This window comes from Salarias fasciatus (assembly GCF_902148845.1).
Source record: "Salarias fasciatus chromosome 23 unlocalized genomic scaffold, fSalaFa1.1 super_scaffold_20, whole genome shotgun sequence".
In the NCBI taxonomy this organism is placed as follows: Eukaryota; Metazoa; Chordata; class Actinopteri; order Blenniiformes; family Blenniidae; genus Salarias; species Salarias fasciatus.
In genome coordinates, this window is record NW_021941230.1 from 8011318 (window position 1) to 8082726 (window position 71409).

General features: G+C 46.4%; 2 protein-coding genes and 1 pseudogene across 2 annotated transcripts in view; 2 read left to right on the forward strand and 1 right to left on the reverse strand.

Moving 5' to 3' along the window:
* LOC115383667 (sodium channel protein type 2 subunit alpha-like) overlaps positions 1-295 on the forward strand; it is a 22234-nt gene extending 21939 nt beyond the window's left edge. The window contains exon 27 of the mRNA XM_030085801.1: positions 1-295. This exon is cut by the window's left edge and continues 905 nt beyond it. Coding sequence (XP_029941661.1) covers positions 1-288 — 288 coding nt within the window. The 3' untranslated portion in view covers positions 289-295.
* Positions 296-4589: 4294 nt separating this feature from the next.
* Positions 4590-8245, reverse strand: LOC115383666 (cysteine/serine-rich nuclear protein 3-like; annotated as a pseudogene).
* A 10729-nt stretch (positions 8246-18974) lies between these two features.
* xirp2a (xin actin binding repeat containing 2a) lies at positions 18975-48701 on the forward strand. Its single transcript, XM_030086285.1, has 11 exons — positions 18975-19243; positions 30104-30209; positions 35541-35683; positions 36115-36252; positions 37312-37392; positions 37465-37534; positions 37857-37960; positions 38224-45811; positions 45893-47152; positions 48349-48482; positions 48560-48701. The coding sequence occupies exons 1-10, from the start codon at positions 19106-19108 to the stop codon at positions 48441-48443; spliced, it is 9723 nt and encodes a 3240-aa protein (XP_029942145.1). The 5' UTR covers positions 18975-19105; the 3' UTR covers positions 48444-48482; positions 48560-48701.
* The last annotated feature ends 22708 nt before the right edge of the window (positions 48702-71409 follow it).

The following is a 71409-nucleotide window of genomic DNA, read 5'->3' on the forward strand; positions in this document are numbered from 1 at the left end:
ACGATCATCCAGCGGGCGTTCCGCCGCTACATGATCCGCCTGGCCATGAAGAAGGCCTCGGCGCTCTACAAGGAGCAGCTGAAGGAGGGCGTGCGCGACCCGGACAAGGACGTCATGGTCATCGGGAAGTTCCAGGAGAACTCCACGTCGGACAAAACGGACATGACGCCCTCCACGGCCTCGCCGCCCTCCTACAACAGCGTGACCAAGTCGGACAAGGACAAATACGAGAAGGAGAACAGGGAGAAGGAAAACAAAGGGAAAGACTTGAAAGACCGGAAGAAATAGATTTCTTCTCAAGGAACAAAAACAAAAAAACATGCATCAGACCGGAGGGGGAATTTGTTTACAGCTTCTAGAAGGGGTAGATTGTCTCGTGTGCCGGTGGCTCCGCGTCGTGTACAGCCGTGGGGGGCGAGTTCCGGAGCCGCGGTGCGAGCGGGACGTGCAAAATAATGTGTGATTTTCCTCTTGGTTGTTGTTTCTCTCTGACACACTTGAGTGTACCGTTCAGTTGTCTGTAGCTAGTCGCTGCTGCTACTATAAATCCAGTGTCTTGAATTCAACATTCGCTGTATCACTTAACTCTGCGATCTTTTCTTTCTTTCTTTCTTTCTTTTTTTTAACGAGAAAGAATGTTTTCTACTTTTTTTTTTTTTTTTTTGCCTCATTGGTGAGAATGTGTCCAAACCACACCAGAACAAAGTCAATGCTGGAAAACTGCGACGTCCCTCTCGGCTCAATGAACAAATGGCGGGGACGGGCCGCCAGCCGCTCCCGCCTCAACGTTTCAGCCGAACGTCTGACGCCGCTCGGCGCAGAGAAGCTGAATGTATGCAAGCTGCAGGAAGATGTCTGAACGACCCCGAACGATGCACGCCGCTCTGAATTTAACCTGTTATTTAATCTCCTGTCTGAGCGTTCACCAGAGCGGTGTCGGGTTTTACATCTTTATCTTACTAACGAAGCTAACTCGCTAACCCCCCCCCCCCCCAACCACCCCGTCTATCGTAACACCCTGGGTTCTGCTGCTGTGTCACATTGTACATTTGAGCCGAGGAGCCGGCGGCCCTCGGTTTTGTAAATAGCAGCGCCGGGTCTGCGGGAGCTTGGGTTCTCCTTCCCGAATCAGATTTCTACTGTAGATACGAGTGCTGTCCCCGTTTTTTTAAGACTTGGTCTGTTTGTTTCTCTGCACTGTAACCGATGGAAGTCATGTACGGTTCCCTCGTTGTCTGTAGACGCCACCATGACGCGATCAGCAGCCATCTCATTGCGCTTGTAGTGTTTCGGTGAACTGCATGCAGGAAGTGACGACTGTCCGCTCATATGGTCTCATCCTCTCAAAGCCAAAAGAATAAAGGACATATTTTTCATAACAGCTTCTTCATTTTTTTTTATTTTTTTTTTTTTTTACCCAAACTGCTCCGAAGCTGACGTGTAATTCTCTCCAGGATTGTCCGTGTGGTTCCAGTAACTCTCTTTATTTTATTTTTTCTGTTCTAACCAAAGATGTGGCAACTCAACCCAGATTTCCAGAATAAAAGAGACTTTGGGGAAGTGTTGATGGCTTTATTTACAGGTTCTGATGGAAAAAGCAGCAAATACCTCACCTCCACTGGAAGCGCGTCGTTCAGACGCTTTAGAAACACTCTCCGTTTCATTGTCTTTTTTTTTTTTTTTTTTTAAATCACTCGTGGTCATTTTCTTCAGATCGCTCTACATCCTGTTATTGAACATGAATTAGTTTTCATCCCCTTCGTCCATTTGAACACAGTGCGCATGTGTAGTGTTTTATTGGTTTTTCAGTTTCTCTTTCTATGTTGGCATTCTGTGTTTTTATTTGGTATCTACTTGTTGTTTAGCGTTGTTTGGTGTGTTTGTTGTTTAGTGTGTATTTTTTTGTTGTGTATTTGTGATTTGTGCATTTGTTGTTCTTTCAGACGTTCATGTTCTGTTTTCCCTCTTTCATCTTCACACTTCGAACTTTGCTTTCACCTCCATTTCTTTCGTCAGCTGCTCTGCATCTCCATCACTTTCTCAAGGAGCAGCTTCACACACACACACACACACACACACACTACCACGTTCTATCACACGCACACACTAACACACTCTCTCGCAGCAGCAGTGTCAGTCGGAGCTCAGACCACCCCCGGCCAGCCTGTTGCCTAGCAACTCAGCATCACAGCTCCCCTGGCTGTGATTGATCGGCAGCGTCTGAGTGCTTCAATCAACAACTGCCCCCCCCCCCAACAACTACCCCCGCCTCAGAGAAAACTACCCCAACAACTACCCCCACGAACAACTGCCCCACCAACTACCTCCACCTCCAAGACTACCACCCCCACAAACAAGTGACCCAACAACTACCCCAACGAAAAGCTACCCCACCTCAAAGAAACTACCCCCACAAACAACTACCCCCGCCTCAGAGAAAACTAACCCCACAAACAACTGCCCCCATCCCCAAACAACTACCCCCCAACAACTACTGCCCAAACCCCCAAGCAACTACCACCACGAACAACTGCCCCACCAACTACCCCCACCCCAAAAAAGCTACCCCCACCTCCAAGACTACCACCCCCACAAACAACTGACCCAACAACTTTCCCCCACGAACAACTACCCCACCTCAAAGAAACTACCCCCACAAACAACTGTCCCACCCACAAGCACCCACCCCCACAAACAACTGCCCCCACTTCCAAGACAACTACCCAACCCACAAGCACCTACCCCCACCAACAACTTCCCCCACCTCCAAGACAACTAACCCCACAAACATCTACCCCACCCACACGCAACTACCCCCAACCCCAAACAAGCCCCCCCCAAAACTACCCCACAAACATCCTGCATCAACTACCCCCACCCAAAGGAAAAGAACTACCACACTCCAAAAACAACTACCCCCACACCCAAACAGCTTCCCCCAAAACAACTACCCCTGCCCCCAAGACAACTACTGCAAACCAAAAGAAAAGAACTACCCCCACCCCCAGAAGAACTGACCCCACCCAAAAGAACTACCCCCCACCCCAAGATAACTACTCCCCTACTACTGCTGCATCCCAAACAACTATGCCACATCAAGGCAACTACCCCAACAAACACCTTCCCCACACTCAAACAACTACCCCCAAAAGAACTACCCCTAGAAACAACTACCCCCCCAAAATAAGTACCCCCAACACCAAGACAACTACCCCCACATCACGACCACCTCGACTCCCCTTTGTTGCTCTCCTTCCTTACTCTTCCTCCCGTTCCTCCTGCTCTTGTCCCTCCTCTTCATCGTCGTCCTCCTCCTCCTCCTCCTCCTCCGTCTCGTCCCTCTCCCCCTCTTCCTCCTCCTTCTCTTGTTCGTCTTCCTCCTCCTCCCTCTCCTTCTCCTCCCTCTCCTCCTCTCCGCCCTCTGCAGGCAGCAGTCAGAACTGCAGCTCCTTCATTTTTGAAATCTTATTTGAGGTTTTTTTTTTTTTCAGCTTCAAGTTGACTTTGTGAGGAGGAATGATTTTCTGAGTGACTCCATCCTCATCTTCATCATCTTCATCGTCAGTCTGAGGGAAACACGTGTATCAGGCGCCATCTGCTGGTAAGGAAGAAGACTGCAGTCCTTTAGCTATAATTGATTGATCTTATTTTATTTTCTTTATTTGGTTTAATTTTTGGAGTTTTTTTCTTCCACTAGTCTGGTTCTTTTACAACCTGTGGATGAAGATATTAGGAGTAAACAACTCAAAAACGCCTTTTTTAGTGCTTTATTTTTTCATTTGAATTCCTTTGTTTGTCCTGCTTTTATTTGACAGATTTTTATCTCTTTGTGTTACTGTCTGGTTATGTTGTGTTTACTGTTTGATTTTATTTTTTCGGGTTTGTGCCACCTTTATTTTTAGAATAATTCTGTGTTTAGGGCATTTTTATTATTTTTTTTTTTGTCTGAATCATTTTTCCTCTTGTCAAGACTATGTAATCAAGTAATTAGTATCATTTTACCTGAACTTTCCTTTTTGTTGTTGTATTTTCCCCCTTTAGATTTTTTTCATCTTTTTATCATGATTTGAAGTTTTTGTCATCATTTTGCGAGCTGATGCTGCAGGTATTTTGCTGCAGAATTTACAGTTTGATGGGTAGAACCAGAGATGTGGTGAAACTATCAACTCTTCCTGTGCATTTGATTTGTTGTTGTTTAGTTGTGTCTCGCTCCAGCTAAAATGATGTGGAAGATGATCTGAAAAGGTTTAGGTGGTTAAAATCTGAAAGAAAAACAAGAAAAAATAAATGATTTAATCGAACCAAAAAAAAAAACAAAAACTCAGATGGCCAAAAAAAAATCTTGAAACATCTAAAATTCAATATAAATTATTTATTTTACCAACATCTTGAGGTGTGGTCAGAAAATTCAACACAATTCATTCAGCATTTGCTAAAAATAAGAGGAAAAAAAAAAATCGCCGATCGCGACTTGGGTGGCGATGGGACTTTTTTTTTTTTTTTTTTATGAACGTTTGGCTCTCTGATTTATAGACTTGCGCTAGCCGACGAACTCAACACATGCGATACAGACAGGCAGGTTTCAGGAAGCGCCGGTGGCATCACGACAGAACGGAGCACGAAGACGTCCCAGCACCTCCAAACCCGGCGTGGGGTTTGTCACAGATGCCGGGAAAAACATGCGGCGGTGATGGAAAACGTTACCACAGCGCGTCAACTCTACATGAAGGGGAAACGCACGGAAACGGTTTTAGTTGAGCACGAGTGAAGTTTTAGTGTCTTTCATAAAACGATTGAGTGTCTTTGAGTCTTCTCTCTGTGGAAGTGCACTTATCGAGAACACGTTTCAGACGTGTTCGGTCCGTCGTTCGTCTGGTCCTCAGTCTGTGGGTCGGAGTCTCCGTCTTGTCGCGCCGAGTGTTTGTCGGACATGTTGGTGGGAGCGCCGTTGGCGTCGGCGGCGTGGAGGTCGGGGAAGAGGCAGGGCTGCTGGAGATCGGAGCCGAGCGCTGATTCGACGGTCGGCAGCGTCGTCGTACCGACGCGTTCGACAGCGGAGCTCTCTGATTGGACAGCGGGGTTGAAGGAGAAGGAAGGGAGTGGCGTCGAGTACAGCGGCGGGCCGGTTCCACGTGGCGCGCAGTCCCAGTCCTCCTCTTCATCATCCTCTTCCTCATCATCGTCCTCCTCATCCTCCTCATCCTCCTCATCTTCTTCTTCTTCTTCTTCATCGTCATCATCCTCTTCTTCCTCTCCGGGATCTATCGTCTCCAAACTGTGTGTGCTGCAGTCTGACAATCCGCTGCACACACTGCTGCCGTCCTCCTCATACGCTTCGTCATCGTCGTCATCTTCATCTTCCTCCTCCTCTTCCTCCTCTTCCTCCTCATCCTCCAAATCGCTTGTGTTCTGCAGGTGCATGATGGGAATGTGCGGTGCGCCGCTCATCAGCGGGAACTGCTGCTGCTGCTGCTGCTGGACCGAGGTGGGGTCGCCATGGTAACCGTTGCCATTGGTTACAAGCTGCTGCTGCTGCTGCTGGTGAAGAGGATGAGGATGATGGTGGGGAAGAACATGCGGGTGATGCTGCCGCTCCTCGCGGCTCTTCTCCAGCTCCAGCTTCATGATGGTGTGCAGGAAGTGCGTGCGCACGCGGACCGGGTTGAACTCCAGGCGGCCCGCCGCGTTGCCGCAGCCGTCCTTGGTGCAGCCGCAGGGGAACGACATGCGGTCCACCTGAAAGGCGGACACACCACATGGCTTTTCAATCTGCAGCACATGTAGAACACAAGGCTTCTGATTTTTTTTTTTTTTTTTTAAATTGTTGATGTATTTTGATCCTGATCCTTGATAATGAAGGAGTTTTTGAATCGTGATCAATCTAAAACTCCCTCTACATCAATGTTCCAGGAATGCTAATAGAATGTGGGTTTTTTTGTCTTTTGTTTTTTAATGTTTTTTGAGGTATTTCAGGTAGCTAGTGGCTAAACTTGTTTTTTTTTGTGCACAAACAGACATGGATCTGGAGTATGATAGTCGGTTCTCACCACGGTTCCATTACCTGGCACTTAATGCCGGCCAGGCTGCAAGCGCACGTCTCCGGGTCGCAGATCCCCCGGCAGCGACAGCCGCACTCCTCCCGGGACGTCCGCAGGGCTCGCAGCTCGTGCTTCTCGTCCACGTCGATGCGGCGGACGCCCGAGGCGCGCAGCAGGGCGCGGCGCCGCCTGGTGGTCAGCGGCTGCAGGAAGAAGTAGTCGTCCACCTCCGTGTTGTCCACGTCCAGGTCGTCCTCCGAGATGTCGTCCAGCGTCAGCGTCTCCGCCTCCGCCGAGGACACCGTGCCGTTCTTCGTCAGCTGCGAACGGAAGCCAGAAACTCAAGATGCGAGCCGGCACGCCGGGTGCCATGGGGGATCGAAAGGAGACTGACCCGGAGCTTGATGGCGTTGAGTTTCTCCTCCTTCAGGTGGTCTCGGAGCATGTTCCGGTGGCTGTGCTTCTGCTCCATGGCGAACTCCCTGAGAGTGAAGCGCTTCACGCCGCTGTGGCGCGGCGACATCCCCAGGGTGCTGCCGCCCTGTGTGGGCACGCTGGTGAAGCCCTGCCGCCGGTTGAAGTAGTAGACCGTCACGCTCTCGAAGTGCACGTTACGCCCTCGGAGGCGTTTGACTTGCTGCTGGAGGGACGCTGGGAGGGAAACGTCAACAGTTAGCTTAGTGAGAGCTGGAAACGACAGGTGTGTGATTCATCGCCGTGGGAACCGGCCGCCCACATACCGTCCAGCAGTCCGGACGGGACGGGCGGGTTGAGGCTGTCGCTGCTGTTGCCGCTGTCGCTGCAGGAAACGTCGTCGTCGGAGGCCTGCAGGGTCAGGTAGGGGGACGGCTCCCCCTCCAGCTTCCTCTTCAGGATCCCGCTCATCGTGTGGCCCCGCCCACCTCACGCCTGTCCCCGGGACGGAAGAGGAAGTCATGAAAGCGGGGCGTACGTCCTGACGAACTTGAGGCGATCGAATCGGTTTTCTGGGTGGGTGTAGTGTCTTTCAGGTTGTCGACCGTCTCTTAAGACCAATCGGCCAAAACAAGATGCTGAAGTAGTGAAGAAAACAAGACTAGCTAACCCGAGACAGGGTCAAGACCAAGACCAGCTAACCCGAGACAGGGTCAAGACCAAGACCAGCTAACCCGAGACAGGGTCAAGAAGAAGACCAGCTAACCTGAGACAAAGTCAAGACTAAGAATAAGACCAGCTAACCTGAGTCAGGGTCAAGGCCAAGAATTAGACCAGATAAACTAAGATAGAGTCAAGATCAAGATCAAGATCAAGACCAGCTAACCTGAGTCAGAGTCAAGGCCAAGAATTAGACCAGATAAACTTAGAGTCAAGATCAAGATCAAGACAAACTAACCTGAGACAGGGTCAAGACCAAGACCAGCTAATCTGAGACAAAGTCAAGTCCAACAATAAGACCATCTAACCTAAGATGGAGTCAAAACCAAGACCAGCTAAACTGAGACAGAGTCAAGGCCAAGACCAAGACTTTTGAAGGACTGAGACCTTCAAGTTCTTAGAAATATGGTCTTGAGACTGGTATGCTTTGAATGAGCTCCTGATAAGAATTTGCCTCTTGAGGATCTAAAACGTCATGATTCTGCTAATTATTGTGAGTTTCAGACTTGAGGCTTCTGGCGAGCTGAAGATTTTATCAACATGATGCACAGAACAGTTTGTTGCTTATTTTAGCTCATTTGAATCAATGATCTGGTCGAGTATTTCCCCACTAACTATTCCCAAGAAAGATGGCGTCACTGTTTGCTAATTTATGCTAATTTGCACAGAATTTCATGCCATAAAGGCTCAATTATTTGTCAAATTTTGTACCATTTGGTATTTTTTGCCAGAGCTTGGTGACCTTGCCAAATTTGTCATGCCTGAACATCGAAGCGACGTTGTTTTCTCTCATTAGAATACAATTAGCCCGCAGTGACTTCCCAGCCGATGTGACTTTTCCCGCCGTTTGAAGCGGATTACATCATCCGCGGCAGCGCGGCGGTTCGGCTCCGTCCACCTCCTCAGGTATTCAACCCGTCTTCACCTCGCAGGTGATTTTTCTCCTCAGCCTCACGTGTCTGCGTGCATGCGGCTCCAGACCTGTTCCCCCGGCCTCAGCGGCGTCCCAGCATCCTCCTCGTGTGTGGCGACGATGCGGCGAGCGATGCCATGATGCCCGATCGCTGCTTCTCTCTGCTGCCGGGGAAGGAGACTCCGACTCGCCTCCTCTTCCCTCCTCACAAAGACTCGTTAGCTGGAAGAGCTGGAGCCGACAGAGGGGGAGATCAGGGAGAGAGAGAGAGAGAGAGGGAGAGGGAGGAGGGAGGAGGGAGGATGTGACGAGTGGGGGTGGAAGGGGGAGAATCTGCTCTGTGAAAAAAAGAAAAAAAAAAAAACCTTCAGGAAGCCTGGAGTAACAACAAGAAAAGAAACATGTTCTCCTCGTCCGTTATTCGGGCAACAGCCAGTGATGAAATCTGAAAGAAAACAAGATTTAAATGCAATAATAACTCCTCATGTTGTGTCATGAATGATACAATAAAATGATATTTAAAAAAACGGTAAAATGTCAAAATAGGGCATTATAATAGAATAGAATACAATATTATTTAATTGTTGAGAAATTTTAGCATCTGTGTTGCCCTTTTTAGCCATATTCACCATTCGAACCATTTGAGCTCTCTTGTCCATTTCAGCCTTTTCTGTTCTGTTAGTCATTTTAATTGCTTTAACCATCTTAGCTACAAGATAAAAGGCTAATGTTAGCCAGTCGTGGATTTTGTCAGATTTCCATCAAAATCTAAACTATGTTTGCTAAAATGTTGACATGATATATAAAAATGAAAAACAAAACATATGTGTGTGTGTGTGTGTGTATAAAATTCAGGATATTTTGGGAGATGTAAACAAAAACAACAACAACAACAAAAAACACATTCTCGAAAATATAGCTCTCATTTATTGATTTCTGCCAGAAAGAGGCAGGCTTATATTGAAACAAATGTTAAACAATCAGGCAGGATCAGAATATCCAATGGATCAATGTTTTAGCTGAACCATGTTCCATTGTAGTTGCTATGGCAACACTGGATGTCAAGCCAGGTGTTTTTTGCTTTGAACCCAGTGAAGGAAGAGGACTGGAGAGATGGTTTTCTTAATGATTATTTATGATGCATTAATTAATTCATCCCGTGATTAAAAACAAGGCGGTTGGTGAATCTGAGCCATGAAAATTCAGATTTCGCCACATCGCAGCTGAAAAACCGGCTGAAGGGGTTCGCTCGGATCTGGAGACCTCCGGGAGAAGCTTCTGAATGTTTTGGAGCTGCTGCTCTGCTCTGGATGTTTTTTTCTCTTGGAAAGCACCGAGAGCCGCTTTCCAATCAGCTTCCATGGCAACAGTGGAGGAGGGGGTTGTGGGGGGGGGGGGTCTGTGGGGGCAGGGATGGAGCTCAAGTCTGCTTCATTCCCTCCACAGCTCCCAGTGCTGAAAAGAAACCAGATGTATGTATGTTTAGAAGAAATACTGAGCGGTTTACTTTCTGTGTTCTATTAACAATTTTTTTTTTTTTTTGATTTCCACTTGGTGTTTATTGACTTCATGAATAGTTTGTCTCATTTCGTGGTTATTTTATGTCTTTCTTCATCATTACCTGTTTCTGTCTATTTGTTCATACTTATTCTGTTTTGTATTTATTGAGGTTTATTTTATGGTGTTTCTTGTTATTTTGTGTTTACTGCGGTCATAACTTTTGTTTTTGAGGTTATTGTGGGTTATTTTGGAGTTTTCTGTTTTTATTCATTGTTAATTTTTTTCTTTGGGTTTGTAGTGATGACGATTGTGCGTGTGTGTGTCTGTGCATGACAGTTGTATGACTAGTGATTTATTTATGTAGCTTTTTTATACCTTTTGTCTTATTTTGTTTTACAGTTTATTTCATTGTATAAAATTATAATTTTATGATGCATTCAATGAGATATTACTGAATTAATTAATTTTTTTTCAACGTTTGTGTTCATATCTCCTCTTTGATGTGTTTCCAGACATCCAACACCAGATGGCAGACTCGTCGTGATAATAGAAACTCCCATCATGCTCCTGGAGAGCCTTCATCCAGGCCTGGCTGTTCTGGGCTGTTTCTCTGTTCAGAAGTGAAATGATTCATTTCAATCGGCTCATAAAAGTCGCGATGACGTAGAAACGGTTCATTTCAATCCTCATTAGAGCCGTCTGGGCTTCCTTCAGACAATAAATGGGAGATTTTCTGTAAACGCCACGAGCAGAATGGCTCATCGAAGCCCATTGAAGGTTACTTTCCGCCACCCGGCCTTGGTTGAGCGCTTCCTTCAGACAGCTGTGCTGAAAGCGACGGGCTGTCAGACGTTCCTCGGAGGCGTTCGGGGGAGCAGATGGCGTCTCCGTCTGTCCGGTCTGGTTAACTGGCACCGCAGGAGAAGCCTCCAGTCCAACAGAATTCTAGTTCCATCTCCGATCAATCGATCGAAGCTCCTCGGAAGTCCAAACTAAACTCATCAGTCTGTCCAGAGAGGTTCTTTTTTTCCTTGGGTCTGTGAAGGCATCGCCTTTCACTGTTGAGCCACTGAATTCGGCCGACTTTCCACCGCCGCGATCGGATGACCCGCTGTGTCCTCGGCAAGGTGAAACCTCGGAAACTGGAGCCGTCAGCCGATCCCCCCGTACCTCGAAAGTCAGCAGGAAGTCAACCGTCGGCACTGTGTGACCTGGAACCAATATCTCAGTGTGTCCCAACGTCAAGTCGTCAACAGGAGCCTGGGAAAGCTCAGTAAGGTGTTTCTTTGATGAGACTCCTGAAACGTAGCGCTGAGGTTAGAGAAGCAGGTTCGGAGTTGGGGATTCGCAGGTTTGAGTTCCACAGCGGTCAGGTCACAGAAATTCTGGTGTTTTTGTGAAGAAAAGATCAATTTATGTGACACACGAAAGAGAAACGAGACTCAGCTGGAAGCAATCAGGGTTCATCAGGGAAGAGGAGGAAACTCAAAGACGCTCCAGACGACAAGAGACCCTTAAAGTCAGAGCCCAAATAATGTGAAATACGAGAATGTTGTGCAGTGATATGGCACTGTGACAGTTTGATCGTCCGAGATGCTCTCCAAAGCGCCCTCCAGTGGAGAAAAAACACTTCAATTAACTTTGGAATCATCAGATTATTGATGACTTGGTAAATACTGGAAAGAAACGTTGAGCTGTACATTGTTTAATGTGTTGTTTATTGTTTATTCGTTGTTTAACATCCTCTTGGTGAGTCAGTTGTTTTTATTCACCATGAGGGTAAAAATGCTAACGTTGTGCTAGCTTGAAGCTAATGCTCAGCATGAGTCACAAAGTACTGCTTTAAAGTACTTTTTTGCCTTTTGGGTATTTTAGTAGAGTGAGAAATGTGACCTAATGTAATTATACATAATTTTCTGTTAGATTGTTCTCTGTTTTCGTTTTGTTGAAGTTTTGCCAGGTTTTTATATGCATTTGGTGCTAAAAGCTTGTGTCAGTGCTGCTTTTTGAGAATTGCTGATAAATCGCTGATAAAAACTGAACTTTTTGTACACTGATCCAAAGAACTGATCGAACTGCTGAGATTGATTCATTTTGTTTTACCTGTAACTGATTTAATAATTCAGAAAAATTAAAAACGCGAAAACCTAAGTTTGAAGAGATCCTCAGTAAACTGGAGGAGAATCAGGGATCTGTCTCAGTCCATCCTCAGTCCGCTGGAGCAGAACCTGGACTCATGATTAATTAAAGCTGAGACTTTCAGAGACGATGGCAGACGTGTCTCAGGAGTTTCAGTCTCAGTGAGGCTCAGTTCAAGAAAGGAGACATTTCAACCAATTTCTTCTATGAGAGTAAAACAGAATTAAATATTTTTGTAGCTGTTTCACCGCTTTGGAGCCTAAGAGAAAAATAACAGACTCAAAGATGTAAAGTAATGGAGCACCTCAGAGCTCTGTTCTCGGCCCACTTTCATTTACATTACGACTTCGCTGATCTGAAATTCACTGCATTTCAGGCTCAGTCTGTAAAGCTGTGAAAGATTTTTTGGGCTTATTTTCATGCGGCTGGGAAAAGAACTTTTAATCAAGACATTTCATCTGCCGTTAATTTAAGTGACGTGCAGCCAGGAATCTGTGTCAAAGCTGTCAAACTTTTTTTTAATAGATATAGATATATATATATATATATATATATATAATATATATATAATATATATATTGAACAATGGGTTTAGTTTCCAGATATCTCCTGAGAACAATGAGGACTTTTTGGCTTCGGGAGCAAGTTGAATTCCGGTTTCAGATTTAAAGATCTGCGGTGCTGAATGCAGACAAGAAATCCCAGTTGTTTCCACATTCCTGGAGATTCCACGGCTGGTTTAAAGCTATAGTGCGTAACTTCGGTCGCCCTCTAGCGGAATTCTGCGTTCTTACAACAATAAAGTCGGCGCTTCCACATGACGTACACCCTGGTCTTCCCCCTCCTCCCCCCCCCCCCCTCTCCCCCCAGTCTGCCACAGTGATTCGCGTTTCCACAGCGCCAATCACCGTTGGAAACGGTTTTTATTGTGTGTGAACAAGGACAGCTGGTGAAAAAAAGACGGACTCTTCCGAAGAGGTAATTATTGTTTTTTTTTTTTTTGTTTTTTTTTGCCACAGAAACGCAAATAGCTTATTACAAACGGGAGACAAGGTGCCTGCTAATTTGTACCTGACAAGTTTGCCTTCTCCGTCGGTCACTTTCCTTCTCCCAACCGTCCAGGCTTTTTTTCTGGTGGTAGGATCCACTCCAGGACTCTTTCTCGGCCTTTTCTTTGGATTATCCGCCATGCCGCTTCCTCATTCTGCCTGAGCTGAGCCTGTTGCTATGAGACGCTCTGCGCGTCCTCCCCCTCCCTTCTTGTTGTGACGTAAAATGCGTCATTTCCTGCTCGCCAGCGCGGGAATGTCGCCGGTCGACACGCAAAGCAAGAAATATATATATTGAAAAATCCCGCGACATGTTAGAGGAGCCGATCAGCTTAATCTGCATTTTGTCATCTCCACTGGTAGTGGCTTGGCTAAAACAGACGTTCATAGACATTTAAAAGTTACGCACTATAGCTTTAAGTACATTCAGGTAATCGACCAAGAAAAACTCCGAAAACAATCTGGATTTCCTTTTCATTTGATTCCACACAGCTTCATGCGTTTGTAGAGGAAAATTGTAACTAAAATATAATAAAACAATGAAAAAAAAACATAACATCTGTCACCAAGTTAAAGCTGTGGAGAAAAAGAAGAATTCTGAAGGCCTGGACAGGTTATTATGTTAATCTGTTGGCGTATGTGAGAAGCTTCAACTTTAACGAGGAGCCTTTAGCGTCTATGGACAGCGTCTCTCCACCATGTTGGATCTTCTTCAGGAGTGCCCGTTTTCTCCGGTGAAACATTCAGACCCTGAATCTGTCCTGGATGTGCTGTAAGCTGAGTGGACTCAGTGGACACTGGATCCAGCTGAAAGTGACACACGAGTCTCTGAATAATGGATGGTCTGCTGGTAGAAACCAGCCGATCCCGTGTCCCGATGATCCGCCCGTTCATCCGGTTGGCTCTCAACTACGATTTGACCAACTTTTTGATTAAAGCTGAATCGCTTTCTCCATTTCAGCTGTGTGGCGGCTGAGAGCCAATCCTGTTTTCTACCTGATCCTTTAACCAAGCTGACAAAAACCGACAAATCACACGTCAGTCTGGAGGGAAACGGTTCAATGTGCGGGGCTTTCCGTGGTTTGTTTCAGGAATAATAAACCTCCTGTGGTGTTAAAGGGAGGATGGGTGAGGCAGAAAGCTCTTAACGTGTTTCCTGAGCTTTCTGATGAGCCAAATAGTCCTGAATGCAACAAAAACCATCCAACTGACTGCAGGACTGCTTGAAAACCCTGACTGGAGCAGTCTACAGCGGAAATTTCCCCATGTTTCAAACTATAAGACAATTCTCTAGATTCTCTAGAATGGAAATAACAGTTAGTAGGAGTTTCATATATTTAAATATCTAAAGTTTAACTGTTAAAATGTGCCAGAAAAAGCCTTTTTTTGCCCCAGGTTCATAGGTCCAGGGGTTATATCAGGGTCTAATACACGATTTTCTCGAAAAGACGAAGCCCCACGTCTGTTACTCACTTTTTGAACAACGCGCATGCGCCAGACCATCCGCCCGGCTCTCCTGCTTCTCCAGGAAACGCGGAAGTGTACGAGCGCGATCTCCTCTTCTCCGGCGTGCACGGCTCTGTTTACAGTTTCTGCGATCCGCCTCGCTCATAATAAAGCTTTTTTTTCCGAAACAGTTACAGTTTCATTATGTCAGACTCGCCATCGGTAAGTACTAGCTCAGAAGCTCACCGGCTACATAAACACTCTGAATGCGCATGCGCAAAAGGGAGAAGCTGATTGGGCGCAAGCACGTAGAACCGCCTTACGAAAGCAGCTCTTCAGAATGATTGACAAACGGACCTGTCGGTACCCAATCCGTACCCGGAACACGATCCGTACCAGACGCCTCTGCGCATGCGTCAGCAACCCGCACATGCGCAGAAGTGGGCGTATTTTACGACACTCTGCGGTGGTAATTAACTATAAAAATATATATTTTAATTGCTGCCAACTGTCACACATTGGCCGGATTCACACGCTCCCACGCCACATCCTCCATTTCTCCCGCTGAAAAGTCTTTTCAGGGACTTTGTTTTCGATTTCGGCTCAAAAGTGATCTGTGATCTACCTGTTCAGCCTGTGAACTCGCGATCGTTTAGTTTCGTCTCAGAGGCCGTGCAGAGATGAACTCACGCCGTCAGGTATGTGTGTTTCAGTATTTATGCTCTTAAAGTTATAATTACATTTTCTAATTAGTTTATGTCGGTTGTGAGAACATTTTAAGGCGTTTTGAGCGCTTTGTGGGCCCTATTTGGAGGGTTACATGCTTAATTAGTGAAGCTGCTTCACTCCGTCCTCCCAGCCGCTGCTCCTTGTTACCATCTGGTTTGTATCAATGCTGATCAATCAGGGACTCCAGAGCAGGATTCACTATTGTTTATCAGTTTTGGGATACACCTGTTGTTCTTATGAGTTCGTTTGCAAGCTGAAATGTGATCAAATAAAACTAAACAGACATATCTCTACAGTTACTATGCATTCAATAATTCATGTCTACAGGACTGTCTCAGAAAATTAGAATGTTGTGATAAAGTTCTTTATTTTCTGAAATGCAATTAAAAAAACAAATGTCATACATTCTGGATTCATTACAAATCAACTGAAATATTTCAAGCCTTTTATTATTTTAATATTGCTGATTATGGCTTACAGCTTAAGAAAACTCAAAAATCCTATCTCAAAATATTAGAATATCATGAAAAAGTATACTAGTAGGCTATTTAACTAATCACTTGAATCGTCTAAATAACTCGAAACACCTGCAAGTGTTTCCTGAGCCTTGAAAAACACTCAGCTTGGTTCAGTAAACTAAATCACAAGTATGGGGAAGACTGCTGATCTGACTGCTGTCCAGAGGACCATCATTGACACCCTCCATCAGGAGGGTAAGACACAAAAAGACATTTCTCACAGAGCAGGCTGTTCACAGAGTGCAGTTTCAAAGCACATTCACAAAAAGTCTGTTGGAAGGGAGAAATGTGGCAGGAAACGCTGCACAACCAAGAGAGATGACCGCAGGCTTAACAGCATTGTGAAGAAGAGCCGCTTCCAGAATTTGGGGGAGCTTCAAAGACAGTGGACTGAAGCTGGAGTCCAGGTATCAAAAGCCACTGTTCACAGACGTGTCCGGGAAATGGGCTACAATAGCCGTATTCCCATGGTCAAGCCACTTCTGAACTCAAGACAACGGAAAAAGCGTCTGACTTGGGCTGTGGAAAAGAAGCACTGGACAGTTGAAGAGTGGTCCAAAGTCCTCTTTTCAGACCAAAGCAAGTTTTGTGTTTCATTTGGAAGTCAAGGCGCCAGAGTCTGGAGAAAGGTTGAAGAGGAGCAAAATCCAAGTTGCTTGAAATCCAGTGTGAAGTTCCCACAGTCAGCAATGGTTTGGGGATCCATGTCAGCTGCTGGTGTTGGTCCACTGTGTCTCATCAAGTCCAGAGTAAATGCAGCTGTGTACTAAGAGATTTTAGAGCCCTACATGCTTCCTTCTGCTGAAAAGCTCTATGGAGATGATTTCATTTTCCAGCATGATCTGGCACCTGCCCACAGTGCCAAAACCACCAGTAACTGGTGTACTGACCATGGCATTACTGTCCTCGATTGGCCTGCCAATTCCCCTGACCTGAACCCCATTGAGAATTTGTGGGGTATTGTCAAGAAGAAGCTGAAAGACACCAGACCCAACAATGCAAATGAGCAAAAGGCTGCTATTGAAGCATCCTGGGCATCCATAACACCTCAGCAATACCACAGGCTGACTGCCTCCATGCCACGCGGCATTGATGCAGTAATTTGTGCAAAAGGATTCCCAACCAAGTGCATTAATGGACATTTTCAAATGTTTGATTTTGTTTTGCTGTTATAATTTGTTTTTTACTTGGTCTGAGGAAATATTCTAATATTTTGAGATAGGATTTTTGAGTTTTCTTAAGCTGTAAGCCATAATCAGCAATATTACAATAATAAAAGGCTTGAAATATCTCAGTTGATTTGTAATGAATCCAGAATGTATGACATTTTTTAATTGCATTTCAGAAAATAAAGAACTTTATCACAATATTCTAATTTTCTGAGACAGTCCTGTATGTGTAGAACTTAAGAACAGTTTTATGGTCACTTGTTAACGATTTGTTTTCACATGTTAAAAAAGGGGAATTACAATACACTTGTTTGTGATATTAACCTGTTCGGAGACAGTCACTGGTTCACTCCTGTAGGTTTAATAAACCAACATGAGGTTTGATAAGACAGGGCCAGTGGCAGGAGGGAAGAGGGAACAGGTTTTATCAAGATCAAAATAGCCTCAGGACGACAGAACTCGAACAGCTTTGTTGTTTGCTGATTCAGTGAAAGGAAAACAAGAAAACAGTCACATTTAAGAGCTGATTCCCTCTGTTCTTTGTCCAGTCTTCATAGATGATGGGGCTAAACCTGTCCCAGAAGTGTGTCACCATCACAGGGATGGTCCTGGTCCTGCCCCACTTCCGGTTGCAGATGCAGTGTGTTTTCTGTGGTGGGACTAAAGAAGACCAAGACCAGGAACAGCTTGGCTCTGGTTGGAATCCTGGAGCCCTGCTTCAAGTGGGAGCCCTTCCCCTCCCCAGCATCTGGGCCTCAAAGACCACGACTCAGTACAAGAAGACTCAGAGCTTCAACATTTTGACTACAGCATCCTTTATCCACAACCTGAGACAGAGTAATGGGATTACAGTTTGCACATAGATACACCAGCCTTACAGTACTACACTGCTAAATAATATTACATAGAAATTGAATAAGTTTTATTATTCCTTGCTCCTTTTCAGACCTTTTTTGTTTGTATTCTGTTCTTTGTTTTTCAATTCATTTTTTAAATGTTTGAAATAAATTCCTTCTCTTATTCATACATGCAAATTACATTTTGTTGTCTGTGGATTTGTTCTCTGCACACTGGAGTTGAGTGTAATCAAATGTAATTAAAAATAACTGCAGCGACAAGACTTTTCTCTGGTCTGTGTAATAGTGTGATGTAATGAAATTACGCAACTGTTGTGTGTCAGATGTTTACTATTGAAACTGTGTTGGTGTAACGTCACATCTGTCTGATAATGTACAAAGTCATAAAGTGTGGAGAGCCAGGTACCAGGCCCTGGAGAATGGGACACTGCCTGCAGGAGGACTGTAGAGGCTCAGACACTGTCCAGAGAGGCTCCATTCACCACAGGTACATTTAGCTGAACTGAAGTGTGTGTTGTCACACACAGTGAAAGCCTTCCGATTCAACAGTATTATGATTACATTCTTTTTAAAGCTTCTTTTCACAATTAATGTTAATAAAAGCAGATGTGCAGCCCATGGTTTAGTCAGATAACACTGTCCACACAAAGAAAGTGATAAAACAATGTGGGTGATGTCAATTATTAATCACAAGCAAAACTTTGAAATAAAAATTACTGTGTAATAAATAATTTTCATAATGTATTCCATTGCTGAGACTGACTGAGGACGCTAATATATATTTTAGTCTTCATTTGGCATGTTCTCCCTGTGTTGTAAACTGTTTTCTTGTCTGTTTCATCTGCTGGTCGTCTGCCCGTCCTGCAGAGGGATCTCTCCTCTGTTGCTCACACTGAGTTTTCTTCCATCATTCCTGGTTGAGAGTTTTCTTGGGAGTTTTATCTCAGTGGATGTGAGGGTATAAGGACAGAGGATGTTGTTATGATGCTGTGTAAAGCGATTACAGACAAATTATTTGTAAAAATGGCTTTACAAATAAAATTACCTGGCTTTGTTTAACCATTTAGAGTTTAGCTTGATGGTATTTTTAATATAAGATGTTTAAATGATCATTTCTGTGTGAGATAATAGGATAAATTTATCTTTCTAAACTAGACAGACACACAGCTCGTTTTTTAAGTATGTAATTTTGCTAAACTTTAAACGGACTTACGCCTTAATAAAGTTTGTCCCAGTAGAGTTGCCGTAACGAGCTGTCTCGCCGTAAATCATGTCGTGATGATGAGGGCACATGCGCAGAAGCGTCTGGTACGGATCGTGTTCCGGGTACGGATCAGGTACTGACAGGACCCACCAATTATTTAGGTGATCCACCCGGAAATCAACCTAACCCTTCCCTTGTTTGGTCGATTTTTTTTTTTTTTGTGTGCGTGTGTGTTTTCCATGTGAGTTTCCACCGGCGTCTGCGTGAGGGTAATTACAGGGCCAGCAGGAAAAGTTTCCCAGTGAACTCTTTCCTCTCCTCCGCCTCCTCTTCCCTCCGCACTTCCCCTCGTCCGTTCACCTCGCAGTCGGAGCAGACGTGCCGGGGAGAGTGTTGGGTTTCTGCGACAATGGAAATTCAATCCCGGGGACGGCGGCTCGGTTTCCCGCGAGCCGCAGCTCGACGAGCGCAGCGAGAGGATCGAGAGGTTCACATCCCGCTGGACAGCCTGAAGAGGATGTTCGAGAGGCCGCCGGCCCACAGCGCAGTGAGTCCCGCTTCTCTTTATTCCTGCTGCTCTGGGTTTACTCCACATTTCATCACTTTCACCTCCTCTGTTTAGACTTTTTTTTCACTTTACTCCAGTGTTTTTTCTTCTTGTCACTGACTTGGATTTTCAGCAAGATTCAGATCAGATTTCCAAACAGTGGAAAAAGTGAATCATCGAATTTTGCTGACTAACTCTGAACTCTTTCTGCTGCACAATAGATCATTTTTACTTTACTTTCATGGAGCTTTTTTTTTTGTCTTTCTGTCTTTTTTGACATTTTTCTGGCTCTTTCAGTCAAATGCAGCAGAATAACAGAGGTTCTCTGTGCTACTGTGGCAGCTTTCTGTGGTCAAACTGTGACATCTATGGTCACAGATGGTATTTATGGCTGGATTTTTAAATTCCTTGTGAAACTAAAGAGTATGCTAAACAATAATAAAAAAAAACCCTGACTTGTTGCCCAGAAAGGAGGATAAGTCCTTGAAGTTTCTTTCTTCTTCAGATGCCTGATGTGAGGATCTGTTTTTCTCATCTTGAACAGCTACAATAAATTCTGTCTGCTGGTGTGTTGAGTGACACCAGGTCATTGCCAGAATCTAACAGAAACAAGATTATAGAGTGTTTCAAACCTGTAAATTTACGTTTAATACTGCACACTGGTTGCTTGAGAACATTACAGTTGGAAATTAGTTCCATTGATATTTCTCCAAAGTGACTCCAGAACCAAGTTCAATATGTATTTTCTGCGGCGCAGCAAAGCTTTAAGAAGAAAACGGAGCCCTTGCAGCGAGCTCGCCTTTTTTTTTTTTCTGGTTCAGAAGGAAAAGTGCCTCACAGGGCAGTTTTAGGGTGGTCTTTTTTTTCTCCTGCTGGCCTTGTGAAGAGGAAAATCCAACTGTGAGGAGGAGACAAAAAGGCCTGCTGACCTACTTTTCCCTCCCGATGTGGCTTTTCCATCGCAGTGGGTGCATGGAAACTTCTCCCCCGCTTCCATCTGAGCTCTGAAATGAGAAAAATCCACAAAGCCCGACGAACGACGGTTCCTGTAGTTCTGCTCGCAGAGATCCCGGCTGGCTGAAATCCGACACCCCCGCCATTTAAACCGCTATTTCAGGGGCTTTGCGGTTAAGCCGGGTTTTAAAAATAACCCTGTAATTGGTGCTGCTGGGAGCGTCGGGATCCATCGCCATCACATCTGGTTTCAGATTAGCTGCGGCTAATGAGCCACGTTGCCAAAGCAAAGCTCCGGCGACAACAAGCCGTGCGTCAGTGAGCCCCGCAGACGCTTTTACCCAGCGTGCAGATGTTTTACAGTGTGTTTATAAATGCTTTTAGGCTGATTGGACGATCTGCGCGGATGTGCGCGGAGCAGCTAACTGGCTCTCAATCTCCAGAGTGATTTGAAGAGTTAACCGCAGTGTTTTATCTGGGGAGCTTTCACTTACACGCATTCAGAAAAGGCAGCGTTTGATCTAAAAGGCTGTAAATGGGGCCGCGCATTAAGCGTCCACATCCTTCATTTTATCGTTTTTTTTTTTTTTTAAAGCCGGGGAAGTTTTGCTCACACAGAGCGCTGCCGCCGCCGTCGCTGCGCCGAGCCCTGCGGTTAATTGCAAACCATTTTCCTCGACGCGCACGAAGAAGGGGGGAAAAAGTGACTCGGTGTGCAGCAAACACGTTTGATTAACGCTGAAGGGGCCCGAAGCCACAGGGCGTCTGCAGGAAGCTGGTGGGGGGGGGGGGGGGGGGGGATGACGAAGCGACCATCTGCCTGTTGCTCACTTCCTCGTGTTCGGAGTGGTTTAACGGTCAAATGTGCTTCGGTAAATAAAACCGCATTTATTTAGAGGAATCAATCAGACCATCTGTCATCTATTGTTCGCTGAAGGGAATTCGCTCCCATCCCGAGGTAACATCAGCGTTGGCTCATCGTGTTACGCCAGCAGGTAATTATAGAGCCGGATCCCTCGGAACACGACGGGATCTATTTAGAGGGGCTGAAAACAGAGCCGGACCCCTTGAGCCCTTCGCTGTATTAATAGTAGTCAGTACTCGGAGAGCGTTTATAGAGCGCTGATGAAAGAGACTGAAATATGGGTTTGATTCTGTCCTCGTCAAGGATCCGGAGGTGGGGGGTTCAATTCCCAGCTTCAGCCAAGCAGGGAAAAGATCCTCACCTGTCGCATGAAGCATGTTAGCTGCTTCGCAGCAATTAGCTCAGTGGCTAGCACACGGCTAATAGCAGCTAGCTAATAAACCACAGCGGGTTTCTTTTAGATTCTCTCCTCTAGTCGTTCAGGATTTTTGAGAGATTACAGGTCGGAGGTCGCGGAAGCCAAATACCCAATTATCCCTGGTCTTTTTCTCCAGGAGTCACTGGAGCGCTCACATCAGCTGATTAGCGTCCGGCGTTTCTCTGACGTGTTGAACGGACGTCTGACAGCATCCCGGTGTCCGCCGCCGCTCTCCTGAAGCAAACGCCGCCCCGCGGCCTAAAAATAGCATCGAAGCTGCTGGACAGACTCGCTTCTTCCACCACATCCCCGGCGGACGTTCATTAAACCGAAGCAGCAGAGGATGCTTTCACGCTTTTATAGGGTTTTTCTTTTTTTTTTCTTTTTTTTTCTTTTTTTTTTTCTTTTTCTTCTTTTGGAAGATCTGTTGCATAAAAATCAAGGGAAACTCAAAGGCTGTGGTAGTTTCATCAGCTGTGAAACGAGAAAAAGAAAGATATTAGAGGGGCCTGATTAACTCACATCCTGCATAACACATACCAAACTAGCCGAAGGGGTTGAGAGGATCGTGGATTAGCCTTCAAAAAGTAGTTTAAATGAACTCTAAATCAGGCTGAAAAAGTTCAAATATTGAAGTATAGCTTATATGAGTTTTTCCTCTTTGTGCCACAAGATGGTGTGGTGAGGCAGTCTAACAAATAGGCCCTGAATTATGAAGATACTCTGTAAAATGTGCTGAATTGAGGCTTTCACATGTATTGAAATCAGTCATAGAGCTAACTGCAAATTATATTCACAATCGGTCCATGGAGATTTTACAGAGCGAGCGATCCAACCTGCATTTAGCATATTTCACCGTGGAGAAACATATTTATCAGAGTGGCTGCATGTTAATTTGTCCCATTTTTCAGTAATTACCACTCTGTTTAACAGAGCAGGGGCATATTTAGCAGCAGCAATACATAATCTAAAGCTTGCTTAGCATATTAGCCATCGATTTGGCTTTTATTTTAGTGTAATGATCACATTTTAAGGATATAATTACAAGTTTAACAGCACTGCAGTGCATTCTGCAGTCACGGCACATGATCATCAGCTCGATGAGCAGTTTGTTTATCTGAGGTACAGCCAATTTATCAGATCAGACATATCTTTAGTGGCAGGAAGCACAGCGTCTGACCTGGAAAAAAAAAAACAAGACAAACCTGCAGTTTGGTGATATTTATAGTGGCGTGAGCAGATTAGCGGCAATTAGTACGAGCAGAGCTGCATCCAGAGTCAGAAACACACAGTGGATGGCTTCTCCGACGTTTAAAAAAAACACCAAAAACCCAACTCAGAATGTCAGGTTCGGACTCGATCGATGGGTCACATTTCACCTCGACCCACCAACATTAAGAATGCCGAACGTGTGGAGCGGTCGACAGGACGGGAGCGCAAAGTGCTGAGAAGTCTTGACCGAACATTGCGTCATGCAGAAACCACAGCAGGGGAGGAAGAGGAGGAGGAGGAGGAGGAGGAAGATGAAGCCACAGCTGGAGCACTGTGGTGCTTTTTGCGTAAATCCCACAGCGATTTTCTTCTTTTTTTTTTCCAACCTCTCTTGTTTCTTCCATTCTGCCGCCTCGTAGCGTCAAACTACGGCGGAGTGTTTGGCCTTCAGTTTATCCGTGTGAAAGAAGGCGGACTCACGATCTTCTGTTTCCCTGAATATAGACGTGTAGTTACATCACCATTAAGAGGGAAAGGCTTCTTTACTTAAGGGAGACGTGAATACTTAAAGACGGATAGGAGAGAGAAAGGACGCCGAGAGAGGACGGACAGGACAACCTTCGGCGAACAAAACGTTTGGGTTGTGTAACCGTTAGCATTGTTCATTAAGCAGCGAGGAGGAGGTGATAGAAAGAGGCGGCCTCACGAGCCCCATTGATTTTTTTTTTTTTTTTTTTGCTTCTTTTCATGTGGGTAAGCGCCGCCGCCGTTCCTCACATCTCCGCCGTCTAATCCGCAGCCGCTAATGTCGTGATTTAACCCGGCGGGCTGCAGAAAACGCCATCTGAACGTGGGAACTTTGTCCGGCACATCAAACAGACGTTCATAGGGACCGTCTTCTCCCTTTTCTGTTTGATTCTGTCGATCAGCGTTCCGGTCAAGGTCGGCGGACGGCATCAGAAACAAAAGACAGGAGCTTCTTTTCACAGCTGAACGACAGATCCGCCGCCCTGCTGTGCGCTCCCCTCAAGCCAACGAGGATGCAGCGCGTGATTGGACGGCGGCTTGAGCGCGATGGCAGAGTTGACGGAGTTCGAGGCTGATGTTGCCAGAGCAACCTGCTCACTGCCGTTTCCACCATCGAAAAGTTACAAAACTGTAATGATCAAAGGTGAATGTTTAGGAGAAAGACATAAAAATGGTTTCAACGTGACAGTTTGCACCGAGAACTGTTGCTGTCTTGTTAATTTTACTAAATGGAAAAAGATGACACGATATCACAGAGACTCTATCCTGGATGTTTTTGTTCATTGAGATTTCAAATTTGAGAGAAAAAAAAACAGTCTGGAACTCAGACTTTATTCCGTATCTCAAACCTGAACCTGTAATCCCGTACGCTTAAACGTACTGCGGATTTTCTGAGCGCGAATGTTCCGGTGAGCTCGCCAGCGTTTTTTTTTTTTTTTTGCACTTCGTCCAATTTTTTCTGCAGACTTCCAGGCGCTCCGGCTCTGTGGCCATTATTGGAAATAGGACAAACAATTAAAAGACTGGACTGCTCGCTAATATTCTGAATGTGGGGATTGGAAGGAGCCCAGTGTCAGCACCCTCCACAATGGGACATTCTCTCTATTCCTCAGTATTTTAATGAAACTGCAGAGCCTCTCTGAAAAATGCATAATATTGTGAAAAACTGCTTCTGCATTCATAAATACGGCCTTTTTATGTCATGCATTAGGAACTCAGCAGGGCGTGCACTTTTTACTCCCGCCTGTTCTCTGCTCTTAGTTGCGACCAATTAAAAAAAGGACATTATACGAATTTAAGTGTGATTCAGTGTTATTTCCCTTCCTGCAAGTCATCAGTTCATTTGCATTTCCTCTCCGAGTTTGTTGGTGCAGACTTTCATCAGCTTGACCTCAAACTCTCCAGAAAATAAATGTGCTCCCGCGTGAAAGGTGATCCATCACCCGAGACAAGACAACATACAGTCATTTACCCAAAGTTTCTTCCTCTCAACTTTTATTATTTCATTACTGAGCGCTTTTCATTCTTCTGCGCTTACCATCAATCACCCGACAGCCAGCAGAGGAAACGGATATCACAAAGGAGATAAGTCCCCCCCCCCCCAAGTGGAATTCATTATATCAGTTTAAAACAAATATAATAGATGTAATTACAGGGGCAAATGTAGGAAAATTATTTGATTAAATGTGAATTACTACTTGATTTAAGTAATTGGGGCTGCACCCGCTGGATCAGATCTTTTTGTGCGGATCAATCTCTCCATCAGGAGGACGATTAACTGGTGTAATTAACAAAGCGCTGGCAGGTTGAGGCATCTGAATGCTAATCCGAATGTAGGCGCTCAACCGGAGCTCGTCGAAACGACGACTCTTCGTAACCGAGTCACCCAAGATTTCACCGTTAAAGAAGACTCTGTTTCTGGCGTCCTGGTTTTAGAGTAAAGTACTGTGATTTACAATGTTTTCATTGTTGTGATTGAAGGAGGGGTAAATCAGCACAGTCGTCATCGGTTATTGTGGAGAGAGACGCTTTCTCTACTGGCCCCACATGACTTTTAAATTTGGACTTTGAGGATATTTTGTTTTTATGAAAATATGGACATTTAATTCACTTTCAGAGCTTGTTTACTGTTGTAGATACTGTTATTGCTGCCACACATGCTGTGTTCTTCATATTCTGTGGCATCTTGTGTGTGTTGAGACGTTAGATCATAATTGCGACGGCAGTTGTTCCTCATGCAGAGGATGACATGCGGCGACTTCCGGCGTCTTCTCCTGTGAAGCGGAGCCGTTTAATTTCAGTGTTCGGCCGACAGCAGACTGAAAAGATGTCAGGAGTGAGTGGCTCCTCAAGGGGAAACCAAAACTCCTGTTCAATTAACTGCAAACAGAAGAAACCCTCCTTATTCTGTGTGTGTGTGTGTGTGTGTGTGTGGTGTGTGTGGTGTGTGTGGTGTGTGTGGTGTGTGTGGTGTGTGTGGTGTGTGTGGTGTGTGGTGTGTGGTGTGTGGTGTGTGGTGTGTGTGGTGTGTGGTGTGTGGTGTGTGGTGTGTGGTGTGTGGTGTGTGGTGTGTGGTGTGTGGTGTGTGTGTGTGTGTGTGTGTGTGTGTGTGTGTGCGCGCGCGCAATAGGTGCAGCCGAGACCTGCTGCCTCGTTTTGTCCCCGCAGGATCTCTCCGCAAGACAAAAACACAAAAAACCAGATCATTTAATAGAATTTTCTTTCCTGTTTGATCATTTGGTCGCCACGGCTCCAATCAGTTGTTTTAGTCGAAGGTTCGGTTGTAATTTAACAGCGAAGATCAGATCCAAATGTCACGACGTTTCAACTTTATTAGTTATTTCAGATGCTGTGAAAGCCACTATGAGCTAAACACACACACAAATGAGAGAAAACGTGTGAATTAGTGAAAATGATCAGTAGGCATCAGAGCTTTCTCATTGTTTATTTGTGACTCTCACTGCCAAAGATGCACCATAACTAAACCCAACAACCAGATTCAAAGCTGTGATGCAACGAATGCCATATACTCCTCCAAAAATCCCCTCACTGAGACCGCTTTGGATATTTTTTTTTTTTTTCAAGTGTTTTCTTGCCGCTTGGAATTGCCTGCCGAGGCCGTCGGGTCAGGACTGTGAGAGCCGGTGGCCATGTTTGTTTTCTCGTCGCGGCGCCTTGTTTGAGAGCAGCCACTCGTGAGTTTGGCCAGCCGGAGCCCATCAGGCGGCTTTCACAGTCCAGAGCCAACTGGAGAGGCTGGACTGGACGTGCAAAATACAGCTGTGCACGTTTACACCCCCCCGCCCCCCCCCCCCAAAAAAAAAAAAAGACTCTTGTAATTTAAAAAGAGGAAACCAAACAGGAAGTCATGTGTGACTGCTTTCTTGGCAGGACATTAAAGTCTGAGTGCACGCACACACACTCTCTCTCACACACACACACACTCAGATTTAAATGAGCTATTTTACTTGCAAACTACAAAGAGTACAGAAGACGACGCGAGGTCTGGCTGTGAAAGCTTGTGCGGTCCTCAATTTTCGTTTGTTCCAGAAGGCATCTATTTTTTTTTTCTTTTTAAATATATTGACCATAATTTGATAAACAGAAGCAAGATAAACAGGATCAACCTTTTATTCACACACTAAAACACTCGAGATGTGAGGCACACGGCAGAACTGTGGCGCTTTTTGGAGAAATATTCTAAAAGTCGACGGAAGCGCAGAAGGTCAGAAAAATGAAAGAAAACAATCCCAAAATAAGATCCTTGAAGTATTTAAGGAGCACATCCTGTCGTGTTTGTGCGACCTCGCACCGCTGAAATGTCTCATCGGAAGTGGAAGAAGCAGACCTCGTCGACTGGATCTGCTGTGGATTCACGAGGAAAAATAAAACCCTGGCAGCTCTCCAGGTCGCCAGGCGCCGCAGCAACGGTTCCCCGCTTTGTTTTATCTGAAATGGATCTGAAAATCTGCAAAAGGATGTAGGAAGCAGTGGCTGCTGAGTGTGTGTGTGTCCAAAGCTTCCACAACAATACAAAAGCTGCGTCTACAAAAGCAACAGTACAGGCACAAAAGCTACAATGCTATTACGAAATCAGGGTCGCAAATTGTTGAATTGATCGAAGCCTCAAGGAGAACTTCCACCGTCAGTCACATCAGACACAGCTGTGCGAACTCCTGGAAGGCGTTTTTTGCCTCTCTGGTGTCAAACAGAAGAATCCGCAGACACGTTAGCGGAGTTCTTCCAGTTGGAGCGTCAGCCTCAGTGTTTTGGTCCGTTTGGCCGGAGCCGCGGCTCTCCCGGCCAACGCTTGGCACGGTCGGCGTTGGCTGCTGGACGGTTTCACATTTGGACGGCAGAAGCAGCAGTTTTCACACCGTTTTAATGTTTGAACGTTGCCCAGCGCTTCAGATTTCCGTCTCTTAGCACCGATGGCAACAAGTTGAAGCTGTCTGAGCGCCCGTCGCCTCCACATGACGATTCTTCATACGTCTCCGTGACCCGTTTTCTCATTATTTTACTGTCTTGGAAAGCCCTTGCCTAAAATGCGGGTGGTTTGACTGATTATCTGTTATAAACACAACATCCTCTAAACACATTGAAGATCCAGGAAACCAGCATGGGCAGAATTCCCCTGAGACCTTGAGTTGGGTTAATCGTGGTTAGCTGACCGAGAGGTCACTCTGGAAACTCGACATGCTTCAGAAAACTCAGCCCTGACATCCAACAGCAAATGTAGAATCAATGTAGAGTTCACGAACTCAGAATCTGACCTTCACTAATCAGATTGCTGCACAAACTTAGCAATTCAGACTTTTGGTATTTGCCTGATTTCGGCATGAGATTGGTGTTGGTGTCTGAAAATAACAGTCTGAAGCCCAGAAGGTGCGGAGCTGAAGTGTTCAGTGCAGTTTAAGATGACTTTCTTGGAAACCATGCAGTCTTTAGTTCACCAAATCACAGAGTTCACACCCAAGTCCGTCGACAAGAGACTCTCCAACTCCATCCAGGATCACACTATCTCACCCCTCTGACATGCTGTCTCCCTCTGCTTGGAAAAGCGAAGCCTTCCGACACCGCTCCCGACTAATTGACTTATTAAAAGTGACATTCTTGAAGCGGGATGAGCCGGGTGGGGGGAAGGCAGGGGACAGATGGAGAGCGCTCGATGAGACGGAGGCCGACAGCTCTCCGTGGAGACCCTCCGCTCGCCTCCACATGTCATTTTAAGCCCCACCGGCGGGGACCGCGCCTCGTTACAGGACGTAAATGCCAACAGCTGATCCCTACAATCAGCGGGAAAACACAACGCGCAGTTTTCCTCCATGTACTTCTGCTCCGGCGGTCTTCCCCCTCTAATAGGCTAAGGATGTGAAGGCGGAGGGCGCCGCTGTGTCCCCCCCCACCACCACCACCACCACCGCGCCGACCCTTCCCAGTAACCACAGCTGATTTTATTACCAGAGCACCTTTGAGGAAGGAGCCGTCACCCGGGGGGATTATCCCTCGCTACAGCCTTCAGACACGATTCAACACTGTCCCTTATTAACTGTGTCACTCTGTCGGTGGAAGCCGCCAAGGCCACCTCCCCCCATCCACCCGCCGCCACCAGCCCCCCCCCCACCCATCCTGTCATCCTCCCGCTCCTGCAGTCGCCACGGCCAAGCGTGGCATATGGCAGGGGACGGAGCCCGATAGCGCCCGGTGGCTTCCGCTCAGCCCGTTATTGTCTTCAATACAATGAATAATCACAAGTCGTTCCTTCTGATGGCGGAGCCGGAAAATCTTCTCCAAATGTCACCCACCGCTCGTTTTGTGGGAAGCTTGCGTGCTATTCAATCAGGAAAATACATTCATGTTCTCCATTATTCTGTTTTCTGCAATAAAAGCGAATAAATTGTTCCAATCCGCGCTAAAGGAAAGGCTTTCACTGGATTCTGACGATGATGTTTTCAGAAATGCTTAACTGAGCCAGTTTGCAGATGATTAAACGTTCTATGTACCAGTTACAGGAAGAACTTTAGTGTCCTTGGTGAGCCGGTATTTATCACGCGCCGGTCTCTCCGCTCACGCAGTTTAACATCCGCCGGCTGACACAGAGAGAGAACACCAGGGTTAATATCAGCCGCCAAACAGGAAGTGACACGGAGCCGCACTCGCTTTGTTTGAGCCTCATTCCATGTGAGAGCTGCTACTGAGACGGTGTGTGTGTGTGTGTGTGTGTGTGTGTGTGTGTGTGTGTGTTGTGTGTGTGTGTGTGTGTGTGTGTGTGTGTGTGTGTGTGTGTGTGTGTGTGTGTGTGTGTGTGTGTGTGTGTGTGTGGTGTGTGTGTGTGTGTGTGTGTGTGTGTGTGGTGTGTGTGTGTGTGTGTGTGTGTGTGTGTGTGGTGTGTGTGGTGTGTGTGTGCGCATTTGCAAATCAAATGAATCACCCACAATGTGTTTGACAGACAAACACGGAGAGAAAAACACAGACACACACACACAAGCACACACACAGGTGTGTTTGTTGCCCACAGGGATGATTTTAACAGATTAGTTGACTTTTATTTTTGGATGAAACTCTTTCGGGGTGGAAACACACAGAGGACACACTTCTCTGCATAACACCCCTCCTTTAGCTCTGCACACTCCGTTTTTTCTGTGAGTGCGTGTGTGTGTGTGTGTGTGTGTGTTCTGACTGAACAGAACAGGGAAGTGAATGCAAGTGAGACGATGTGAATTTTGGCGGTGTTGATGAACCCGGGTGTCAGCAGCCTCCTTCCTGTTGGACGCCTGGATCTGGACTCCCGGCCGGCCTGATGTGGGTCACGGGGGTGAATGTTTGAACAGTGAGTGTATCCACAGGTGTTTCCTCTGACCGCCCTCTCTCTGTCTCTGACCAGGAAGTCACTTCCCTCCACTCCCCTGCCGCCGCCGCCGCCGCCGCCGGACCGACACCCTGCGGCCGCTCGGCTGATCCCAGCATGTCCTCGCCGCCGTCCGCTCCACGTGAGTCCTTCGCCTTCCTCACGCTCAACTTTCATTTGTTTTCGACACCTTGAAGCTTCTGTTTTGGGACATAAACATTTAGCGGAATAAGATGGTTCATTTCCAGACGAGGAAGATCTTTTCATCATCTGTGCCTCGCCTTTATCCGTCTTGTATTCCGACTGGGCATTTGTCTTTTATCCGTCCTGAATCCAGACTGGACGGTGGTCGTTTTCATTTCCAGCACAACACAGCAGATGAAATTCAATGTCTTTTGTTCACCCGTAGCAGACGGCTCTCATTCTGACATCTTGTCTCCACTCTGGACATCTGTTCTTTTCCTGAAAGGGACCCGTCATTTTCACGTCCAGCACCCGTGACGGACGGGTTTTGATGTCTTTTGTGCCCGCACTGAACAGTTTGCCATTTCCCTGTCTTTGCTCTCAGACTGGACTTTGTCATTCTCCCGTCCTGCAGCTATGCTGGCTCAGCTGTCTTTTCGCTGATTAGCCTAATGTTTCTTTGTTTAGCGCCCAAATTGGACAGAAGACGTTTTTCCCATCGCGTGCTTTCTGACAATCCCGTAGATTAATGGGTCATTATCCAGCCGAGCGAGGATTACGGTCTTCATTAATGTCCTGAAAGTGATTCTGCGAGGTGCTGACGGTTGATTCCAGAGTGACAGACATGTGGACATTGTGGTCCTTTCGCAAGGCGTCCGTAAAGCCCCGAGATTTCCCACCTTCACCTCAGAGATCTGTCTAGGCGTCGGCGCCGCTCGAATCGCCGCGCGCCTTCTAAAACTGGAGCTTGTCGGCGACCCCCTCGTGCCCGCCGAGCGACGGCTTTTTGTCTCGGCTGACAGGTTTGACAGCGCGACGTAATCTGCCCGGCCCGATGAGTGACGGCGGCGGCTCGGAAGCTGCTCCCTGGCAAAGCCCGCAGACTTTAAATAAAGCTCGGCGGAGGAGTAACGGCGCTTTAAACAGACGCAGAGCTCACCTCCAGATCTTCTCCCAAACAGGCTTCCTGTGACACCCCCGCTGAACGGGAATTCTTCTCATTCCTTCAGCTAAATGTTCGGTTTTATATTTCTAAAAGATATTTTTATTGGCGTTTCTCGTGTTGAAAGTTTTCCTCAAGACTGTTTTAAGATGTGAACCAGCGTCCTCGACCTTTATTCGGTTTCATAAAGAATAGAGGAGCGAAAAGAATTTGACATTTTCCTCCATGCAGCGTTGCTATATCACTTATCCTTTCCTGGAAAAGCAAACAGTGGAATTCTTTCTTTTCCTTGTTTGATCTCGATGCTTGACATCTCCCATCATGCGCGCCCGCGCCGGATCAATTATCATTTCGCGCTCAGCGCCGGCGCCGCGATAAAGCAGCTCCCCACTTGGTGTAATCAACACTTTTCCGACTGAAATTAGGGTTTCAGGTTGAGAACACCTTAACGCCACGTTCTCACCAACTTAAAAATACCCGATTAAATACTTGTGGAGCCATTAGCATTGATTAGCACAGACATTAGCTTCACAGTCGGAACAGTAAATCTCTCCATCGGCAATTTAATTCAGCAAATTAAAGATGCCGATCTCATCCGACACCGGGCTTTCCATGCAGTTTGCTCCACGCCGGAGCGTGGATGCACTCTGCGCGAGGAGTTTGGAGGATGTCGGCCCCCCCCCCCAGCCTTCATTAGGTATTCCGCGGGAGTGTGTTTATTTTCCACTTTAGGAACAGGAAATCCATGTGCAATTTTGGTGGGATTATCAGCAGAGTGCAGCTTCTCCAGCAGCCTGATAACCACGATTTGCTGCAGTCGATGTGCTGCCGGCGGCTCAGGCGGACCACCGCCTGCCTCGTACACGAGCCCCTCGCAGGAGTCGTAATCACAGCCGACACACAAAGAACAGACGTGGAATAATTTGTGATTCATCCTGGTTGGAAAGCTGAACAGAGTATCGCTTTAAAAGAAGGCTTTTACGTTACCTTCTTAAAGGAAATAAAAACCTCAGTAGGATGATTTTATGTCGATAGCTCCTTGTCGATCGCCCGTCTGTGTTTTGGCGCTTATAGATTATTTTTTTTCGGGGGTCTCCGGATTGATTTCCTCCCTCTCATCGGCTCCGACAGCCGTCCGTCTTTCCCAGCCTTTGAAACAGATTCGAAGACGTCCGTGTCTGAGATTACGGGAGAGCCAGCGAAGGCTTCAGCCCAACAAGAGGAGCAACGTGAGCTTCTAACCGCTTCCGTTCCACACAATTACACTGAGTTATTGCGTTTCCCTTGGAAACAAAGGCAGGGTTTTCTTCATAGCTGCTCCTGTTTGTTTGGTGCTTCCACTTTAAGGGAGCTTCACCTGCTGATAGCGCTATCGGCTCGATTGATTAGCCATCCTTATCGGCCCCTGAACAGTGTTTCCCAAAGGTTTTGGAAGAGTATAGTAGATTCGCTTGGAAACAAGAAGAGAAGTTTACTGATTATTCGGTGCAAAACTCACCAGCGTTGTTTGCTGATGTGCAAACGCAGTTTCCTTGAAGTGTTTTGCTCTGCTTTGGCCAGATGTTGATGACTTCCTGGAACTGGAAATTATATGTTCAGATGCTGCTTTTAGAAATTGGATTCATTATTTTCGTGTTGATAAAAAGTTAATGAGGAGATACTAAAACGCAGTCCTGACCGGTTTCCATCAGTGTTGTGATTTTCATCCTGCTTACAAACAAAAGCCCAGAAATACCAAACGTCTCCCTGCAGAAGACCACCGTGACATGAGGTTAAGAGCATGTCAGGTATCCCGATGCTAAAAATAACCCCTCCAGCCCCACGTCCAACCACCCCCCACATCCCCCCCACATCCCCCCGCAAGTCCGTCCTATTTTTTTCCAGAGGGGCAGACTTCTAAAATAAAAGCAGCTGTCACTGGATGCCTCGGCCAGCAGCACTGCTGGAGCTGGTCTCCAAGCCTCACCGTCCCTCCGTCTCTGCCGGCCTGTAAAACCCACTCGCTCGCTTCCCAAGGTCTTTTTCTCTTTTCACCTGGATTCTATTGTGCTTTTTACTCAAAGGCAGGCCCACACACACGCGCACACACTCACGGTGAGTATCAGCAGAAAGCTTCTCAACAAGCATGTGACTGTTTGTCCAATGTGGCTCGCGATCGATCGCTTAACAAACAAGACGCGGTATTCAGTATTTTTCAAGGTAAAAAGCAGAACTTTCTTTCTTTTTTTTACTCAAAATCAATAAGTTATAAAGAAAGGTGAAGTATTATTGCTATTAAGCTTCATACAGGACACTGTTTCAAGAACTAACATGCTTTTGGGAGCTAATTCAGGTTTTTTTGTTTTCTTTAAATGGAGTTTGAAAGGAGGTGAAGTAAAACAGTGTTTTATGTGAGGACGTCATGTGAGGAAGACTGGCTCCAGCACTGGACAGAGTTATTTGGAAGGCCTCCGCCGTGTCCCGTCGTCTGTTTACCGAGTGTATCAGGTGTCGCTGGGTTTCCTGTTGAAGTCGGTGACTCACCGAGTCCCGAAACCCGAGAGAGTGATCAGCCTCACAGACAGGGACTCAGGATAGAAGTTAAAATCATGGAAAACCAAAAAAAGAAATCAGCTTCACATGAAGTTTATTGATTGAAAATAGCAGCAAAGGCCACTTTAAACTTTGTTTTCTTACTTCAAAAAACACGTACAGTTTGGAAGTTGGCTCAAAAGTCATTGTCATGTATTTATTTGATCAGTTTTACTTAGTGTTATTGTTGCTTTCTTGCAATTTGTACCAAAAAAAAAAAAAAAATCAGACTTTTGTGTTTTCTCTAAGAGTCGAGTGGCGCGTGTGAAAAAACAATCATGACTGTGAGCAGTTCATTGAAAATCACGGTTTATCTCAAACAAATCTTCCTGTCGGTTTGAATCGTATTCACAGCATTTTGAGCGAGAAATCAAAAGACTGGACTTTATGTCTTAATCTGCCGTCATGTTATAAAGTCTCAGGAGGATTGTTCCCATTTCAAGCACGTCTTCATGTTGATTTCAAGTGATTTCAAATGACATTAAGTCACTTTTCTCCCAGATGCATGTTAAAATGTAGAAAAAAGACGCTTGAAATCCGACTTACTGCAGTTTTTTAAAGTAAATTTGACAATTATTTATGATGTTATTGATCATTATTTAGATATTTGTTTAAAATAAGGACTTCTCATGGTTCCCTTAACTGGTTTATTAGCTGAACATACCACAGCCTTGATGACTCCTGCAGTAACCCTTTGATTTGCCATCAATACTTTAGTAAATAATGATGAGACTCCTTGAATATGTTACATTTACAATATATAACGTGACTCCTTAATTTGGATGACCTCAAACTGACAACGTCTTGACTGCATTTAGCCTCCTCACGCTGATAAGTGGATGAAAAATCTGATTTAAAATGATTAAATTCAGCAGGAGCTTCGAACATGTTGGCTGATCATGACTTGATCTGTGGCGTCCAGTCAGAAAGACGGTGCTCAATGAGCCAAAGCTTCAGTTAGTACGACGATGGGCAACTTCTGTTGTTTACTGACATTAATTTTGAATTATTTTGGGTATTTTGACAAATTAAAACTTCGTTCATAAAATTTTGTCGTTCATAAAGGCACTTAGAAGCTACCACAGTTTTGGTCAACGTCAACGAGACGAAAGTCTCTCGTTTCTGATTCCAGCTGTACTTCCACGCTGTAAATCTGCGTGTCTACGAGGTGACGTGACGCCGCAGGCGGGGCTATAAAAAGACTGTTACCTCACCGCGGTGCTGCGCCGACGAGCCGGAGACGTCCGGCGACATTCATCCCCGGTGATGAACGACGCGTTGTTCTCGCACGTCCGTCATCGTTCCGCCGTGATCCGAGGAGTCGGGTTTCTGACCCATATTTAAAAAGTCATCAACAGGTAGAAAGACGGGGTTTATTTCCAGCCGGATGTCTAAAGGAGCTAATATTAGCTGGCGTTTGGATCGACGCCTTGTGACATCGGTATTCAGGCATGTAGAAATGTTGAGCTATTGTCCTTCGAGAAAATGACATGCTCTCCAGATCCATCAGCTCCCCAGGAACTGACAGAAACACCCCACTGCTGCCATGTTTTAAAAAAAAAAAAAAAAAAACACATTGAGAAAACTGAGAAAAATCCCCAAAGCAGCAAAAATAAATATGTTTTTAAGGAACGTTAAAAAAAAAACAAAAAAACAAAAAAAAAAACCCAGCAGTTATTTAAAAATCGCTAAGAAATTTCACTACAGGGAACATTAGTGATCGCGTGGTGAAAACATTGCGTTACAATACTAACGTCACGGTGTCTTTGTGCACAGCTGCAGGCGGCGAAAGCACGCAAAGGCCCGACGAGAAGACCCCAGGCGCCGAGGACCAGGAGGCGGAGCCGGTGTCCGTCAAAGAGCGGCTGGCGCTGTATCAGGCCGCCGTGTCCAGGAAGGAGAGCTCTGCCCCTTCTGCGGTAAGGCCACACCCTCTCAGGCTACAGGACATTTGATACAGGAAGTGATGCGTTCCCAGAACCAACATGGCGTTCTTTTTTAACGGGACGTCCCATGAAGACAACCGGACAGAGCATTTATAGTCTGATGCTAAGCTAACGTTTTCTCAGCGGCTCTCGCTGTGTTGTCTGGGCTAAACAACATGTTTTGCTAATGTTGCTACTCTGTTAATTACATGACTGCTCAGCTAAATATTACCTAGAATATTAGTTTAGCTTAGCATTCAAACAAAAATATTAAAGCAACTTTTAGGTATTGTACAACACTGATACTGTGTTGATTCTTGCTAGCATTAGCATTATACCTCTGCATTCACTCTTATTGAATAGCTTAGCTCAGTGACACGTGAGGGTTTCCCGGTGGCATCTTTACATGAGCCTTTTACCGACAGGTGATGGAGGACTCAGAGGCGTGTTCGCTGCCGGGCGGTCTGGCCAGCGTCAAGAGGCAGTTTGAGAACCAGGAGTTCTCCTCGTCGTCGTCCCATTCCACCGTCACTCAGGTGCACTTCCAGCAGAGATCGGTCCAGGTGAGGTGGCACGACGGGCTCCAGCTGAGCGTGGCGACGAGGAAAAGCTGCTCGTTAGCAGGAATGCCAGGCTAAAACATTGTTCAACTTAGATTATTAGCTTAGCATTAAATGATAAAGACCAAAAGAGGAAGTGCCGGAGTCTGTTCTGCTGAGTGATTTAAATTCCTGTGAAGCGTTTCTTCAGAGGGAGTGAGGTTTCGGGTGAGGTTCAATCACCTTGAACCCTCCTGTCGCTCACTGCTGCGTGAGCAAAATGTCACAACGTGTTAGCGTTAGCTCAGTCCAGGAGCCAGAGAGGAGCCGAGGGAGGTCAGTCCAAGCTTTTCCTACCAGCTGCTTATTCAGGCGGGAAAGTCTTTGCATTCTTCAAAGAGTTTCTTCGCCCGATGAGCCCATTCAGACATTCATATCTGAACATGAGCGTCATAGCCTCTCTTTCTAAAGTTTTCTTTTAGCATAATATGAATGTTTCATGTGAAGCTGTCTATTTCGATTACCTTTTTTTCAGAGAAGCCTTGAACTAGATGGAGCTACCATGTAGCTACGTAGCTTCCTGTTCTGTTTGTTTGTTTATCTGTGCTAGCACAGAAAACACTTTAGGAAAGATTTAACTTTTTCATTTGACTGTCTTCCTAGTTCTTCTTTGTTCTAAGGAACAAATAGCTCAAGAATTAAGTTAGCGTATTAGCAGAGAGTTCAATAATTTGTCAGCACATTTATGATAGCTTAGACTAAAACTGGTGTTAAATTAATCAAAGCTTAACACTTCATTATACGGTATAACTAAAAACTACAAATAAATTGACCAGGGAAAGGCCTCTCTAACTATTTCCTCCTGTTTACATAACTTATCTTGATAGTTTAGTTGAAAAAGGGTTTTGTGAGCATGTTTATTAACCAGAAATTTAGTTGTTTACAGTACTTTCTCAAAAAAGACACAGTAAAGCCTTTGCAACCAAATATTCATGAGAATTAAATTTCTACCAATACTTTAACAAGAAAACAACTACGGAGAGGTTTCTACCTAACAGGATACTTCCATGTTGCGTTTGACAGGAGGTGTCGAGCTCCTCGGAGGTGACAGTACGAAGCAGTGCCAGAGAAGTTGCCCCCCCCACGGCTCTCTCTCGACAGCAGGTACAGCAGCTACTAGCTTTGTGCTAATTCACACCACTGAAAACAGTGAAGAATGCTGACATCTGCCCACAGATGATCCACGATCAAAGCGTCCACCAAGAAAACGTGGCTGCAGCTCACGGGAACCATTACAATGAAACAGGTGATTTCTATTGAATTTTTTTGTTATGTTTCTTCAAAGTGTGCTTGTGTCCTGTATATTAATGATCAAATAAGGGATGAGCTCTGAAAATGAGCGCCCACAATTTTCTATTCAGTGCAGAGCAGCAAATCTAATCAGCAGAAAGTCAGGAAGGTAAAATATTGGAAGGTGGAAATTGGGCAATCAGTGCTGCACGGTTTGGGAAAATGAAAACTACTCAGGTTTTTTTAATGAAATGATTTATTTCTCGTTCCAATCCCCCTGGGCTCTCGCTCGCCGCGAACCACTTAATGAGGCGGCCTTCTTCTTGTGTCTCATTCAGTTATGCTGGTTGGGGGAGAGGACCTGCCAAAGGGTTCCACTCAGGCTCTGAAGCAGCAGCATGAGAAAAGCATCGAGGAAGCCGCACCAGCCAAGAAAATTAAGGTAATGATGCTGTCTGTTTATCTGCATATATGATTTTCTGTTTTACGGAGTGCTCGAAGGATAATAAGGCTGCATCATGAATTCATCAAAAAAGAAATTGTGTAGAGTAAATTGAATTTGATTAAAAAAAAAAAGACGTTATGAAATGAGAACTTCCAGCGCTTTCTGAGGTAAAATAGATATTCCAGTCTGTTTGTGGATTTGCATTGTCTTTCTTTCAAGGTCTTTTTTTTTCTGTTATTGAAACTACCCCTGCACTGTAGGTTGATGTGGATTTCGATCAGTTTCAATGGACAGGAGTTGCGCAGTCCTCCAAAAAGTCTGCTACCAAAAGCTCTTCTGCCAGCGTGAAGACCGTCACCTCCTCCTCGGCAGCGTACGAGTCGACTGATCGGTTCCCTCCACCGCCCTCCAATCAGCAGGTATCCCAAGAAATGTCAGAGCACAACGTCTCTATGCAGTCTCAAGATTCCCAGATTAAAGCAAGCAAGGAGCAGTACTTCAAACAGAAGAGTATGGCTGAGCTGAAGCGCCTCTACAAGCACATTCACCCGGAGGTGCGCAAGAACCTGGAGGCGGACTTCCTGAGCCAACTAACTGAGGCAGAGAAGGCGGAACTGCAGGGACAGGAAGTCATGGGTGACGTCCAGCAAGCATGTTACTTGTTCGAGAACGACGGAAACGGCTCCAGTCGGTGTTCCAGCCCAGACAGGGAGTCCCTGGAGTGGGAGGAGATACTGAAGGGCGAAGTGCAGTCCATGCGCTGGATGTTCGAGAACAAGCCGCTGGACACCATTAGAGACGACACCCCGGACGAAATGCAGAACATCGCCCAGCAGGAGATAATCGCCGGCAAGGACGTCCGGTACACAGCCTGGATGTTTGAGACGCAGCCCATGGATGCTCTGGGGACAGAGACTGATGACACCACTGAGGAAACCCAGAAGCACTCCGATCTTGCGAGAGGTGACGTCCGAACAGCCACTTGGCTTTTTGAAACTCAACCTCTGGACTGCTTGAACAAGATCTACCAAGAAGACGAACAGGAGACAGACGTCACGGCGAAAGACATCACAGGCGGGGACGTCAAGACTGCCAGGTACCTGTTTGAAACCCAGCATCTGGATTCCCTGGGGAAGATGGAAACCATCGAGGAGAGCCACTTCCTGAACTTGAAGTCTGAGCTTGAGGAGATCAAAGGTGACGTGAAGACGACTACTCGCATGTTCGAGACGCAGCCCATGTGCGTCATCAGGGGGGATTCGGGGGAGATGCTGGAAATCACCACCATCCGCAGGGAGGAGACCGAGAAAGGAGACGTGAAGACTTCCCGCTGGATGTTTGAAACTCAGCCTCTCGATATGATCAACAAAGATCCGGCAAAAGTGAAGCTCATATGCGGCATCTCCATGGAGGACAACATTCAAGGTGGCGTGAACAAAGGCAGGTGGATTTTTGAAACCAAGACTCTCGATACCATCAACGATGAGGAGTGGGAAAGTTCTCGGAAGCAAAAGGAGGAAATAATTGGAGCTGACGTGAGGAGGCACTGCTTTGTTTTTGAGACGCAACCCATGGACACCCTGAAAGACAATACCAACGCTCGGCCTTTGCCCTGCGAGGAAATCATGGGCGGTGATGTTCAGTCGACCAGACATCTGTTTGAAACCGTACCCATGGAAAATCTGAAAGAGCTGCTGGAAGTGGGGAAGCTTCAGAAAATGGTCGCATCTGAGGAAGAAAAAGGTGACGTGAGGCATCAGAAGTGGGTCTTTGAAAGCCAGCCGCTGGAGAATATAAGAGAGGAGAAGAAGGAACTCACAAGGACTGTGAACATCCAAGCCCTCGACAAAGGAGATGTGAGCAACTACAAGGAAAGGTTTGAAAGCATGGATTTGAGCAAATGTGAGGGAGCCCAGAAAATTCAAGTGGAAGGTGTCATGAGTGGATCGGTCAAGTCCAACAGAGAGCTTTTTGAACACACACCCATGTATGCGATGCAGGACAGCTCTGGCCATTACCATGAGGTGAGGATGGTGAGACGGGAGGAAATAGTTAAAGGAGACGTACGCAGCTGCAGGTGGATGTTTGAAACTCGTCCGATTGATGAGTTTGATGAGAGCATCAATAAGTTCCAGATTATTAAAGGTATTTCGAAACAGGAGATTGAATCGGGAGATGTTAAAACCGCGAAGTGGTTGTTTGAAACCCAACCACTCGATGCCATTAAATTTTTCAGCAACTGTGAAGAAGAAGAGAATAAAACAAAAGAGGGTATTGAAATAGAGAAAGGGGACGTGAAGACATGCCGGTGGCTGTTTGAGACACAACCGATGGATGTTCTGTACGAAAAGGTGGAAAAAACTGAGAGTGACGTCAAAGAAGTGCAAAAAGGCGACGTGAAAACCTGCACTTGGCTTTTTGAGACGCAGACACTTGACAACATCCGCGATCATTCAGAGTCAGAAACGATTCTGAAGACCTGTACCATTAAGCAGGAGGATGTTCAAGGGAAAGACGTTCGACTGGCTCGTTTCCTCTTTGAAACGGAGAACCTGGAGAACATCGTGGGCGAGGATGGAGGCTCCTTCAGGAGGGTCACGGAAATCGACATCCAGTCAGGCGACGTCTCCAGGATGAAGTACATCTTTGAGAACCGCTCATCTGACATCATGAGCTCCACCTCCGAAGAAACAATGCAGAGGCTGAAGACGCAGCAGGCCGAGGACATCCAGCGGGGAAACGTGCTCAACTGCACCTGGATGTTTGAGACGCAGCCGATCGACGCGATACGCGACGATGAAGTGGACGCCAGGGAAATCCGCACGGTGACCGATGTCCAAGGAGGGGATGTCAACAAAGGCCGCTTCATTTTCGAAACATACACTCTCGATCAAATAAAAGAGGAATCCACTGAAACCGACATCACCAAAATCACCAGTATCTTCAGAGATGCAGGTGAGAAAGGAGATGTAAAAAATTATACAATGATGTTTGAAACTCAGCCACTGTATGCCATTTGTGATAAGGATGGACATTACCATGAAGTGACCACGGTTACAAAAGAAGAAATCTTGAAAGGAGATGTGGTGGGCGCCCGATGGCTCTTTGAGACAAAGCCTCTGGACTCAATCAGAGATTCTGAGGAAGTCTACGTGATTAAAGCGGTGACCGAGGAAGGTGTCAACAAAGGAGACGTGAGCTCTGCCAGGTGGAGGTTCGAAACCCAACCTCTGGATGAAATCGCAGAGGAAATCAAAGTGAGATCAAAAACCGTTGCGGATGTCCAAGGCGGAGACGTGAAGATGAACAAGCAGCGGTTTGAAGCCGACGAGACGTCTCAAAAGTACATCAGAACTGTCAGCGTGAGTGAAATCCAAAAAGGTGACGTCAGATCGGCCACATGGATGTTTGAAACACGCACCATTGATGAGATCCATGGCGTCGGCGCCGAGTATGACGGAATGGAGAAAGTGACAAAAGAGGAAGTGATGAAAGGGGATGTTAAGCAGTCCGTCTGGCTCTTTGAGAAAGAGCCTCTTGACAGGATCAAAGACAGCGATGGCACAGAGCTTGTCGTGACAAAGGAAGAAATCCCACAGGCGGACGTGAAGACGACTACGTGGCTGTTTGAAACCACTCCGTTTCACGAATTCAATGAGAGCAGCCTGGAAAAAACTGAGATAATTGGTAAAAGCATCAAGGAGACGCTGGAGGAGCTTTACAGCCAGAAAATGGTGGACTCTCAGGGCATTCTCATCGAGACAGATGAGATCGGTGATGTCCGGATGGCTAAGTATAAACTCCTGAACCAGGAGGCACCTCAAATCCAGAGGCAAGAGGTCATACGTGGAGATCTGAGCAACATCATGATGAACCTCCTCAATCGTAGTGAAGTCACCGAAAGAGGAATAATTATCGATGCGGATGAACGGGGCAATATCAACAGCACAGTGAAGCAGCTGTTCAACCAGGAGAAAGGAATCAATCTGGAGAAAGAGGAAATTATCCACGGTGACATTCAAGAAGCAATGAACAACCTGCTGAAGAGTGAAGGCTCCTCCAAGCGCGGCATTCTGATTCAAGAGGACGAGAAAGGAGACGTGAGAATGACTATATACTCACTCTTGAACAAGGGCGAAAGAGCAAGCGCCGACAGAGAGGACATTGTCCATGGGAATGTCAACAAAACTCTGCATCGTCTCTTGTCCAACTCGGGGAGCGAAGAGTCCAAGAAGATCAAGATCGGTGACAGCGAAAGAGGTAACGTCAGCTTCTACTCTACCTGCATCGAGTCTGGAGCTCTGGATTATCTGAAGCAGCTTCGTTATGAATCCGACGAAGACCAGGAAACGGTGCAAAAAGAGCGCATCATCGGAGGTGATGTTGAAGAGACAAAAATCCTTCTGCGGAAGAATCAGCAGCAGATCGGTCGCACGGTAGCAGAGGATGATATCCTGCCTGGAGATGTTCACAGCATCGTCAAAGTCTTCATGACAGAACCAAATGTCACCTATAAGAATCTGCAGAAAGAGGACATAGTGAAAGGAGACCTTGGTGCGGCCTTGGATTCTCTGACCCAAGCCATCAATCAGAAGGTGGTAATCGAGAAAGAGGAGGTGGTAAAGGGAGACATACCCACCACTCTGAAGTCTTTGGAAGAGGCACAACATCAAGCCAAAGAAATGGAAAAGCCTGAAATCGTCAAGGGAGACATCAGAAGCGCTCTGGAGTCACTGGAGAAATCTGTCTCCACAAAAACAGAGGCAACTGTTGAGGATTTAGTTCCAGGTGATATCAAAGGTACCCTGAAGTCTCTGGAGGAAGCAAAGCAGGCTGTGAAAGAGGTGGAAAAAGAGGAAATTGTCAAAGGGGATATTCACACCGCCATGCTGAATTTACATGAGGCGTCAAGTGATAAGAGGGTTTATCAGCACCAAGTGAGCGAGCAAGGAGATGTTCGAGGGACAATTCAGCTCCTGCTGGAGCCAAATACCTCTCCGAAAACACAGCGCCGAGGCAGCATCGAGGGAGATGTGAAAACGTCCATAAAATCCCTCTATGAAGGGCAAGAGACAACACAGGTGGAAAAGGAGGAGGTTGTAAGAGGTGATGTTCAGGGGACAATTAAGTGTCTGATGCAGAGGAAACAGTACTCGAACACAAAGCGTATGCATCCTTCCAAGAAAGCGAAAGCGCCCATGAAAAATCCATCAGGCATGAAACCAGCGGAGCATGAATGCAAGAGCGAGAGTGCAGCAGGCAGCTCAGCCCCCGCTGTGAAAAACCTTTCTCAGAGCCAAAGCAAATCACTGAAAACGCAGGTGATAACACAAGAGGTCCACTGTGCCGCTGTAACCAACACAGACAATCCCACCAAGGCCTCTCATCAGAAGAGCACCAAAGAGCTAAAACAAAATCCGCCACCACCACCCCAGAAAATCCAAACTATGCAACCCGTTATGGTAAAGAATCAACAGAAGACTGAGAATGATCAAATAGAGAGGAAAGAAGCTGATATGAATGTGATGAAAGAGGTGCAGAAAACCTCCCAGACAAGCTTTTCAAGCAAGCAAACCTGTGAAACGAAGACAATCAAACAGGTGCACACGACTGTGACGGAGAAAAGCACGATGCATCAGCAGAACGCTTCCGAACGGGCATCTAGAAAGCAGGAGGAGAGCAAGGTCAAAAGTGTGAAGGCTGATCGCTGTGACGTCGAAACCAGAGGGAAAGGTATCATGAAAATGAAGAAGGTCAAGCCGGAGATTCACTTCCCCCCGCCCCCTTCTTCCCCGCCCCCGCCCTCAGAGTCGGACCTCTCTCTTCCTCCACCTCCATCGCCGGTAGCTGACAACCCGGGATCCTCTTCCCGTGCATCCATCATGAGGCAAGACAGTGATCTTCCTCCTCCTCCACCACCTCCTCCACCTTCTGTCGAATGTGCCAAGTCCGAGGTGGAGTTTTTCCCACCTCCTCCACCCCCACCAGATTTCCTTCCTCCACCACCATCGCAGCAAGAGCTTAACACCATGCCTCTGCCTCCCCCCACCAAGTTGGGGAAGCCTGTCGGGAGGCCATTGTTCAAAGTGCCGAAGCAACCAGAATCCCCAAAACAGCCCATTCAGGTGAAACCTAAGTGGCAGAAAAAACAGCCAACCCCCCCTCCTCCCCCTCCTCCACCTCCAGCTTCAATAGTCCAGGAGGAGGATGTTAAAATCCAGGAAGTGAAACAGGAAAAAATTCAAGAGACAACAGCAGCGTTGCAAACTAATTTCCAGAACATCCCGGTAGTACAGCCGGTTCAAAATCCAAGCCCAAAACCACCCAGAAAGGTGTTCGTTCCCCCCATCAAACTGCCCCCTCCTCCCGAACCTGGAGCGGCACCAAAAGCAAAACCGCCCGCTCGGAAATTTAAAACCCCCCTCATGCTGGCAGAGGAGCGGTACCGCCAACAAAAGCAGGAGAAAGAGGAAATGGAGAGGAGCAGAGTTACAACTCCCACCACTCCACCCGTTCACCTTCAGACCACTGATGCCACTGTCCAGATTTCTGCAGCTGAGACGTTGGAGAAAGAAGAAACAACCAAAGTCATGACGGAAGCAACAAAGACAAAACACGAAGAAACAAAAAACGTTTCTAAAGAGGGAACACCTGCACAAGACAGACCCAAGAAAACCCTTTCCCAGATCCCTTTAAGCAAGCCAACGATCTCTGTTGTGAATAAGAAGTTAGCATCTGGTGGTTTGGCCAAAATACAAGTTTCAAAAGAATCATCATCAGAAATAGTCAAAACGGATCAAACTCCACTCAAGAATCCATCAGATGCTGTTTCTCAGCTGCATCGCGAGTCCTCAGATAAAGACGTTCGGTCAAGTTCCAGCATGGTCACTTCGTCTTTTACAGAGCAGCAGCAGTTTATTAAGAAATCCATCACTTCTACACAGAGTTCTGTCCATGAAAACCTTCAAAGTCAGGCAGCGGTCACATCCAAAGAAGACGCTGTGAAGAATATTAATGCTCCTTTTACAAAGGAGGGGAAAACAAGTCCAGCTCAACCCACTAGAATTCCCAAGGTAACTCCTAGTTTCAAGGTGAAAACCTTCAAAATGCCGGTGGAGAAGAAAGAGGAGATTAGAGAAAAACATTCACAGCAGGAGCAACAGAAAAGTGAGACAGTAACAGACCAGGGAGTGAACCAACAGACATCAGCGAGAATGGAGATGAAGAAAGAAATTAAAGTGAAAGAGAGGAAAACTGACATGACCCCGCCTGTAGAGATCCACACAAAGGCGGTGAAAAACGAAGAAGCGAAGCTGTTGGACAAGGTAACATCCACAGCAACCAATCAAGGACAACGTTTCATGTCCGTCAGTCAGCAGAGTGCGAAGACAGAGCACATTCAGGAGACCACCATGACTGAGAGTGTGGTACAAAAGAGACAAGAGGCTGTTCACACACACACACAGCAAGCCAAGCTGCAAGCCACAAATTCCAGCAGAATACAAACCAAATCCGGGATGTCAAAGCAAGAGCCGAAAGACAGGCAGAAGGTTGAAACTCAACCTGCAGAGGTTCCAGATGTGCTGAAATGCAGCGTGATGCAGAAGCTGCTGTCTGAGATCAAAGAGCTGGAGGCCACACCCAGCAGAGTTGACTTCAACGCCGTCAGGACGGTGATCGGCGAAGTGCCCGAGTGGGTGATGGGCTCAGCTGAGAGGAAGAATCTGACTGAAATCGCCAAGCAACAAAGCAAGAAAAAACTGAAAGAGATGGTGGTCTACGTGAGGAATATTGTTCAAGCTAAGCTCATGTTTCTGGAGAAGACCTTGGTCGTGGTGGAAAAGGAGGGTAAAGAACAGTTACCAGCTCCGTTAGCACCATCAGCGCCGCCAGCTCCGCCAGCACCAAAAGCCCCACCTGCCCCTCAAGCACCCCCAGCACCACTGGTGCCCCCAAAACCTGAGAGAAAATTCACAAGCGGGACGAAAATATCAAAGATCAGTATCGGCTCGAGTAAAAGTGAGAAGAAAGTGGTGGAGGAGAAGAAGGAGCAGCAACAGCGGGGCGACGGTGTGGACCAGCGGGTTTCCTCTCCGTTAGCGAGCATCCGTACTCCGTCGCCAACTTTCATCAGCATCGAGTCCCGAAAAGTAGACTCCCCTCTCAGGGTGACCTCCTCTCCTCCGCCCTACAAGTTAGTGGGGACGCCTCCACCGCCTCCTCGTAGGACGTACACGCCCACCTTCAGTCGGGCCACGCCTTCGCCGACCCTGAGCCGCTCCGAGAAGCTGATGAAGCTGCGGGACACCACCTCCATGCTGGCTCGTGGCGTCACCCCCCCGCCTCTCACGCCGGAGAGGTTGGAAAGAGAGCGGAGTCTTTCGACGAGCGAGCAGGAGGTGATGGACGTGGCGGAAATGGTGGATTCCATGACGACGGTACGGGATAAGAAGTCTTTCTTCGAGGAGGCTCAGAAGGCGGAGGTCAACAGGATGTATCTGCGGAAGGATCCCATCGACATCCCCGAACGCCTAGGGCCCGACACCGAGGAGGCTGCCGAGGGCGTGAGTGTTGACCTTCTGAAAGACGACCTCCCGAGGATCGATTTAACTAAACTGGTGAACAAGTTCGAGTCCCCGAAACCGAAACGTTACATCAGAAAGGATCCCATCACGATCGCGGAGCGGCTCGGGAGCGACACAGAGGACGCAGAGGTGGAGGCGCACACGCCAAGAACCGAGGAATTCCCCACGTTCAACGTCAGAGCGATAAAGGACGTGTTCGAGACGGGCGAGCTGGAGTCCCAGGCTGCCCGGGAGCTCCGAGAGCAAATCGAAAGAAGGGAGCCGGAGGCGGCGCCGTACGACCCGGCGGGTCACTCTGCCACATCGGTCACCGAGCGTTTCTGCAGCGTCGACGACTTTGGGAATGTGATGACGGAGACGAGAAGTGAGGTGCACTCGGGGGGTACCGCCGCCGCCCGCGGCAACCCGCCATCCTACGCCGACGTGGTGAGGGGCGCGGTCCCCACGGTGGCGGTTCCTCCCGAGGCGTCCACAGAGGAGCTGCTGAGGAACTTCCAGCAATCCTGGGCCGAGAGCCAGGGGGTCTTCCAGAACCTGGGCTTCAGCGTCACGGAGCAGAGGACCTCGCAGATCGTGACCCGGCAGCAGCAGACTGTCGTCACGGGTAACCGAGCACCGCTGCATGAGGACGGCGCGCTTGACCTGTTTTGTGTCTGGAATTCGAAGACGTTGACTGCATCGAGTGGGAAGACATTAACCTCATCTGAAATAAAGCCGCCACTAAACCTTCTTAATATTCCCAGATTCCTCTTGTGTTTGGGCATGTCGCTACTACTGATGCAAGTGAACTAATATGTGTCACGCTCCAGTGTGCGGTGGTTTGTTCTTCCAAAAAAGACGTTTTACTTCGTATTTTTGCAATTATTATTTCACAATGTCATGTAAAGTCTATATTCTGTTACTTCACCATGCTTAGCCTTGATTCTTACAAATATACTCATTCATTGACATGATTGATAATGATGTAGTTTTACATATTTATGAAGTCATAGTTCATACAAAAAATCTTTAATGTGATTTTTTTTTTTCAAGTGCACAATCGGATTGAAAAACGTTAAATTACACCTCTCTGTGGTCCAGCCTGAACTCGCTTTACTTTTTCTCAATGTGAACCCTGTATAAAGGGATTTGCTTCTAAATTTTGAGCAATTCAGGACATTTATTGATGCCATTGGGGGAGTAAACACCAAAGTGGTCAAATCTGATGGCATTTTGAAAATGACAAAGTCAAAATCGAGCTGAAGCAGCTTCAACTCCGAACGCAAGAACAGTCAAAAACAGCTTAATCGGCAAAAATTGGTCAGAAATCCAAACGGCTATGTATAAGTGTAAAACAGCTAAAATACCTTAAAACGACAAGTGTAGTTAAAACAGCTTTCAAATAGTGTGAATGGAAAAAAGCAAAATGGCTAAAATATCGAACCTTCTGAATTAATGTCCTTAAACTTCAAAAATACTATCTCAAATACAGTTTTAGTATGAAATTCAAAACTATATATGAAAGCTTTTGAACAAGAACCGCTACCTTCATAATACTTTTTTTTTCTAGTGTTCAGACCCAGATGATTTTATTTTGGTCAAGAATGGATTTAATGTTTTCAGCTCGCAGGCTTCATGTATGGAGAAAGAAGCAGAGTATTAGTTTTGTTGGTTTTTGCAGAGGTGTTCCTGACTTTTTGGCCATGCCATTAACGTGCACATGAGCATCCTTTATTGATTCACTTGTCTCCAGGTCTTTCGTGGTGAAGTAAGCACATTTCTTGAAGTTAATGTGAGTTTTTTGTTTGGATTTCTTTTCAGAGAATTCGAATTCCAGAGTCCGAACTGTGCAGGACGTGTCGGAAGAGGGTGTACCCCATGGAATCACTGATCGCAGACAAACACAACTTCCATAAAAGCTGCTTCCGCTGTGAACACTGCAGAGGCAAACTAAGGTGAGGACGCGCTTCCGGGGAAAAGACGCCCTTCGCCGTGTCGCCGTCCTAACGGCTCCTCTCATTTGTGCCGACAGTCTTGGAAACTACGCCTCTCTCCATGGACGGATGTACTGCAAACCGCACTACAAGCAACTCTTCAAAGCCAAAGGAAACTACGACGAGGGATTCGGACAAAAACCCCACAAAGAGCTCTGGAATAACCGGAACCAGCAGACCCCAGACGTCATCAGATCCCCGACTCCTGAACGGCGGGCCGAGAAAGAAAACCAGCCAGTCAGAAAGCCCAGTAAGATTTCAGTGGTGTGGCCTCCACAGGAAGACTCTCCTAAAAAACCCTTCGTCATGGAAGAAGAGCTGAGGGTGGTGAAGCCGTCGTGGCCCCCGAAGGAAAGTCCAGAAGAAAGTCTGAACCAACCTGCAGCGTCTTTCTGTGAAGAGACTGCCGAACAGAACGGAACCCAGGAGAGCGTGAAGAGCGAGGAACCGACTGTCGAAGACTCGAGACGGGAGGAGCTGGAACCAAACGAAGGGAGCAACGAGGGGAGGGAGGAAGAGGAGGTGAAGGCTGTGCAGGTGGAGAGCTCTGAGGAGGAGGAGGTGAAGGTGACGCTGATCGACGAGGACACCACGACGCTGAACGCCAACAACAACAACAACAACAACAACAACAGTCAGATCTTGTTGGATTTGTCGGAAAGTCCTCCTGCTTCTCCCCCGGTCGACGTCGTCAGAGACGCAGCCTGGATGTCGAGCGAAGCGCTGCAGCTCTCAGACAGGGACGACGCCTTCGTTCCGTCCGTTGTTGCCAAAAGCACCGAACCGGCCGACTGCTACGCGGCTTTCTTCACCAGCGCCGGATCCAGCGACTCTGGCCTCCTTCATGACATATTCGCCGACCTCAGCGTCAACGCGACGCAGCCCGATGTGACCGGTGATGCCCGAGCCGGCGAGGAGGCTCCGCCGGCGCTGGACGACCTCCTGGATTTTGGGATTTGGGCGGAGGACGACGGTCTGACGGTGGAGGAGCAGATCAAGAGAAACAGACACTACGACGACGACGACGACTTTTGAATCCGGCCAATCTTCACCTGAGCTAATTTCCCCCGCTGCGTCCATGGAGAGACGAACTGCTGTGATTTTGTACTGAAACCTGCTCTTTTCTTCTGTAGTTCGGCTTTGTTTGATGATCGACCGCACCTGGCGTGCAGGGAAATCTCTGATGTTAGCTAGCCTCTATTCCTTCTGATTCAAGCAGAAGAACCACGATGTTTTCCTCTTTAATCTGTCCTCTGCCTGAAATAAAGCTTGACGAACACTGGCTCTGTAATCACTGCTCCTCTGCCCGGTGGCTCGGACTGGGCTGCCTTGATGTATAGCCTAGCTTGATAACCCCGTCGTTCTGAGATCTCTGCGGCGGAAAGCGTATTGATTTTCACTGATAGGGCAGGCCTGTTGCAGGAGTTACAGATTTTTCCATTAGGTGGCTTTTGTCACCGTCGACAGGCGATTTCTTTTTTTTGTCAGATCCAGCTGGAACACTAGAGGTAATTAGCCACAAAGAAGCTAGAAGGCACTCTTAATTACTGCAGTTACAAACCAAATTATTGGACTCAGACATTTAAAAAAATCCACAAATCTAAGAAACTGTTGCAGCAACATTTCAGCTTCAATGATTCAAATTCCAGTCTTCTTTGCATGTGGCAGAGCCCTTCATAATAAAAGCCTCTAAGAGTGGCTGATTGCAAGGTTTCTGGAATGGGCTCTTTGCTACGGGCCACTAGCTTTAGCAACATCTGCTAAGATTAAGCCTCCAGGGAGTTTTTTTTCTTTCACAGCAATTCAAATGACTGTTTAAAATCACTATGATTTCATTCTGATGCTGACATGAAGCAGGCGGAAGTTGAGCTCAGGAAAAATCAGGTAAGACATACAAACCCCCCCCCCCCTACAAAAGAAAAAAATACAATACGATTAGATTGATTAGCTATTGATGTTAGCAAAAAATAAATAGTAATAATAAAAACCCTACCCACAATAATAGAATGAAAGAAAAGAAAATGAACCATTATGATTTCAATGAAAATGCATTCAAATTCAAATACTAAAAGAGTGAAGCTTCTGAAGTTCAATGATAAAGTAAAAAAAAAAAAATTGATGAAAATATGATAAGCCCTCGAAACATTCCTTAAAACTGACTGTTGACCTAAAATTGAGATTATTTTTTGATATGATTTTGATTTTGTCCATGATTTAGAAAAATAAAGGAAAAATGAAAAAGACATTTAAATTAATAAAACAAATATCAAAATTGCACAAATCTGAATGACACATGAATGAAAAGAAGTGGGAAAAAAACATCTCGCACTGTAAAGCCTTGTTAAAGTCTAAATTCTGCTTTTTTCCTCAAAACAATCACATGTAAAAGTCTTTTTTTTTTCTTTAAAATTCAGACTTCCCCCTCAAGTCCTAAGAAGTCACAATTCCACTTTTTTCCCCTCTACTTCCTCTTCTTTCAACTCTAAAATTAAAGCCAGAATTTCAATGTTTTCCCCTGAATTTTTTAAAAAAAAATTCTGAATTTTAACCTCAACTTGGAATTTAAATCCAAATTCCAAAATAAATGTCGGAATTTGGACGATTATATTTAGAATTTCACAGAATTTTACTGATCACTGTTGACTCCTGGCATCCTTCTCTCCTCTCCTCCTCTCATCCTTCTCTCTTCTCCTCTTTATTGGCTGTCATCGCCCCATGAGGTGGCTTCTGATTGGACGCTTTCTCTCTCTCTCTCTCTCTCTCTCTTTCTCTCTCTCTCTCTCTCTCTCTCTCTCTCTCTCTCTCTCTCTCTCTCTCTCTCTCCCCCTCTCTCTCGGGCTGATGAGAGGAGCAGTGAGGAGGAGAGCGTCTCGGTGCAGTGAGGAGCGCGCGGAGCTCCTGGTCCGGGACAGGTGCCGGTGCGGTGCGGAGCGGTGCGGTGCGGAGCGGCGGATGCGCGCTGTGTCTGTCCGGGGAGAGAGCGTTCCGGCGCGGCTGGACTCGCCGCTGCGCCCCGCTCCCATCACGGATCTTGTGTTTTTCGGACTCCTCCGGGGTTGGATTTCGGATGTGACCCCCCAGCCTCACCTCACCCGCCGCGGCCGCTCCTCGGGGGAGCGCTATTCCCCCCCCCGCACCCCGTGAGTATCTCAACTTACCGTGCACGCTGCCCGCTCCTCTGCGCCCGTGGACGCGCGCGCGCGGCGGCGGACAGACAGACAGACGCGTCTTTGATAACGGCGCACGTGAACTCCTGATCATCCAGCTCACTCACTGTACGTGCAACAGCCTCACGCGCATCACGGGAACATGCACTGAATTGACAGTGAGTGAACTTTCAGCGTCGTGCACTCCCATCAGCATCCTCCATCAGCCAGCACGTGCTCTCCTCACTCTCACTCCTCCACATCCTCTCCATCATTTCAGATGAAGGTGTGAGCGATATGTCTTTCTGAGGAAGTTCCAGTAGCAGCAGTTTACAACAGGAGATGTTTTATTCCGTTTTAAATGACTTTGATCTGATCTTCGTTTACATGGCAACGTTTTAAAACCATTTTTGGAAAATGACATCCGTTTACACAGAAACAGCAGAAACGTGGAAAATGTTGCAGTTTTCACGTTGGGCCTCTAGTGGGAGCTGTTGTTAGTTTTCCATTTTCATTCAAAAACATTTTTGTGTAAACGGAGACTTTTTTTTTTTTTTGCCACTTCAGCTCTTTTAACTTAATTTAGTCATTTTAACTCTTTTAGCATTGTAGGTCAGTACAAGTAGCGTCATACTTGGTGGTGAGCTTTTAATTTGAAAGGGGGGACATTTACTTTGGAGTAGTCACTGTAATTTTCAGCACTCTGCCCCTTTGTCTGCAATTTTCTGTCATTTTTTGCCGCATTCAAGTCACCACTCAGTCCTCTTTCTGCCAGAAGCCTTCAAAATACACTCCATCCATCCATCCTCCATCCATCCTTTAATGTTGACATATTTTTTTTGTCATGCTCATAATTTCTTTCCTTTCCTCCTCCTTTTTCTCTCCTTTCTTTCTTTCCTTTCTTCTTCCTCTGTGCTGTCCATTTGTCAGCATTTTACATTAATATCTTGTCACATTTTTCATTTCTCATATCTGCAGCTGCTGAGCTTTATTGTAAAACTTTGTGTTTCCATCTGGCACATGTTTGGTTGTTTTTTTTTTTTTTTTTTTTTTTTTTTTTTTTTTTTTGTATTTTTCATTTTGTTTGAGAGGGAATGGTCCCATTTTTCAAAATGTAGCTTTGACGGTGTAGCTCGGTGACTGACGTTGTGGCCTGACTGTGTCAGTTCTTCTAAAATGCTTGATTCCACCTTGTCTTCAAAGGGTCATAACAACATTCCTGTTCCAGAGTCTCGGCCTCCAGAAATCCACGTCCGCGGATTTATTTTGACCGTTGCTTTGAAACGACTGAGGCGCCAGCGGAGGTGCTCTCGTCGACGCTCCATCACCGAGTCCCCCCTTTGTCTCTTTTCAGAGCGTTCAACCTTTATGACGCCGCCCGGGCCGTTAATACCTGCAGCCCCGGCAATTACTCTCATTCCGCCTCGTGTGCCGGCGCGCCGGAGCATTTCATTTCGCTGATGTCCCACGGACCGCCATTCATCTCTCCGATGTGACGCAAAACGCTGTGGTTTCATCTCAATTAGGTGGCGACACACCGGGACGGGTTCCCGGGGATGATTACAGCTCATTTTCTTCCAGTTAGACTCTCGCAGGTGTTCATATTTAAAGAATTAATGGCGGTGAGTTTGCAGGAAACTCACTTCCTTTGAGTTTTCTTTTAAAAATGAATCGGGTCGGTAGAACCCTCAAAGAATGTATCAAATCTAGTTTTTCAGATTTCCATGAATCATTAGATCTTTAGATCCATTTTTGCAAGTTTGAGGACAGCATTTACATAAGTTTGAGTTTCGATGAAGCAACAATTTAGGATGGGAGACTGCAGTCTGACCCCTCCCGTTGCTGCGCTTGGTTTGTTCCACCAGCAGTGTGGAGCTGTGCAGGTGGAGCCAATCAGCTCACAGGTCAAGCAGTGGCCGTCCGGCCCGCAGCATTCACGAAATCTAGGAAGTAATGCAGGAACTTTTCCAGGGTTTGGAGAATATTGATCAAAGGTGAGCACACGGTTTCGTCCCTGATTGTCTGAACTACTGATTTGCTTCCTGTTCTGGTTCTGAATTGCTGCCGATGGTTTTGGATTCTGCTTTATTGCCTTTTTGTTGTTCAGTCATCTTCAGAGGTTTTTCAGCTACCTCTTGTTCTCTGTTTTCCTTCTGTTGGGTTCTTTAAGTCCAGTCTCTTTTATGTTTTGTTGCTGCTCTTTGCCAACAGTCCACTTCATTGCCTCTGAACCTCAGGTTGTACCTCTGGTACTGGACGTCGTTTTGCTGCTGCTGGTTGCGTTGCTGTGTTTGTTGCTTGTTGTCTCTGGTGCTGGAAGCCACTCCTGCTGTCTTTTGGTGCTGCTTGTCAGGGACGGAATACAGGCTGACAGACGCTTTATTTTTGCGTTTTTTTGGGTTTGCCTCTGGTACTGGGCACCTCACGTGCTGCATTGTCGGCGGTGTATGGCAGAGATCTGGTAACGGTCCAGGTATGATGTAGTATCAGGCTGTAAAGCGAGGATAGAAGGTTTTATTTTGAAAGCGGAATTTTGAATTTTTGGTCAGCATTGAGCTTTATTTTGAAAAAGTCTTCATTTCCATCAGCGTCTCTTTCCTGCACTGAACTGTTGTTTTTTATTTATTTATTTATTTTTTACGCCGTCCCTTTAAAAAATTATGTTTAAAATCCGCCCATGTTGCATAAAAGGTTGGGGAGCGCTGGTCTATGGTGCTGGAATCCTTTGTGACTCGAGGTTGGTGAAGTGCCTCAGGTACTGGAACCTGCGTCATTATGGACAATCTTTTACTGTCTTTTCACATCTGGAAACAACTGGAAAATCCTGTGAAACATCTGCACTGGGGGTGTGAAAACCATGGCCCACTGACCGCCACTGGACGTTTTTTTTTTTTTACAACTCTTCAGACATTTTTGAGCTTAAACAGAAAGATGGAGTTTTCAAATTAAAAGGAGTATATTATTATAAACCAAAATGTGTCGGACAAATGCGTATAATCTTCTGAGGGAGCAATAATCGTATAATAACAAGCTGCAGTGTCTTTCCTCCTAAGCGTCTGTACTCTGCTCTTAATCGTCCCGCCGGCTTGACTCCTCATGAGAAAAATCAATGATTCTCACTTTGTTTAAAGAACGGCTCGCGCACGAGTAAATCACCTCTTAAACACTCCTCCCTGCGATCGCAGCCTTTCTCTCTATAAATAGTCTGTTTACATCGGCGGCGCTGTAAACGGCGTGGTATCGACGTCCCGGGAGAGGAAGCCGGCCTCCGGGTGTGCGTCTTAACGGCCCCGGTTTTAACTGGTTTAGCCCCCCGCGTCGGGGGGGGCTTTTACTGAACCCCGCTGGAGTCCTCTGGCCCGTGTCGCTCACAATCGATCTCCTTCCAAACGTGGCCACTTTAAATAATTTCACAGCTTCCTCAGGATGATGTGCTGAAGCCCCCGCGGAGGCTCCGGCGGATTCTCCTCCTGACGGGAAGGGAAGCGATCGGAATGCCGACTCCTGAACTCATTTCGATGCACTTACACTCACACATTCTCCGTTTTTAAAGGTTTCGGTGTCTTTCGATGGCATTTCAGAGCCTTTGGGGGATGTTTTCCTTAGTTTTAAATGCTAGCGTTGTCTTTTTCCTGAGTTGGAAACAGCCACTGCGGGACCTCGGCATCTGCATCTCTTGTGTGTTGCAGGTTTTTAAAGGTTAATTGCCTGTTGAAGTGACAAGTCTGCAATTATCAAACATGCGCAGCAGGAACGTCTCGTTGATGCGGAGCTTTTTGGGGCGAGACCTATAAATGATATCTTTGAGGGGCAATCATGTTTTGAAGAAATTCCTGCTGAAAACAAGGTAAAAATACAAAAAAGAGAAAAATAATCAAAACAGATGAAGAAAAAAATAACAGCTTAAATGGCATCTAAATAAGAGCCAGCTGCAAAAAACTAAATAAGAATTATAAACTAAAGTAGACTGGTTGAGATTTAATTTAAATGTAAGCTTAAACTGCCGAACATAGAAAGTAACACAATTTGTCATCGGAAATACGATGAATTAAAAAGTGAAAATGATAAAAACAAACTTGAAAGGCTGAAAAGTCAACAATGGCTGAAAACAGTGTTTCCAGTTGTCGGGGTCTTTATGAGGGGAAAAATACAGTTCAGGAGAAATAAAAGGGTTCATTCATACCTCCTGGCTGTAGGTGGCGCTAATCCCTAACGGTAATGGTTGACAGGCGCCATTTGCTAAATGAACATGAAGGAAGTCGGGCAAGACTCTATGGCTGTGTTCGAAACCGCGTACTTACCTGCTACTCATACTAACTTATTGAGTATGCAGTGTGTTTACACTGACAGTATGCGATTTTGAGTATGCGAGAAGTTCCCGGATGCATACTGCATTCGCCAGAAATGTCGAGTATACATCGTGGGTTGACTACTCATACTGAAATTACCCAAGATGCAACGCGACGGACGTGACAGATGGTTATAGTTATAATTTTTCCTCTAATTTTTGTGCTAGTAGGTATGTTATGTTAGAGATTTCTGATTGGATTTGCATTGATTAAAAATAATTTAAAAAACAAAACAAAAAAAGACACTTACATCTGACAAGTCCATGTTGAAAGCGACCATGATGTACCGAAGACGGCGAGACGATCTTGGTTGAAGAGCCGAAAAAGCTCTCCGTCGGTAAGGCATCGTAACTGGTCTGATTCCGTTAACTGATTCGATTTCGGCTCGGGGAGGAGTGCAATGCATTGTGGGTTATTATCTAGTATGCTGTAGTGTAAACGCTTTTATACTGTCTGATGGACTGGGTATGCAGTGTGAACAGTATGGGTATGTAAGGATGTAGTAGGCAGTATGCGGTTTCGAACACAGCCTACGACAACAGTTCTACCTTTAACTGTGTTTCTTCTCAGCTGTGTTCACCTAAACACACACTGAACACACACATGCACAAACACAACAAACACTTTGTCAACTAAAACTTTGAGATTCTCGTCAGGAAGTTAAAACATGCAGTTTTCGATGAATTCCTTCAAACTGGTAATTAAATCAGATATTGAAGTGACAGCTGCTTCATTTACCTACTGAGAATTTAGTCAAAAGAAAAGTTAACTCTGGATACTTGAATCTTTTTAAATTTCTCTTTTGGTTGAATTAATTTTTAATTTGTATCTAAATTCTGTTACTGAAGAAATATAGTTTCTCCACAGTCCATTTCGGTTGCGATAGATTCAGTGAGTGAGGATTCAACATAAAATGAGCTTTTTGCTTAAACTATTTATCAGTCGTAGAAATATTCCAGTATGATTAAAGCTTCAATAATTAACTGAATAGTTTTATTAGAACTCTTATTTATTCATTGAGTGGATTCTCAGCTAAAGCTACAAATTATGAGGATTTTTTTTAAACAACGTCTCTGTGGTTTGACTTTTGTATTTGGTGTTTGTGCTTGAAAACACTGCTGAGTCTGTTAAGAAATACTGTTTTGTATTTCCACTTGTTAGTTGTTCTGATTCATTATGGAACTGGTTTATTGTGTTGACATACTATGATTTTCTGTCCCATTATCTCCGGTTCAGACATTGTTGTCATTCTGTAAACTTGAGAAGTAGAAAGCGTTGATGGTTTGGGGTCGTGTGTTTACATCAGAGTCCCATTGAAAACGTACACTGAGAAGTCGCGCAGGAGCGGCGCTCTCCGCCTCCTTTATCCCCTTTATGTTGAGTTAAAACTGCTTTTCTCCAGAATGACGGAACATTGCTCGCCTGGTCGCACACTCGCCGGCGGCTCATTAAACCGGGGCCGCTTTCTTTATGTTGCCGCAGAATTAATGCTGATTAGCCGCCGCTGTGTGAATTCACTCGTCATTAAGGCCACGGAATCCAACAGCTAGCGTCTCAAACCGGTGCTTTCCATGATGTGGGCTACTTAAAGGGATACTTCAACGTGAATGTGCGGATTATAACGTGTCCACCAAAGTGTTTTGGGGTTGTTGAGATTTTGTATTTGATGAGTTTGACGAGGGGAAGCAAAAATACCATCCACTTCCATTGTGTCCGTCCCGAAAACCTTCCCCGACTCACCTCTGAATAAACAACAGCTCGCCCTCACAAAAAAAGTAAGTATGCTATTCGAAATGACTAAGGAATTGCGCTAAATGGGCCAATTTGCCGAAATGTTGAAGTCTCCCTTTAAGTCGCCAGCAAGCTTTTAAATGTAAGGAAATGACTCGTGCAGTGACTTTCAGGGTCAAATCTTCAATGTCTTGTTCCTGGAATGTTGAAGACTGACCAGAACCTGAGGAGTGTTTCGTAGATCTTCCCACCTTCGCCGGGTTCGCCGAGAATTCAAACCTCAGCTCTATTAACATGAACGTGACTCTTCACGTCTGTGAATCAGGCTGTAAAACTAAAGAAGACATGTTTGGAATCTTGACGGCTGTGTCAGTGAGAGGTCCAGAGTCATCTATCGGTTTGTTTCTCTGTGGACTTCTCGAATAAAATAGACTGAAGTCCATTTAAAAAAGAGAAAGTAAAAAAAAAAAATCCAAGTTGAAAGTGAAGCAGAACAAAGCAGAATCGGGATTAAAGACTCTTTCATGGCGTCTTCAACAGGTGGGTTATTTCACAGGATCCCGCTTACATTAAGGCTTTTCTCTTTGTCCGCTTTTATCTGAGGAAGACGGCAGAGAATTAAGAGACAGAAGAAAGGAAGGTGAAGGTGTGAGGAGGAAGAAAGGAGGCAGGGAGAATTGAAAAAGACGGGAGAAGAGAGGCGAGAAGACGAGGGAGAATGAAGTTCGATGAAGATGGAGAAAATGAAAGATGGAACTGGACGTGAAAGAAATTACCGAGGAAATAAGAAAGGAGAAGAATGAGTAAATGGAGCTGTAAAAGAGGACAAAGGAAAACAAGAAAGTGACAAGACTATTAAGTGTTTAATTCCTAACTCCTTCAAGCTAACCGCTAACGGCTTCAGGCAGAGACAAGAGTGAACATGTTCCCTGATTCACAGGACTCATTTATGTAAACCTGATTAATTTACAGATACAAAACGAATGAATGGGAAGGTTTAGCTAAATATTTCTGCGACCTTCTCGTGAAGAAACTGAAGTGCAGCTTTGTTTGGTAGATTTAAAGAGTGGATAAGCTACAGCGAGCTGTTAGCATGCTAACTTCAGTATCCACACTGACGCTGATCCAGACTGAATCCCACTCTGTTCCTTCAAATGTGAATTATTTAAAGTTGGATTTTGTGGTAATTTGGTGGGAGGCTTTGCTGAATATGTCTTGGTTGTGACCCCGTCGAGGCGCGCTGGGCGGCGGAGGTGAACTTGGTGCAGAATTGATGCTTTTTGCGGTCGTTGACGAGTCCGAACTTCCAGCGCTGTCATGTTTCATGAGGATCCGGCGGCAGGATTTCTGTGGGACTCGTTCTCTGGGGGCGTTTGCTTGTTTTCACACTGATGCGCTCCGACCTCTCTCCTCTCCCCGGCTTGGTTTGTATTCCCTCCCACGAGCCCGGCGTGCGCCGTGATCGACGTCCAAACGCCATTGGACGGCCGGGTGATCCGGCCGGCACGTGTTTCCCAGACAGAGGAAATAACAGCCAGGATGCTTGATGGTGTGTGTGTGTGTGTGTGTGTGTGTGTGTGTGTGTGTGTGTTTCATGGCCATGATTCAGGAGATCGACGTGCGGTCGTGCACAGGAATAACATTAAACACATCCTGTCCGTCTGCACCATCAATTGTTTCAGACATTTGACCATTTGTAACCATTCCAGCAGTTTACTGCTGAAATATAAATGTTACCTCACAGTAACATTTAGAACTCCTACAAAATAAAATAGAAAATACGGAAATACAACACGAAAACATTGTCACGTTTGTGATGCTTGTTTTGATGACGACTCTTGGTCTGACATTGTTGGTGAAATGCGGCTTCCTGGATCAGACTCACTTTTTCTCGCTGAAGTGCCGAGTTGCAGTTTGATCCTCCGGGCGCTGGAGCCGTATCACCTCCGCCGCTCTGCGTTATCTCCACCGGCTGCCTGTTGGCTCGTGTTTGCGGCCACTTGGCAACAGATGAGTGCAGATCGCAGCCCTCCTCCCCTCTCTATCCTCCCCCCCTCCGGGTCGTTTTAATTGATATCTGGGGCTTTGCTGCCTTGCCAAACCAGTTTGGACGGTGCTGATGTCTCCCGGTTCGCCCGTCGGTCAACGACATGATTGGATTTCCATCAGAGCGGTCAGATCGCTGGTTGTGGTGGTGGTGGTGGTGGGGGGGGGGGGCTTTGTTTGTGCCACTTCCTCCTTATCTCTGCCGCCGTATGGACACCTTGTCGGCCTCATTTTGAGCCTCCGGGTTGAAAAGTTTATGCTGTTTGGAATCCTTGAGGTGTCGACAGTCATCCCAAAACCTTCAGTTGCGGAACGGACTCCTCTGGAAGTGTTTGATTTAAGTGTTTGCGAATCGTATTGTTATCACAATACTTTAGTTAATGCACACAGGCAAGTTTTTTTTTTCATCATTTGGCTGACACGCTGCAACATATCTGCCAAATTTTAGGCCAAAAAGTCACTTTAGGACTTTTCCCTGTCAGATATTAGTTGGTGTGCGCCGCCGTCGGCCTGTTTCTGCTCACTTGCCGTGGAGCTGATGCTTCCTTTGAAGTGTTTTCAGGAGAAGAATCGTGGATTCCTCCTCTTCCTCGTCCTCCTCCTCACTCTAATCCTCTTTTTGAACGCCCAACATGTTTCTGTGCGGCGGGGTTCGGGGCGGCGGGAGGAACGGGGACGAGGAGCCAAACTCCGGCTGTTTTTAGTCCTCGCCGCTAAATTAATTAAAGGCAGAGCAGTTTGCGCCCTCAGCCGCCGCAGAGCGGAGGATCCCTCTTTCTCCGAGGGAGGCTGCGTGGATAACGTTTTGTACCGCTTTGGGCGTAATCCTGGCGGTGGCGTTAATAACATCGCGCCGCGCGCTCGGCTCATTTCAATCAGCATCTGCTGCCAATGAGCGCTCGTCCCTCCGCAGACCCTCGCCAACCCTTCTGAGCGGCGGCGCGTTTGACTCCCAGGCCTAATTATGGGAACGTGCGCTATATTATGTGTGCACAGCTCCGTTAATCTCCGCCTAACTAGATGCAGCGCCAATTATTTCAGGTGTGTTTTGATACACTTTTGAGTGTCCCGAATGTATATCTGACATTTGCTTGCGGAATTGACGGCGAGCAGATTGATCTGCGGATGCAGGAATCTGATCCTCGCCGTGTCCCAGTTGGTCTTGTTAAGAGCAGCTTCACGTCGAATGAACCGGGGGATTAACTTCCCGATTTGACCTTTTACCAGCAGATACTTTGATCCAAACAAACCAGTGAAACCGAAAAATGTGGCTTTTTTTTTCTTCGTTCCAGTATCGATAAAATAAAGATGACATGCTTATACCATCAAACCGGTTTTAATAATCCAGGTGAGCCGATCCAGCAGGAGGAACCACGGGAAGTGTTGTGATCTGACGCCACGGAGGAATTCCACCTTCAAACACTTGACAAACCGGGAGCAGGACTGGGAGGATTATCTGACTTCCTCTTTATTTATCGCCCCAGACGAGCTTTATTCTCCGCTTAAAGAAGGGGGGGGGGGATAAAAAAAACAACTTGAAAACAATCTCCCCCTTGAGCTCCAGGGAAAACACGGGGACGGAGGGGAAACGCGCGGCTTCGTCGAGTCTGATCATTTCTGGGAGCGTGTTTATTCCCCCGCTCGCTCCGGGGCTCCTGTTTGTTATTTCTGTTCCCCGGGTGAACCCACGCCGACTTATCTCCACCAGGAAAAAGCCCGTAAATATGTTGTGTGTGGATTTGAATACGGCACGTCGCGCTCCATTAGCGACACGCTCCGGCGCTTCCGCGCCGCGAACGGCGTGATAAATGGCTTGTCTGGTGCCGTAACTCTCAACACGCTTTTATCTGCTCAGATTACTTCAGGAATGTCTATCTTATCTGCTTTCCTTCAGACGGGAGGGGAAAAGAACAGAAACGGGGGCAGGCTAATGCGAGCGCAGCGTCCTCTCCGATATGTGAATTGCATGCATTTTTCACAACGCGGTTGATTACATTCACTGGATGATCCTTCATATTTAATCAGCTGCAGTCACTATGGGTTTTACTCACGCTAGAGTGGCCATTAATATTCAGTGTGTCCACATTTACTGACGCGCGTTTACTCCGTTGGCGGCGGCCGATTCCGGCGCTCGCCGAGTCCTCGCCGGGATCCAGCGCTAGCAGGTCATGAACCGGGAGTAAACACAGCCGCGTTTTTTTTTTTTTTTTTTTTTTTTTTAGCCATTATGTTGGTATTTGTGCGTAAAAGCAAAGTGAAGCGATCAATTAATGATCACATGAGGTGTGGAGATTCGTCTCTGCCACTGTTTTCTCCTTAATCTGTTGTTTTACTGTTCACTGATATTTTGTGCCTCTGTTTTCATTTAATTTGAGAAAAACGAGTCTGGGACAGTAGAAGACTTGGTGTAGTAAGAGTCAGTGGCTTTGAGACTTTCGGTCTGGTTTTATTTTGAAGAGCCTCGCCCAGCTCATGATCAAATGTTGCCACCCAGAGTTGTTCAAATGTAGATTTCTGCATATATAAAACATTTCAGGCCAATGTGGACCCAAAACTTTGAATATCTGCATGTCTTTGATGAAGATTTTTAATACTTCCTGGAGCAAAACATTTTAAAAACAAACTCATCCCTGTTTTCTGCCGGAATACAACCCAAGCATGTTGCTTCCAATAAGAAGTAGAACCGCTCCTCCAGCTCTGTGATTGCTAATGTACTTTCTGAGAGCCTTCTGGTGGAGAGGCGGGATGCAGGATCAGGTATTTGCAGCAGAGCGGCTCGGGTGAAATGAAGCGCGGGATGACGCTCCGTCTCTGCAGGACTGCAGCTGCGGCTTCCTGCGGCCCCGGAGACGTGCTCGACGTGCCGCGACGCCCAGAGATGCTTCGTTTGGAGCTTCCCCCCCCCCGCCAAACAGCCACCAGATACCCTCCACACCGTCTCGATAAGACACTGAAGGTCAGGGATTGAAATTCCCCGCCGTGAGCTCAGTCGCTAGCTTCTCCTCGTCTCTCGAGCTTCGGCAGTGAGCGCGGGAGAAGAACTCTGCAGGCTGCAGTTTAACCAGACCGAGGCCTTGAATTATAGATGACTGTAATATTGCTCATAACTCAGAGAAGTGCGTGATGATTCAAGTCCAGGCTGCTTTACATGGCTGGAGGCTAAATGCTAATGACGGGGCTAGCTGCGTTTCCACATCCAGCCAACTGGTCAGGTGGTGCAGAACTTTGTTTCGGATAGTTTCACTTAAATAAAAGAAAAAAATAAAGAAATACTGAGCCGTTTAGCTGTTTTTACTTTGATATTCTTTGTCGTTTTCTGTACTTTAGTGGCTAAGCTAGCTCAGTAATGACATTTAGGTGTCTGGTTGCATGTGATGTGTACATTAAAGGGACTTAAGGCAAGATTTGTGAAAAACTACACATGCATTTCCACTTTATTCAATGCTAATGGGTCGTGAAGCATTAAAAACCTAAAATAACAGGCCAATCCGCGAATCTGTCTGTAGCCTTATACAGGCTGTGTGCCAAATAATTTGTTGCTGTTCGGGGTCCGAATTTCCCGCGCAATCGTGGGGATGTGACGTAAATTAACGCTGTATGCGCGTTGCCGAACAGGAAGAACATGGCCGCCGTGGACACGGACTCAAACACTGCTGGGATCAGGGGCGGGCAGTGTTGCCAACTTGGTGACTTTCTCGCTAAATCTGGCGACTTTCCAAAACCTCTTTTCGACTTTTTTTTGTCAAAAGTGACTAGCGACAAATTTAGCGGCTTTTTCTGGTGCTCTGGAGACGTGACAGGACGTCTCCGCTGTTCTCAGCAAGCAGCGGGTGCTGCGTGAGCCTCTCCCCCGTCCCAAAGCACTCCCAGGCGGCCGGTCTCAGCAGCGCTCCGCGCTGAGTTGGGGCCGACTGGGTAAACGGCCCGGAGCTGCTCCACGGCGGCGATGGGAGAGCTCCAGCAGCCGCGGCCTGCTTCACGCGCCTCCGTGGTTATGCGGCGGGTCCCCGCGCGCTCCGCGGCCGGCACAGAGCGCGTCTCCGCCCGGGAGCAGAGATCCGGAGCTGCCGCGCCGCGGCTTGCTCCACGGAGGCGCGTGAAGCAGGCGGCGGCTTCCACAGGACGAGTGGAGCTGCCCCACGGAGGCTGACGGGAGAGCTCCGGATCTCTGCTACCGGGCGGAGACGCGCTCCGTGTCGGCCGCGGAGCGCGCAGGGACCCGCCGCATAAACACGGAGGCGGAGAGGAGCTCCGCGACGGATTTAAAAATGAATCGTTAGATTAATCAATGCATCGAAGAACTATTTCCTAGATTAATCGATTACAAAAGTAATCCTTTAACGCAGCCCTATTATCAGCGTTATCTCGTGAGTCAAAAAAAATAAATTAAAAAAAATAAAAATATGACCGAAGCCGGGCAGGCACCCGAATAAATATTGGATATGCGTTTGATTCATGGAGGGAACTTCAGCTGCATTTGGGAGTGAAAATGGATGCTTACAAAAATCACATAATATGCACTGTGGTCCTGCAGTAATCCGCAACGTAGTAAACAGCAGGAGCATCCCTGGTGCAGCGCTGTGAAGATGGACATTCTGTAAAATGTTTGTGCGCGCTCCCGTGCCGCCTTGGCTGGTGGCTGCAGTTCCCCGCAACACCTATCGCGGCAGCACTGAGGTAAATTTTGAAAAGTTGCCTTAAGTCCCTTTAAGTAAAAAAAAAAAAGGAGTAATTTTGTATCATCTTGTACGATGACATGAGATTAAAAAGTGATTTTGTGGAGAGCGTGTTTGCCTCGTCCCATCTGGACGTGGCGAGTAATTGCCGCCGTTCCGTCCGGGTTATCTGTTGGCCGTTTACCGCGTTTTCATCCCCATTAAGAGAGCAATCATGGCGGTGGACAGCGGGCGGGGATCCCAGCCACCTCCCGGTGCACCGACCGCTTCGATCCTCCTCCCCCCGGCTGAGCTTTATTGAGCAGCGTGATGTACAGCGGCGAGAAGCTGCGGCGGCCTTCAGATAAAAGCAATAACTCAGGATTCACGGCGTCTCCCCGCCAGCTCCGATTCTTGTTACCAGCATCCCCTCCTCCACGATTCGGCCCCCTCACTCAGGTTTATCATCAGCTGCTCCCCGTCGATGGCTTATTGCCTTTTTTTTTTCCCCCCGCCCTCATCCGTCCGCTCGGTGGGAAAAAAAGCCTCCCAGGAAGAGATTAGCGATCCAATAACTGGACGAGCTCTGGCAGCAGGTGAATGCTGATGAGGAGAGTCTTGGTTCTTTCTTGGTTCCTCTCGTGGTCAGACGGAGTTTATGGCTCCTGCAAATCCAACAATCAGTCTTTTAAAACCTTTAATTTCCCGATTAAACCACCGTGAAGCAACATTTCAGGAAAACATTCAAATATCCCTGATGGAAAAGTGGAATTTATACAATACAGAAATTTGGCGTTCAGTATAATGAAAATTATTCCACAGATTAAATGTTCATCTATAACAGATGTTATTTCTGTTAATGCAATTGCTGGATAATTACATGATTAACGACCAATTCCATTACGCTAATGATGCATTAGTGACATTTGGACAAATTGAATTATAATAATCCCTCTGCTTATTGTTTATTTTTCTCTCTTTCTCTCGGATAATCGGGCGTTCAGGAGAAAAGTTTTTGCCTTAAAACAGATGAGAAAACTGGTCCCGATCGGACTCGATACTGTTCAGATCCGTTCATTCAGGAGGGATGAACTTCACAGCGGAAAGTTTTTAAATCTTCCCACTAAAATCTAATTTCATAAACTTTACGAGTCATTTTTTTTCCCGGGTTTATCTACTTTTTATGCATGCTCCTACTTGTTTTGCCTTCCTCGGTTGTGCCTTGTTTATGCCCGGCAGTTAACTTGTCACCTGCGGTTTTACGGCGCCGTGGTGCTTTGCTGCTCATTATTACAGCCCGAGAGAGAAGCGACGGGTGGAAATGTCTTTGCTGCAGACCTCCAGACCCAGCGATTCATCAAGCCAGAAAATAAGCTGCTCTTTCCACACCAAAAATACACCCGGCGAGGAAGCATGTTCACCGCCTCACCAGGCTAAACAAGACTAAAACCAGTCTGATGCATGCATCCGTTCGGAACAGTGATCCCAATCTTATTTATGTACTTTGCATGCAAGGAGTCGTATATTTTGTGCAGGAATGTCTGCAAACGCTTTTATTATTCCTGAGAGCAAAGCTGGAAACAAAATGCAGCCGAGGTTTTTTTTTTTCCAAACGTGTTTCATGCAATTTCTTTCGACTTCCAACTGGCTCATGGCAGTTAGCAGTTAGCAGGTTCGGCGTGTTTCTGTGCAGCGTACCGCGGCTTGTCAATCAATCCTCACGACTGTTTGTCCAAAATGTAAAAATATGGAGAGTTTTCTGAGGGCTACTGATGCAAAACAGCTTGTCAGGTCCTGCATGCTAACAGTTTTATGCTAGTTTTTGGCGTTTAGTGGAAACAGTTTCTTGAAAAACAAAGATATAGAAATTCCTCGCTTCACATTTCCCAAAGTAACTTTGTGGAGATGAGGAGGTTAGCGATTGGTTTTCTCGGCCTGCTGCTGGATGTTTTCCAGCCTCCTCTGAGTGAACGGCGTTAGCGAGACGCAGGTGCAGGCGGAGCGTCTCTGCTAATCGAACGAAAGTACAGGAGCCCGGTGGGGACCGAGCAGGTGCAGGGAAAACCGTCACGGTTAGTCACAGAGAATCTTCCCCGTCCCCCTCCGACTCCATGTTCCTGCTGTAATTGCGGTTAGCCTAATCTGTCCCCAGGCCCCTCCCGTCAGCGGGAAGAGGCAGTCGGCTGGCACGGCGCTCCGACACAAACCGCCGCCGCGGCTCACAGTTCAAGCTGCCGAAAACACGCCGAAGCCGAGGGGATTAATGGTGAGAACTGGAGAAGAAAGTCTGAGTTCCAGGTGTCTGCAGAGTAAAAAAAAAAAAAAAAACAACGGTTCAGGAAGCCCCCGGAGCCTCCTGGCGCGCCGCAAAACGCAGAGTGAAACAAAAAAGCAGCGTGATATTAATTGCGACAGGCATGTGTTCCTCCTCACTCTGAGCACATTTCTGCCTAACAAGGAGAGTCGGTCCTGGAGGAGTTTCATTTTCTGTCATTACGGCAGAAAGACGAGGGAAGCGTCGCACCTCATTCACACGGCCGTCTTGTTTCTGCGGGTCTGATTCACGACGGATTTAATGCAGTTAAATCTTATTTTAGTGCCTCAACGTGCGCCCGGCTCACTACTTGTTGTTTGTCATGGAAGAAAAGCGTCCAGACGGGAAAACTCTGTGGAGCAGCGAATCCCACCTTTCAGGAACTCCCTTCTGGAGTTCAGCTGGACCGTTCCCCCCCGCCTCGTCCTGTTTTAAAAATGTCACTTTTGTGTCTGAAATGTTGCTGCCGGTTCTCATAAATCAGCCAGTTTGCGAACGCCCCGGCTTCCAGGAGCGCCTTCCGTGGGGAGGCGCTCCCTCTGTGTGCCTTTGGATTATAGATGGAGCTTTTAATAATCAATGACAGTGTGGTTGTCGGAACAGATTAGTGGCATAATCTCCAGTGTACACCATTATAATACTCTTTACACTATAACTCTCAGAAGCAATAAAAAGCCCCGGCTTAGCATGGCGGCTAATGCTTGTCGTCATATTTCCATGCCTTGAGGGGGGGAGGGGAAAGTTTGTACTTCTTTTGAAGGAACGCTTTGGGTGGGAACTAGGGATGCACGATATTGGATTTTTGCCGATATCCGATATGCCGATATATCGAAACTCCCTTTTGGCCGATACCGATATTGTGCCGATAACATCGTGCATCCCTAGTGGGAACATATCGGTTCGATCAAACTGATGAAGATTACCTGACAGGCAGGTTTGGAAAGGAAAACCAAAGCGAGCTGGGCGTTAGCTTCAGCGCCGGTGGAGGAGCTGTCAGGAGATCTCCACAACGGTGATCACGCCACAGCAGTCACAATTAAAGGCATCGGTAACCCCATGGGAATGGTTTCGTCTCAGATGCTGAAGATCGAGGTAGTGGAACACTTTGTCCATGTCTTATATTTGTACCTGAAGCACATTTATTCATCACCGTGCTTTAAATAAAGCAACTTGGAAGTCCAGGTCATAGCAGCTCCTTCTGGCCCCGACTGCACATCCTGCTTTAGATGCGGATTTGATTTGCTTTAGTAGCGTTAGCTTGAATCCGGAGCAGATTTCCGATCATGCAATTTGTGTAAAGAAACACTTTGGGATTTTTTTTTAAATTATGAACCTGTCTCATGTCTGTAATGAAATATCTGCTAAACCAGACGCTTGGCTATTTATTGTGCGTCGCCGAATTTGGTGCACTGCTCCGCTCAACGGGATTTTATGCCAGACAGACGTCTCCCCTCGATATGTTGCTTTGAAATGTGCAGAAATGGTACGAGCGCTGCCAAATGCACCACACGTGCTGTTTAGCTCTAATACTGATTTTATGCTAAATGTGTGGCTTTACTAAATGTCCCTCTGTAGCTAAGAAAACATAACATGTGCAGCTCTGCTGAACGTGCTATGATGCTAAACATGTGGCTGCCCTGAACACTCGCTCATGCTGAATGTGGCTCCTCCGTTGCGCCGCTCTGCTAAACACGTCTCCATGATGCGATGCGGCTTCGCTAATCGCCCCGCCACGCCAAATGAGCCGTTATGCTAAACCTGCTTGCTTCCCCTGCAGCCCCGGCCGACGGAGGAGCATCCGCCGCTGTCACCCACATTTGCATTTCTCTTTATTTATGGAGGTGAGAGGTTGCCCTCCCTTCCCCTGGCTGGTCTCCCGGCCGCTGGCAGAGGTGAGCCGACGACGGCCCCCCCCCCCCGAGGACGGCGGGCAACAAGTGTGACACAGTAATTATGAGGAAGAGGCAGCGGCTGGTTGACACCGGGGTTATATTTAGTGAATCAGTGGGAAGCTGTGAAAGCTTTTTCCTCTGCTGCAGGGCTTGTTAGCCAGGTTCACACGGGATGAAGCCCGCTCCAAAATAAAGTTTGACTCCTTTTCTGCAGTTTCTGAGGATTCAGAAATAAGTTGTTTTTTTTTTTTTTTTCCTTCCTCTGCTAGAAAAACACAGAAGCGTTTGCGTAGTTTTGGAGTTTCCACGCTGTGAAGTGACACCTTGATACGTCTTTGGAGATTTTTCACCTGCAGTGTTTGAAAACTCCAATAAAAGAGATGAAAATGTGGATGAAAATCCCCTCAGCAGGGAATGTTTCTCCTGAAAAATTGTCTCCCAATTGATAAAATCGGGAATTTGGTGAATTTTACCATCAAAAGATTTTCATCTAACAGAAAAACAAACGGCCAACATTCTTTCCTTTTAACAAACCTTTTGTGTTGCAATGAATTAATTTCTTTTCATGGAGCTACAATAGAAAAAAAAAGTCCTTCAAAGTGCAACAGTCCAAATGTCCCTGAAGTACAGAGACACTGAAAATGTTCCCACACAAACATCAAGAGACTCTCGAGAGTTCAAAATGCTGTAAAAAAAAAAAAATAGCAAAAAATAGCCGCAATGGATCAATCCATCTTCAGTAATTGAATGAAATTCAGATGTCCTCAGAAGTCTCCTTTGTTCATTAGAAACGAAAACCCGTGAACAAAAAGGAGGGGAATTATTGTAAGAGCGGTTTGAGTGGAAACCACATCCGTCTCCTGGACAACTGAACGTCGATGGAACTTTGTTAGCAAAGGTTAACGCCGCCATTAACATTCAGCCTGCGGCTCCTTTAATTTATTCCCAAAGTGGCGGCGTTTCTCCGGATCGGGGAAGGAAACGACGGCCTGGATGTGTTTGACTCGCGGGTCGGGGATTAAACGAATCGACATAATCCACAGAGAGCGTCTGGGACGGGATGTCTGAGGAGTGACGGCGCCGCTTCGTCCCAGGAAAGAAAAAACGCTCGTCAGCCAGATGCTCCTTTTTCTTCCTGGTCGAGGAAAAACGCGTTCCGCTTGGCCTCCGTCACTCCCGCTGATTAATAGCCGGAGGTGGAGGAACCACGTCGTGGCTTTGATGAGGCAATTTGTACAGTTCTGCAAGGAAACAATGGCGCTTCATTTTATTGCGATGCATCTCCGGGGAAACATCAGCTCCGTACAGTGAGGGCTTCGGCTCCGTCATAAATCAAAAGATGCTCCTGAACAGCCCGTGTGCTGCGTCTCTCGCCTCGGGCGTTTACGTTTAGCTGCTGTGTTCCCGACTTCACATTTTCCTGCTTATCGATAACACAGCGTTATCAATACAGCACAAATATGAGGGTCCATGGGAGCTTTTAAGCCTGAGGACACTTCGAACAAGGTTTCTCTCCGAATTTCATTCAGTCAAGACGCAGCTAAATGTGAGATAATGGCTTCAGCAGATTGAACAACTGAAGTCACTTCAATGCATAAAACTGCAAAGATTCATGGGAAAAAAAGTGATCCAAAAAGTGATACGTTTAAAGCAGGTAAAACTGAAAAAAAAAATTGAAATAAAAAAATTTTAAAAAATTAAATTGCGATTTAGGCAGACTAAAGTTGTTAAAATCACTGAAACTGACAAAACTACTGGACTAGAACTAGACAAAAAAAAAGGGTAACACTTTACTTGATGCATACTTGTATAACATATTATAAGTACATTTATAAAGCATTTTAATGCCATTATAGCACTGTATAACTATAGTTATAAACACTCATAAATGATCACAATGCTTTATAACATCAGTTAGTGCCAGGACCTGGTGTATAACCCTAACCCTATGCTGTGTAGTGGGTTATAAAGCATTGTGATCATTTATGTGTTTATAACTATAGTTATGCAGTGCTATATTGGAATTATAACACTTTATAAATGTACTCATAATGTGTTATACAGGTATCCTTCTAGTAAAATGTTACCAAAAAAAAGCTTTAAGAAGTCAAACTGAAGAAAAAAAAAGGTTTGAAAAAGTAAAATAAAATCATGAGAAACAAAAATTCCAAAGAAGGTGAAAATGCTCTAATGGCATAAGATGCTATCATGCTTTTTTAGCTAGTCCAACCCTAGAATGGCATTAACATGGTAATAGTTTATTTTTGGCGCTAAGGAAAAGTCATTTTATGTGAAATAAAAGATTTTCTGGGGCTAATCTGAAACCCGGAAGAGGAAACGCTCTGTTTCACTGAAAATCCCGCCTCTCCCCCTGGGCCTTTGACTGACAGCGTACTTCAACCAATCAGCGCTTCAAAACCAAATACGCTGGCTAGCTTTAGCTCTTTAGCTCTTGCTTCTCTACATGCAAAACGTTCTTTTCCTGTTAGAAACTCACCAGGCGCAGACCCTTCAGATTCTTGCTCTGCTGACTGTTGCTTTCAGACGATGGTCAAAGTTTATCCTCGAAATCGGAGAGACAAAAAGCACCAACGCTGATTGCCGAGGGCCTGCGGGAGGGGGGCTCAGGGAGCCATCTTCACAGTGTGTCGTCAACGTGGGAAACAGAGCGTTTTCACGGGTTGCGGGAGGGGCTGCCTCTCTGAACAGTTAAAACCAATGGAAACTTTCAACAGGGCTAAACCGATCAAAAAAT

Coding starts and splice junctions, on each gene's coding strand:
- xirp2a (XM_030086285.1), top strand. CDS start 19,106: ATGGAAATTCAATCCCGGGGACGGCGGCTCGGTTTCCCGCGAGCCGCA. Junction 36,253..37,311: donor TCCAGCAGAGATCGGTCCAG/GTGAGGTGGCAC, acceptor TGCGTTTGACAG/GAGGTGTCGAGCTCCTCGGA. Junction 37,393..37,464: donor CGGCTCTCTCTCGACAGCAG/GTACAGCAGCTA, acceptor ATCTGCCCACAG/ATGATCCACGATCAAAGCGT.